This window comes from Cygnus atratus, chromosome 13, assembly GCF_013377495.2.
Source record: "Cygnus atratus isolate AKBS03 ecotype Queensland, Australia chromosome 13, CAtr_DNAZoo_HiC_assembly, whole genome shotgun sequence".
Classification (NCBI taxonomy): Eukaryota; Metazoa; Chordata; class Aves; order Anseriformes; family Anatidae; genus Cygnus; species Cygnus atratus.
In genome coordinates this window covers 19503155-19573765 of record NC_066374.1, presented here as the reverse complement: position 1 = coordinate 19573765, position 70611 = coordinate 19503155, and the positions used below count along the sequence as shown (strand labels likewise).

The window sequence follows — 70611 nt, the reverse complement described above, 5'->3', positions numbered from 1 at the left end:
AGCTTTTGTGAGCATTAAAAGCATGGTATATCTGAAAAGGTGGGAGATCTGCACAGCCAGCAGCCGTCTCCTTACCTCTGATCCAAAGTCATGATGCTCAGCAAGAAGGGGGATGCGATCCTTGGGGGACACTGGCTGCTGTCTGCGGGCAGGCACTCCTCTGCACACATCGCAGGACTGGTGAGGCAGGGTCAGGTAGGAGGATCATCACAACACTTTTCTGCCCACCGTCTGGAGGTGGAATCCTGAAACGGAATGTGTTCGTTAGCCACTTGCATCTGGACACTTGTCACTTTGCAGGCATAGAGATGTCAGCTGCTCTCAGGCATGTCCTGCTTACAGTCTTATGCCACCTTTGAAGGTAAAATCAGCCCTGGTGCTGGCTTTGCAGCCATCTTCCTGCCCTTGGAAATCCTCCTGGATATTGCCTGGCAACTCGTGCTCCCCAAATGCATCTCCTCAAGCTACCTCTTAGCCCCCTAACCTTGCTGTTACCTAATTAAATGCATTACCCTGCATTAAGGAATCAGAACTGAGGCTTGGATCAACTGTCTGCTGTAACAAAAAGTTATCTGTTTTAGGGGCTTTAATGCAAGTCTAGCCCCTAGAATCATACCCTCAAACTGGGGTAGTAGCAAAAGATAAGCAACGTGAAACAAAAGGCACAGTAACTCCAGGCTGAAGCCCGTAAGCCACGCAGCTCGCCAGCAGCAGCAGGACCAGCCCCGTTAGGAGCCTCAGCACCACCGGGCGGCAGTCGCGGGACACAGAACACAACCAAGGAGCTCACAGGGGCCGCTAAAACGCAGCTGGGCCACAGCTTCCTTCCCTAAAGGATAGGAAATTGAAGGTATCCTTGGAGGAAAAATATTGTTAGCACCCACATGACCCTGTAAGTAAAGCAAAGGTAAGGAAAAAAAATCCTAATGGTCCTTCGAAAAGCTCAGCTCATCTGAAATCTTCTCCAGGACAGGCTGAGACACTTCAAATCCTTAAGACATTCACAGCAAGAATTTATTTCCCTACAGCTGTTTGTGAAGGTCCTCATTCCCCGAGCCACTGTCTTTGTCCCACCATTGGCAGATTCCTTGGATGAAACATTTGCTACTCCGAAGTGAAAAATTGCTTTTCCCACTGCAGCACCCTGAGCTCCAGGTCGAACTATTGGAACCCCAGACCTGCATTATCTCCACAATGGAAGCCTCACCTCGCACAAAAGGCACTGACTCTGAGCAGTAGGACACAGCATCAGAATAGAATTCAGCAGTATTAGGCATAAATGCAGAACTAAACCAAAAGGGAGGAATCAGGAACGGACTGCATTTTTATAAAGGGAAGGAAGATGAGACTTTAGGCATGGGCATATAAATACTTTAATTTCTTACAAGCCATTGTAGAAAAGGATTAGAAGCTTGCTCTCAGTTATTTTTAAACTAAAATATTTTAACTGCTGCTTAAGGCATATACTGCCATCGTGTGCTCAGAAGGGAAACCAAGAGAAAGCAGTGACCTAAGAAGCTCCATAGGTGAGAAACCACTGCTTTGCTAGGTTTTCAAGCCATCATGTATCATCTACTCCTATATATTAGTGCTTGGTTCTCATTTACCCCTCCAAGCAGTTCAAGCTCATTTTCTCAACTAAGCTGTAAGCTACCTCTGTAAAAATAACACCAACAACACTGTATACACTTCCTCAGCATACTTGCTGGCATGCAATAGAACATTCTGCTCAAATAGAGATTGAGATAATCAACCAAAACGAAAGTAAAAATAACAGCAAAAGAGAGCTAATTTAAATCAAACCATTCAAGCAGCTCCTCACACAGGCTTGCCCTCTCCTGGCTTCCCCATCCTGGTTCAGCCCTCAGAACAAGGCTCAGGTGTGAAAAACTCCAGCTGTGCCCACTTTTTCTTTTAATCATGGATTATCAAATTGAAATTGCAGTTCAGAGTCATCATTTGACAATACTCATTATGATGGCAGAGACAATTCTGTAGGCAGTGACCTCTAAAAGTGCTGGGAATTAGTAGTATGAGGCTCTTTAAATAGAGGTACTGAATATACTTTCAGGTGGCTCTCCTTATTAATCCCCTGATCCAGAGGGTCATTGCCATGAAAGGGAATTTGGTCATTACAGGAGATTTTTCAAACAATTATAAAAGGCTTATTGCAACAAGATGGACAACAGTGATGATGACCCAGAAGGCTAAACCACTTATCTTCATTTTGAAGAAAGATGATCAGGAATATTAATGGGAGAGGCAATCTGAAAGACCCCTAGATTTACAAAAAAAAAAAGCTGATGTGAAACTGAGCTTCCAAACAGACACAGAAGTGGTTAAAACTGAGAGAAGAACCATCTGTTAAAATGTAAACCTAAACCAAATTATTTTGGTTCTTATAAACCTTTGAGGTTTATAAGAACAAAGCTCTTTTTGTCCCCCACTTTCACACCTCTTAGAAAGTTATGTTACTCCAAATTGAAAGCACTGGTGGTTCATGTGGACCCCCATGTCACTGTCAGATGGTAGGCTTTTTCCTTTTCTAATGAAGCACAGGCACAGCCCTGAGCCCCTACAAGCAGTGACCCAGCTTGCCTCCATCCTGTTGTACTCATACACATGCTGAAATGCTTTTGTGGTTTACTGGAAACTTCAGGGACAAGATTAGCTTGCATGGTTCTTTCCAGGGAAGCAGGAGCTACACATTAGCAGCCAGAAGTCTTTCGTGGTAACAAAGCTGGGTGTTCTAGATAAGACCATCTTGAGGTGAGGAAGGTGAAAAACTGGGAAGTTACCTGTCTACATTTGGAGGTCAGTTAGTCATTAACATCAGCTAATTACTAATGAGTCTCCATTCCTTCAACAACCCAATAGAAAAAGACCCTGCTTTTACTCAAGCATGTAAAAACCCTAATGAAGAGACAGCCAGCTCACTGCTTTCCATAGACAGTAGGAGTAATCATGAACTTCCAACAAGCTTGCTAAGTGATGTGACAGCTATAGCCATATCAAATGATAAAAACTTCTGTGCTACCTCCTGTGCCAAAAAAAGGATACAGTGATGAGTTCGAAAAGGCAGTGCAAGGACAACACTGAGCTGAGTGGGCACCTGAGGTGCTAATTCAGATGAGTGGAGTCAGGCCAAAAGCACCTGAGGGGTTTGCTCTGTACATTGCTCAGCATAGAGAAAGATTTTATATTTCTAAGCGAGATTATCTGGAAGAGACTGAAGAAGAGACAGATGCATTCAGAAAGACTGGAGACATAGGAGAAACCCACGTTAACTACGCAGTTCTGGCTAAGGGAAGACAAAATTCAGGCAGAGCACAGTTGGAAGTACTGGCTGACAGGGCAAACCAAGACTGAAGACAGGATGGTAGTTAAAGATATATGGCACTTGGAATTGAATATTATCAAGAGCAAAGTAAGGGTTAGAGTAAGTAATAAGGAAGAACTGAACAGGCAAGGTAGTCTCAGCTGGTAGTCACATTTTGTCATTTTTATATGAGAAAAATAGAAATGTTGTTTGAAGGCAGGAAGAGACTAGAGTTTGCAGGATAAATCAATGTGGCAAGCAGCAGTCAGAACTGTGGATTTGGGATTTGATTAACCCAGAGAAGAATTGCTAAGTACACCAAAATTTCTGAGAAAGAAACCACAAAACGCAGTAGAGAAAGGCAATGATATTCTTCTCAGGTATTTTCAGGTATACATGAAAGCAGAAGGGGATGGGATGAAGGGCAGAGCCTGCAGCTGTCAAGCTGGACTATGCAGTGTGGAAGGAGCCAAAGTGCAAGACAAATCTTTGAGATCACAGAGCACAGGAGAAGGAGATTGCAGAGAAGACAAAAATATGAACCGACATCAGAGAACACAGCTGGTGAGGAAAAGCTAAGTGAAGATCCCTGTCAACAACCAGTGGGTGGAGGAGGAGAAAGGGTGTGTGTGGGCTGAGCAGAGGTGTGTGAAGGTAGCATGGAAAGTAGCAGTGAGGAGGTGAAAATGAACATTATCTAGGGCAGAAACAGCTTGGAGGACTGAAATTTGAAGTGCCTGTGAGGGAGGATGACTTTATCTAGAGACAGATTAAAGATTTCAGAGACAAAAGGAAAAGGTAGGGGAGAGGTAAAGGAAACAAAGCAGGAAATGAACAAAACAAGAGCCAAGTTTGCAAAAATAGTAGTGGAAACAAGTGTGGGAGATGACCTGCCTACATAAGAAAAAGGTCTTCAGAACCAAGGAGAACAGGCAGACAAAACTACTGGCTAGAAAGAAAAAATTAGAACAGATAAGGGGTCTTTTATGAGGATTGGAGATTGAGGTGGGGGACAGTAGAGAATGAAAAGAGGGAGGCAGAAAAAAACATCTTTATTCTCAGGAAGTGTGTACAGAAGGCAAAAGCAACACACAGGGCTGTTACACTAGCGGAGACAGAAATGAGAAGTGTTTCTGGGTTCAGTTAACAGAAACAGACACCTTCCCTCAGCAACCGTTGCTGAAGCACAGGGGCTGCTGGCAAGGATGAGCCCACCAGCAGCCCACACCACAGACACCCAGCTGCTTCCCCTCTGCCACCACAGTGCTGCCAAGACCTTTCTGCCCCAAAAGAGCCCCCCCCAGGGGAGCAGCAGGGCTTATGGTAGCATGAAGTCGATGTTCTGTGCACCAGTAGTCACAGCACCTGCGGGGAAGCAAGGAGGGATGGAGGGCACACCACCCACCCACACTCCCTGTGCCTCGGGGATGGCAAGCAGCACAGCTCAGCCCACCACTTTTTTTGGTCAATTCTACAAAGGAAAAAAAAAAAGCACACCAAAAAAGTAGTAACAGTAGGAAAAAAACAAGGAAGATAACTGAAGAACAAGTCCTTGCCACAGCACTCACCATGGAGGCACCACACTGTGTCAGCAGCAAGAAGAGCATCTTCTCAGTGCCCACCTGGTTATACTTTTAATTAAAATAACAGCAGCTGCACAGAACAAGAAATAAGGGGAAATGAAGCAACAGGGAGATGCAGCACTTGCTGAAGTTAATTTTGTTTAAAACTTTCAGGTACATATTTACTGCTAAAAGAAAGTTCAGGTTGATGGAAATGACTCTAATATCTGTAAGAGAAAATGGTTGAAGTACTTTGTACCAAAAATTCACAAGGTTCTTTGTTTCAAAGTGACATCTTTTCCTCATTTCACATTTTCTGAACAGTGGAATAATTCTCTGCTTTCCCTACACCTACACATCTACAGAAGTTTTTTTCCACTCATCTTCATTTCAGTGAGAAAACATTTAAAGTTAATTTTTACTTACCATAAATGATTTTTAGAAATGAACTTTTTTGTATAATTCCACATGCATTTTATTTCCAGCTCCTTAGACTTCTCAAAAAATTCATGACAGGGCCCAGTCTTTAATAACACATCTTCAACGTTATATGTCTAAATTTCTTCATTTCACTGCATTTCAATAGTAGATACCTTATAGCCTGAGGCAAATTACTGCCTACAGAAGAAATTTTAGTATCTGGAGTGGAACTGAAGCTTATTGTTACAAATAGTCACATAATTAGGTTAAAAAGGAAATAAATCTTTACAAAGTCAAGCTCCTTCCTGTTCTGAATGCACATTTTCAGTAAAGGAAAGTCTATTTAGCCAGGGTTTGAAGCTGCTGAAAAATAATCTTAAAATAGCAAGTAAGCCCAAGAAGCTAATAAGTCATTTATAAAATAATTTACCCTGCAAATATAATTGTATGAAATTGAAATGAACTCCACAGCCATGGCTGCCACAGAGCAAGAAATGGGTCAGACATTGGCAGGGAAGGCGCCTACACAGCCCCATTAACAGTGGTTTCATAGATGAAAGGAAGAAAAAGCAGTTCAGCAGCTGGAAAGGCACTAGGTAAAAGGAAAATGAGGCTCAGGTCTTGCTCTGACCTTTAAGCCAGGTATGCCAGGGTAGATCCAAACAGGATTTTGGCAGCTCACACAGGTAGAGCCTCTAATCCCAAACTGAGATCCTGCAGTTTCTTGTACTTCTACTGCCTGAACTCTATAGACATTTCTCATCTTAACATTTTAGTAGTTCCAGACAGGGCATGGGGCACAACTTGCTTAATCTTAGATACTAATTAGTCATGTAGACTTCCCTTTAGTCACTGGAGAAAAACAAGCACTTACAATAGCAAAGTTTATCTTCTAGAACAGGCATCTAAATCTATCACACCCTGACCATACTCATTTCTTCTTGGTAGCCAAACAAGGATCCCAGAGCTCTGCTGCATGCCTCAAGTCACAGGAGATGACCGCCTCAGCATTGCCTAAAGCATAGTGGTTCTGGCCAAGTGCAGAATGTTCCTTTGGGCTCCAGCAAAATCCCTAAAGACCCTCTGGAGATGCTGAGCCCAACAGACATGCTTTGTTTATACCCTCCTGATGGCAAGAGCCATCAGACCTTCAACACAGCAGCACAGGCAGTGTTTTCTTTAGAAGTAAAACTTGAAAACGGCCTCTAGCCTAAGCTCTTTATGACCTCATCTCAGTCTCTTATCTGCACAGGATGCTGGCTGCTCCAGATGCTATTATACAATGCTTTGCTTTTGCCAGGGACCATTTAGGAAGAACCAACACCTTATTCAATTCTGCATCCACTCCAAAAACAAACAGCACAAAAAAACCAAACAAACAAAAAAAAACAAGCTAGTTACTCTAACACTGAGATTTAAAGCCTGTAAGTCCTTTGTTTGCTCTAACTCCGTTATTTGAGGAGCAGGAGATGTTCAGGCATTCTCAGGGAGTTGTACAACCTCAGGCTACAGAGGACACAAGGGTGGCTATTGACTTGAGGTCAGCTGAGCCAGGCTAACCCCAGCAGAAGGGGTGCCCTCACCCACAGGGTGCAACCCCCCAGGGCAGGCACAGAGGGCCGCTGGTAATGCGGCTTATCCCATCCACAGTCCCAGACAAGGCAAGCATCAAGCCAGGTCCAGAGTCCATTCAGCAAGCCCAGGCAGGAGCAAAGGGAAACAGGGCCAGGGGCAGGGCTGGAGACCAGGCTACAGCCTGGATACAAAACCGTCCCTCAGGAGCCCCAGCTAAAGACAGGGCTCAAGACAAGCCACAACATGCATCCAAGGGCCCTCCTCAGAGAGGAATTACCTGCACAGCATGGCTGGTGTCCATCCTAGAGGCACGGCCAGAGGGGGGCTGGAGACAGGCATGCCTGCACCAAGCACAGAAAAGAGCAGAGGCCCCTGACCTGAGCTTAAATGGAGCCGTGGGCAGGTGTGGGGAGCACAGGTGAAACTGTTCCAGGGCTGTTAAGGAGTATTGACTTCGTGTAATGATTTAGTAACTGCATGTAGCTGCTGCCAAATCATGCTGCTCTGAGGTTGTTGCTTGTAGATCCCTGCAGCCTTCCAGACTTGTATAGTAAGACACTGAGTCACTCTTGCACCAAACTTCCTTTCAGCAGGCCCCTGAAAACCCTTCTTCCTTTACCAGTAAACCAATGCTCTGTCTGCACAGCAGAGGCCTCTTCCCTCTCGTCACCACCACCGTAACTGCTGACCGCAGTGTGGGAATGTGGTCTTGCAAATCCCAGTCTGATCCTCTCCCCTCAGCAGGTCTCTGCTGGCCTTCTGCAAGCACAGGGACAGGACATAGAAGCTGATGGTCTTCACCTCCTGTCCCTGTGTCTCTGCAGCCCATCTGCATGCTGTTGTGCACCCTGTGTGCCCTGTGGCCCCATGGTGGTGAGGAGGGCCTACAAAAGCAGAGTGGATTTCCACTGCAGGAGCCATCAACCACAGCTTTGGCAAAGGCAAGAGCCAAGGCCCAAGCAGCGCCTGAAAGAGCGGTGAGGTTGGTGTGAGGAGTAGGTCCATGCGAAGTGACTGGCTGTGGTTCACTTGGCCACCCCGCTTCTTCCTGGCCAACGCATCTGTGCCAGGGCTGGCCTCTGAGCAACTCCCAAAATTCAGTGGTTCTTGGCACATGTCTTTCCTCCACCTCATCTGCAGTCCTTTCTCACATGGACTGCTTGAAAAGTCATGTCCTAGGTGATGGGAGCAGCCTCGTCTGACGTGACAGAAGTTCACCCTGCTGAACTCAAGGCTCTCGATGTGAGCAGCGCAATGCACTGAGTGCTCATTGCAGCTCTCCATCCAGCTGCCTTTGCTGGCCTTACCCCCTCTCACACTCTTTTCCAGGACTGCTTAGAACAAAAAAAAAAAAAAAAAAAAAAATGCTCTAGCCAGAGTGCTGTATCAGTAAGTGAATAGGAAAAAGACGGCACAGACTAGGAGCCAGCCCTAGTGATTTTGAGCTTTGGGGCAGCAAGCACAGAGATGTCACGCCAGCTGTCTCTCTCTGGGTGGAACAGTGAATGGATTGAGAACAAGCTGCTGTTTCGGAAGTGTTTGATTTGAGACTGCCATGGTGTGCAGGACACATTCTAGTCTTTATGAAGAGTAAAAGGCCATAAAATCTGTGAGGATCTTTTTGGAGGACAGTTGGCCAATGTGCCCATCAGCAGAGCTGCAGAGCAAATGGATTTCTCTGGCTAGGGCAGGCAGCTACAGAGGCAGAGCTGAATAAACACTGACATGAAGGGCTGTGTAGGTAAAGGGACCAAGACCAACATGAGAAATCAGAAGCCTTTTTTTCTTATTCCTTCCTGTTTCTTGGTCCCCTTTCTATAAAACAGAGCTAATAACACTGACCTGCCTAATGCTGAACATGTTAAAGGCCACAGCGTGCTCAAATAAGTCATCACTGAAGTTACATAAATATACAAACGTGTCTGTGCTTCATCTCATACCTCAGGAGCCTTTAGACCTGCTGTCTGGGGAACTAATAACGGTCTAGTCGCAGCTGCACGAAACAGTGTGGGCTATAAAACCTGCCCACAAAGCTGTGTAAATATTAAGACAGCTCATGCAAGGAACTACGCTGTTACAACCACACTGCTCTCCATGCTGGAGCTAAGAGGTCTGAAGGTAATGCATGCTGCAGTGACTGCGTGAAGGGGACTTGTACACCATGGGATTTTCCAGCGGGCCAGGATTGGTTTGGATTCTGGCTGGGGTAGTCACACTTCAGTCAAATAAATCAGGACGTGCAGTGGGGAGTAGAGGACAAGTTTATACAAGAGGACAGACAGTTCCCAACCATGTTGCTCCAAAGTGAAAATTTCAAGAATGTGAAACCTCAGTGAATTTGTACTGGGTAATGCTGCATGTCATACAGCTGCCTGGTTGGTGTTCTAGTATTAGCAGCCTTTTGTGCAAATTTACTCTCTTGATCAGAAATAGATTGAGATCTTGATGAGAAATAGATTGAGAGAAGAGTGTTTTGTTCCCCTCAAAGTTTTCTTTGGTGACCCACAAGGAGAAATCTCTTGTCTTCACTAGTGATCAGCTTTCCATCAGCAACCACTCCCAAACACTCAAAGATGAGCTTGAACAAAGTATTTGGGCTTCTTTAGAGTGGGTTTGGTAGTACAAAGGTACCAAAACTGCAGTCTCATGCCGGCACCACTTCCCTGGGTCAGACCAAGTGCTGCAGCCACTTTGCAATCCACTTGTGCTACCAAATGGCCATGGAACTGTGTCACAAGCCTGGAGCTGCCCCTGTCCAGCTCAACTCCTGCCTCAGTGCAGCTGGAATCCAGAAAAGAGCTGCTCCTTCAAGCCTCACGGAGAGCTTAGTTGGCCCAGTCTCTGTGCTCACAGTGCACTGACGGGAGCAGGCTATTCTCAAACAGCAGCTGCAGAGGTGCTTAAAATAAACAAACAGAAACCAAATGCATGCATGATTGCGGTGGTGCTACTGCTGCCCCTTGTCTGTAATGTCCACGTGGCTGGAGGACCTGCTCAGGCTCTGAGCAGGCATTTAATGTGGGTTCCCACCCATGTCTCATACCTCAGGGGAAACTGCCCTAACTACTGTGCTTGTCAGTTATTCCTTGTAAAAATGAAGGGTGCCTTCTCCACCCTTCCTTCCTCAGCTCTTCCACTTGTGCAGCCAAGAATACAAGATACACTGAGCTGAAGGAAGGAGGGAAAGATCACATCATGGACTCAGCTTTTCCTCTGAGCTCCGCCCTGCTTGCAGCGCCTGCTCTTCTGTGGAGCCTGCTGCCCTGGGGCAGGAGGAGAACCCATGAGCCGCAACAGAGCTTCTGCATTTGCTTCAGTGTTCTAACATCAGGCAAGGCAATGCCTATTGCCCAAGGATATGTAGATGCATTGGCTTTAGCCCCAGCATACATAAGCAGGAAGCAGTCGCATATGCTCTAGGCTGGTTTCAGAAGAAAGTTATATATAGCCATGTCTGAAGAAATAGCTATGAGATGAAGGATAGCTGAATTTTGGCATTAGACATGTAATTTTCAACATACAGATGTAACAGAAGAGGCTGTTGGATATGTGAGGAGATGAGTTCAGACCTCGATGTGAAAAGGCTCACATTTTAGCAGCACAGCAGTGGAATTTAAATGCCCTCCCTCCATCTTTTGGTAATCTTTTCTCAACAGAGAGGATTAAATTAGGAAAGAAAAACAATGAGTTTCCACAGCTGCAGAGCTCCTCTGGTTTCTGCAGTAGCTTTAATCTATGTTTCAGGAAGCAAAAATATATTTTTGCCATTGCCCATTCACCACCCAGGAGAGTAGGTTTAATTACTTTTGCCAGTTTTAACAAGAAAACATATTGTCAGCAAATAGCGAGCATTTCCTGCTTGCAGATTTGGCCGGACAGCACATGAAGTCAGTCCTGTTGCTCTCTCCCTGCTCTGCATGCCTGTTCTGTGGTTTGCCTGTCTCAGCACCAGGCTCTATGTGGTCACCGTCCCTCCCTCCTCCTGCAAGCTGGTCCATGAACTGCTCAGCATGTGCTTATCCCTTTCTGTTTCCTACACCTCTCCCGCAGCACCACCTTTCAGGGCACAGCACTTCTCACCTGAGTTGTCTAAACATGCACTGGCCACCACATGGCTGCAGCAGGAGCTGTGAAACCCTCCCCAGCCCTCGCAACATCCCTCTCATGCCCTCATTGGAATTTTCCTCCCGCTTTAATACATGCTGTCTTGCAGCGCACACACTGAAGAAGGTGTTTCTTTCCTTCCTCTGAAGCATCTGTTGAGACTGCTGACAAAAGGCAGGATATTGCTCTGATGAAGGCTGATGTCTTCTGCTCCATGTCAATCTAATAAATACACATTAATGGAGCTAACTTGAAATTCCTGATACAGTGACTGTTCAGTGCTTCTTCCAGTTATTACTCTCCTTCCAGTTAGAAAGAAAGGAAGAAAAAAGAGTCACCAGGGCAGATCTTTGCACCCTGACACCTTTGTTCTATTGAGAAAAGTTCTCATATCACTCTCATATCACTCTGCATGCCTTGACCACAAACCAGTGTTGTTTTTTTAACTGTCTAATAGTTCTCAGAACAAAAAATGGCTGCACCATGAGTTTAGGAGATGCAGCTGTAAAAGACAATACATTTTAACATCTACTGTGGCTAAAAAAAAAATAAAAAAATTATCTAGATGCAAAGATGCTAAGAAGCCCTGGGAGAAATAGAGATGGGGGTGATGTCGATCTGGAGGAGGAACCTGAGAATTGCTAACAGATCTGTGAAATGTCCATGTTCTGCTTACAGAGAGTAAACAGAAAAAACAACACGGCACCAAGTGTTTTGAGAAAGCTCAGTAAGCCAAACAAACAAACAAACAAACAAAACCCCACAACCAAACACACCAACTGCACTTTCCCAGCCTGAAATGAGAAAGTGTAAATGGTCTTGTTCAAAGCCAATTATTGTTCTCTGTCAGAGCCCAAAGCAATCTGTTGTTCCCTCTGGCTTGCTTTATGGGGCATCATAGGACTGATGTGCTTCTTGGAAATGTGGAGCTAAGGCAGTGTCCCCATGACCACAAGGCATTCTTCCACTGATTTCAGGGAGGAGGGGAAATAAGAATGTTTGCTTTCAGTCTGGAATTATATTTAAGAAGCCAGTTCTGAATTTTTTCTCTCTTTGCCTATTTTTTGGGATGTTCTACATGTGGAGCCTCCCTGACTGTATTCTTCGGTTTCTCGACAGGTTTTAAATGAAGAGGGACTATTCCAGTCTCAAAGGCTTTCTTTCAAATCTCCCAAACATTCTCAAAAGTTTCAATTTTAAAGCAGCATAAACTGAATGTTATAATTAAGTTAGAAATTTGTAGGACAATTGGTTCCTCAAGGTGACGTAGAACTGTTGTGACCTGGCTCCCTAATCTTAGCTAAATGTGTGCAGTGTGTGTGGGAAGTTGTTTGCAAGACATGTTTGTGGTAAGTGCTCTTAATATTTGCGCACACAGCTCAGACACGCTTCAAGCAGACCTGATTTCTGTGCAAAAATGTAAACACTGTACCAGCCCTGGAACCTGTGTGGAGTGTTTGCATGGTATTTTGGCAGTTAAAGCTTGTATTTAAACCCTAGGATAAGGGGTTTGAGATAGTGGTTCAGGTATAGTGCAACTGGTATTTGCACTTTCCCTCTCCAGACACAACTGTAATGCAGAGGGAAAAATAAACTTAGACTGACTTAGAGGCAACAAATATCCAATCTTCAGCAATACTACTTAAGGAATTAGTAGCTTAATAAAAGGTGAGAAACTAAAAAAGTGAGAAAATGGAGATGAAATTTTAGAAAAGCATGATGTATCTGTGTTATTGTATCATCCCAGCATCTGAAGGATGCTCTCTGCTAGCTCAAGACATGGAAAAACTGCGGAATACTGCTGATGTAATTAAGATATTATTGTGCTGCATTTCCTCCCCAAGTGTCGCAGAAAAGCAGTGCCTGGTGAGTGAAAGACAAATTAAAACAAGAAAACAAGAAAAAAAAAAAGAAGAGAGACAACTTAAATATAGAGATACTGGAGAAATCATCAAAAGTAGAAGTAGTGACTGAAAAAAATCAACAGGGCCAATGAATTGTCATTGCCAAGGAAATCTTGACTCCTCTGTCCATATGAAACTGCTTGTAATAGCACTGGCTTATTCATTCCTTCCAAAACACAGCTGGAGTTATTAACAGCCCTCCTGAGATGGAGGCGAAGGACAGCGTTCGCCAGAACGGGAAGCAGGCCCCAGGTCCGACACGCATTCATTCCCCTTGGCTCCTGCTCTGCTCCCTCCCACCATTTTCAGAAGATCAAATTCACCTTCTTGTGGGATGCCACAGCCCCTTTCCAAGCCTCTTCCCAGCTCTCCTCTGCCTAGCTGCCTACAACTTGCTGTACTGTAGCTCTTCAACTAAAGCTCCACAGGGAGGAGCAACCTTGGCATTCCTAGTGGCAGTGCTCAGCATCAGCGGAGTGCAAGCACAGCGAGGCAGCCTGGTAGTCTGTTACACATAGTGCAAGAGTGATAGCTTATATAAGTTCTTTATAAGCAAAAACACCATCAGAGTATGCTTAGATAATATAATGCTTCTCAGGAAGCGCTGAGATAAAGCCACTCTATCTTTGTGTACACACATCCCTGCACCTCTACCTTTGGAAATTAAGCTCCCAAGACTTTATCCTGCTGTGTTGGAATCATTGAAAATAGTGATAGGAACAAAACCTTCTCAAACCTTGCCTTCTCATTCTTCCCACCTGCCAGTGAAATCCTTCTGGTAGATGCTTTGTTTTGTAGGTGTTGTCAGTGCTGTTTCTGATCTTAATGAAATGACAAATTAGTTGTTTCATGAACCTGTTTTCTCTCGTGAATTACTCCCCTTAGAGCCCTTTACCAGACAGCAGCTGCTCAAAGCAGAGCTGAAGTATGACTTCTGCTGCTGATGTCTTTGTGGTAGCTGCTGATGTCACTGAACTTTTTTAACTTTTTTTTTTTTTTCTTTTTTCTCTGAAGAGGTTTACATCTTGATAGCTAGGCACATGCCTAGACGTGTGTTCATGTTCTCAATACACCTCTTTTGTCTTACACCTCACCTGACAGCCCTTTCACTGCACAAATCCAGCATGATGCTGCCAGCTCTGCACAGTGCCTGGGGATGCAGGGATCTGCTAGCCTCCCTTGGGAAATAACTCATTTGTAGCTCAGCCTTGTCCCACAAAGCATGAAGGCAAGGTGATTCCATTGCAGTCCTACCCTTCTCCATCCATGTATCTGCTCGCCCTTCTGCACCCCATAAACCCCTTTTCTGCTGGACCCTGGGGAGAGCTTTCCATCTTGGGCTCCTGCAGGTCCTATGGATTGCCAGCAGCACGTATGGCTGCTGGGTCTTAGCCCATGCACCACTGGCTGCACACACTTGAATATTACTTTGAAGAACAGTCAGTGGAGTTAGGAAGGATTTCATCCTTCCTTCAGCTGCAGCTGGCTTTGGTTTAGGGCAGAAGATATGAACGGTTCTTAGAGGGGATTAGCTTTAGTGTCATGCCCCTACCATCAATATATTCCATTTAGTTGACTTGCTTTGACTTTTGCTCTTGTATGGTTTGATTTGCGTACTGACCTCATTTGTGTATGTTACCAGTTTGACCTCATTCTCATCAAGTTATTCCTGTTTTTTAAAATGTATTCGAGTTCTCTGCTGAAACCCTTGCTGCTGTCTACCCAGCTGAAGTGAAAGGGGAAGCACAGCCTTACGTGATGAAGTACATGAGTGGATGTGGCTCATATTTGTTAGGAGGGTGTTTTCCAGCCTCAGGAATCCCCCATGGAGTGCATTGTTTTTGTGTTCCAGTTCACATGAAAATGCTTGCCCTTCACCGTGCAGCTGTCCTGTGCGGGGTGCAGCAGCCTGCAGCATCACAGATGGTATATGGGACAACGGCTTTTGAAGCTGCACCATTTTCCTTCCAACCTGCTTGGTGCTCACTTCTTTGCCTTTCCATGCATACCAAAACCATCATGTGTGCTCTTGTAGGCAGTGTTACATAAAGGATGGGAACTTCTTTGGCCTGTTTTGCTGAGAGGAAGTAATGCAAGCATGCAAATACCTGAACTCAGAGCCGTGGATCTTCCCACACTGGTTTCGTGAGCTTTCCACAAGAGACCCAGGCACTATCTCTCTTTACAGTTATCACAGCTGCTGGCTTGGGCAGAGTATGAGCTGTAGGCACGGGAATGCCCCAAAGGTTCCAACACAGGTTGAAAGCCTCATTTTCTGAAAGCCAGCTACTATATTTATATAAGTTCCCAATGGCAACAACCTGGGGGCATACAACTGCACACCAGCATTGCATATGTTCATTACCACTCTTCTTACAATTAGCTTGCCAATACAAAAGTGGCTAGGCACTGGCATGTAAGAGTTGACACAACTCTAGCAGATGATTGCTCTAAAGTTGATTTGGCTCCCTTGGTATGATGACTTGGTACTAGAAGGTAGGAAAAATCTCCTTGCAGAAGTCTATGAGAATTGAATCCTCATGCAGAGAGCTCTAAAGCCTGTTAGTTGTGTAACATTTACAGTTAGTTGGATCTCACCAGACTATGCCAGTCTTTCTCCTCGCTGGTGAGTGATGGCAGTTAGCACAGTGCTCCAAAAGACAAGTTCAGGATGTGTTCAGTACATTGGGTGGATAAGGAAAAGGGGTCACACATGCAGGCTTGCTGGAGCTGCTCCAGAGCATGGGCTACTTGCTGCTATGTAGGCACCTTTGGAAAGAGAACTTCTGCAATCCTCCTGGACAAACTGGGCAAAGCAATTAAAATCACCATGTTGTGAAAAATAAGCAAGCATTCCTCCCCCGGTCCCTCCAACATACAAATTTTCTTTCATGCATTCCAAAAAGCCAGAGGTTACTGGATTCTACGCATTAAGGGATTCTGAATTGTTTAGGACGGCAAAGAAGTTTTAGCAAAGACAACGGATGAACTTATTTTTAGTATCAGCTGCATGGAAAATACTTATCAGAGGCTGTGGTGTGTTAGATTGTAAGACATGTTTCCTCCTTTTTAGTTTCTGCTGAAAAAAACACAGAACTTTAGAAGCAAATGACAATAATAAAAAAAACAACTGTTCTGATAGGTAACTATTTGTGGCTGGTATTGGCAAACCCCAAATCTGTCATGAGAAAATCTTCCCAGTTTCGTTCAGCTCCAGAGATTCAAGGTACTCAGCTGCTCTGAATAAAACCTGGGGTGAGCTTCCAAGGTTGTGCGTCTCCAAGATGTTACAAGATGTTCTTTCTGCTATTGGAGAAGATCTTTTTTTGTTACTGTAGAAACTCTTGAAATATGAACCTTTTCAGTTCATCATCTATTTCCAATTTCAATATTCTACCAAAGGGAATGAGTGCTGTGGGATGTTGTAAGTGATGAACTAAGAGCTAGCAGGCTTCTCTATTAACAAATGCTCCTTTTTTGAATTAAAAACCTATTTACAACAGAATCTGCTTTCCTTTGGGACTGAAGTAGCATGTGTGCTGGTACTAGGACCAGGGGAAATTATTAACTACATCGTGTAATTGTGCTCTGTAATTTAGCTCTGTAACAGCAAAAGAGTCAATAATGAGCAATCGTGTTTGAGCTGCCGTAAAAATACAGTCAGGTAATTAGAAATTATTTCTCACAGTACACCCAGTTTTTACCTTCTTTTAAACTGTTTTTTTTCTTCTTCTTCAAAGGGAAAATTATCATCATTGGGAGGGGGAGGAAGGGAGGAGGGGGAGTAGAAAATTTTGAAATGTTTGTCGTTCCGTGTTCCTCTTTTTGTTATCTGATTCAGAGCATGCGAGAGGGTTTTAGAATAGTCAACACGTTTATGTACTTCAGTGTCCACATATGCTTTTCACTTCCTAAGTGATTACTTTCTTTAAATAAAGCTTTATAATATATAAGGATTATATGTAGATAAAAATATAAGTTATATAATGTTATGTACAATATATACAAATATTATATACTATGTATTATATAGTATATGTGGCATATTGCATGTTAAGTATCACATACATCATATATATTCTGTATACTATATATAAATACATACACAAGGATATTATAACCTTTATAATTAATATATATAAAATATTAATTATGTAAAATTATTATAATAGTAATAATCATTTAGACATGTTTTTGCTTTTTGTCTTGGCTCCCACTAAAGGGCTGTAATCTGTTTTATCAGAGACTGATTTTTTTTCCTTGTGTGCAGAAAGCATCCTTATCTAAAAAAACTGCTTCGGATGTTCTGTGAAGTAAAACGCCTGAATGCTGTTCCTGCCCAGTAAGACACACAGTAGCAACTTGATTTTGGATTTTGGAAAGGAGCTCAGAAAGGAAGGAGAAGCATGGAGAAGGTGCGGTAGCATGCTTCTACATGCGGTCATTCTTGCACGTTGAAACAAGCTTCCCAGTAGCCAAACAGGCAAATTTGAAAGTAGTTTTTGCATTAAGCAGTAAGAGCAGGTATTGCTCAACTCTTCCTGAAGCACCGTGTGGCGGTGGCGGCGCAGGCACGTACTGCTGCAGCCTCTAACGTCCAGGCTGGTTCTGCGGTTCAACCCCAGCAGTCAGGTAGCTCCGGGGCTGCAGCACCTTAGGGGATCCTCTCGCCAGGGACCTTGCTCCACGCACAGGTTTCTCATCTCTAAGGTGGAGGACACAGAAGTCAGCCGTGCTGCAGAGCACCCTGCACCACCAGTAACCAGCCCCAGGAGGCACAGATATGGCTGAGGCTGACCCGCTGGTCAGAATTCCTGCAGCTATTGCTCGTGCCATTTTGCAGGAACTGAGCTCTCTTCTCATGCAGGTACTTCTGAGAGCGAATGTTTCCGGTAAACACATCATTCTGGTAAGCAAAAGCCAAGAGCAGGAACAATTTTAGGCATGGTATGCAAATTGAAATTTTAACAATATAATTAGGACAAATAGATCTATGGGGAAAGTACATCTGTAACCAGTGTAACTGTCTGCAAAATCCCTAGTGTGAGTTTGGTTTTATCAGCAAAAACCCCACTTCCTCACTCCTTGCCTGCAGGATAACATGCTTAGGAAATGCATATGCAATACAGGCAAGCAATACTTGAATCCTCCAGGCTGCTTATGCCACAGTCCTCTTCTAGTGCCAAACATACCTTAGGGGTGGTAGCTTGGTACTGGACAGGTGACAGGAGGTTTTTGGCTGTACATATTATTTTAGCCAACTCTTCCAAAAGCCCAGACAACAAACAGCCTTGTGGTTCAGCCAGGAAAATGTTATCCCCGTTTACAGGTTGGTAAACTCAAGCATGAAGAAATTCGGCAGAACTATTCTGCAGGTGCTGTGATTTGCGCCTTTAAATCTGTCTTGTTACCAGGCTTTTTGTATAACCGTCCGCACTAAACTTAGAACAATCTGTGTGCGTAGGCACAGGGCAACAACAATGGCTGCAACTATTTTGTAAGCAGAGCTGTTCACAAATATGCAGTGCATTGTGACCAGGTTTTGTATCATTAGGGCTTACTTTCGCAACTCGTCAATGTGTACCAACATGTACAAGTGCACCTCTGGTTAACTTCATCTCCCTTTGTCCAAAGAATATGGCTTTTGCTCAAATTGATCAAGCCCATTAGTGGCATGAGGGGTGAAAGAGTTATATGCAGAAGCTCATGCAGACCAGAGAACATCTGCAGAAGAGATAATACTTGTTTTCATAAATGTTACTCGGGTCAATCACTGACCTGTTTCTGAATTGCTGTTCCAAGTCACGCTCCGCTTAGCTTCCTGGGCTACTGTGAGGTGACTGAATGTAAAAGACAGCTCTGTGGCTGGATAAATTCCAGTAAATACGTTCCCACTGCTGACGACCAACTTAAAAATCAGCTAAACAGGATGTAATGATAAACACTGCAATATTGGCCAAAAGCTCACTATTGCTTTTCATGAAGCCCATTTAAATAGTTTTAAAATAAACACCTGACAATCTCCCAACTTCTAGCAAGTTCCTTTGACAATTCATGGAAGCAGGGCCGCCTATAAAGCACAGCAGTGCATTTTAAGGGATGTTCATTGTGGGTCATTCTTGTTTGAATTAGAGCCATTAGGTTTTGATCCATTGATGGCCAGAGGGCCACAGTAGTGGTAACGAAATTGAAAAGTCCTGTTAGAGAATTTATTGCCCACGCTGGACTCCAAGGCATGGCCAGCAAACCAAAGAGCTTGCTGTGGGCTGGCCCCATTTTCCCCTGCTCCTGGGATGTGGAGAGGACCAAGCAGGGGGCCGGTGGATTTTTGAAAATCTGGACCCCCTCTAAGGGGTGAGGTCTGAGCCTCACTAAAGTGTTTAACCCCTGGAATAAAGGTGAGGCCAGACTTAACCCCGTTGCTTGAAACATTTTAAGAAGTGCCACCATTTGACATTGCTGGCAGCAGCCCCAGCATCTGTAATCTGAGCAGCCTGCGTATTAAGTGCAGGAGAAATGTCAAGCGAGGCTCAAAAGAGCGCTATAAAAAGCCATTGGGAAGTTGGACTCCATTGGCAACAGGAGTTAGCAGGTGGTGCGAGAGAGCAACCACCAGCCGAGGCTCACACCCAGCGATGCGTGTGCGCAGCCCCTCGGTCGGGAGGCGAGGGCAAAGCTGAGAGCAGAAACCTTTGAGGGTTTCCGTGGTTAGCCTGGAGTCGTGCTTGGAGGGAGGAAGGGTGCAGAGCAGGGTGGCTGGCAGAAGAGGAAGGGAGCCCTGCACGGCTCCCCTCAGGACCCTTTCCTGCAGAATCTCGAGGGTGCCGAGCCATCCTGGTGGAGCAGCAGCAGACAAAACCCCAGGGACGAAGGCACACGGAGCTGGTTTGGGGACGACGTTGCGTGCGCCTGCCCGGGGCTCGGCTCAGCGGGGCTGGGAGTTTGAGCAAGCAAATCCCACCCAAGCAGAGACGCGCGCCAGCGGGCGCAATCACAGCGGCACCCTGCAGCACCCAGCGATGTCATGCAGGCTTCCACGCTGGTGTAAACAAGGCTGGTGCGGAGCTGTCAAGCCAGCACACTTCCTCCTGGCTGCAGGGCTGCACTCTGCTGGGGTTCTGCCCGACAAGGTAAGGCTGATTTTAAGCTCTCTTTTTCTGATCTAGAACAAGCGTTAATGAGCCTTTACGGTCTCCTGTGAATGCGTTGCCCTTCTTGGGCTTTTCCTTAGGGCTTAGGAGCCAGGAGGAGATCTGTGGAGCTTTGTATCTCGAAACAGCAGATCTCCTTGCACGCCAATCCTCTGTGTGAACACATGGAGGAGTGAAAACAGTGGCTGCATGAAGTTGCTGTCACTAGATGAAGCAAAACTTTATAGCGTGGGCAATTACCGGTTCTCTGACTGTTCTCCAGTGTCACTGTAGGCACAGATTCCTTCTTTTTCATGATTTCTCAGAGGATATCTTTTACTACAAAATCATACTTGACAGTAAGACTTAATTGTTACCTGAAAGTAAGATTTACTTTAAGGAAATCATACTTAACAGACAAGTAAACAACTTCACTGTTGCAAATCTGTTGTGTTTTTTTTTTCTTTTTTTTTTTTTTTCTAACAGCAATTTATATTGCCACCAAAAATAAATAAATAAATAATTTACATGCTGTCTTGTGCCATCCGCTCTGCTCTTTGACAGAATTGCAATAGCGGGACATTACTGTTAGAGTCAGTATGACAATGTAAGAAGGTGGCTTGGATGTGGTTTTGTTCTCAAGAGTCCTGAGGCAGATTCGAATCGTAGTTCAGGCTGCAGTCACTGGAGCTTACTTCATTGACTGACGCTTTTAAACCGTATTTTGTAAAAGGTGGTTTACCGGTGGGATAGCATGCACCCGCACTTGCAGCTCAGCTCTGAAGGGAGCACAGCAAAACAGCTCAGAGGCAGTTCGGCGGTTATAGACACGATCCATCTTGGGTCTAAAAAAAATCTGAGATTTCTTAAAGCAAATCAGAAGGGAATAGCACTGAAGGTGAGTCAGTGCCAAAACCAGCCTGCCACAGGGCTGTGCAGGAGAGGAGTTCAGCTGGAGCAGTGGGCTGTGTGAAATAAGAAGAACGTTGCTCAAGGACAGGTTTTCTGCTGTCAGGTTATGTGTCAATGGGAGCGCTGGGACTGGTGCAAGCATCAGCAGCCCAGGGAACAGCATCCGTGCTGCTGGTCCATGTGTGGGACAGCCCTTGTCCCCGTCCCTGACCCAGCTGCCAGTCTCCTGCCGCCGGGACATGCCCGGCTTCTTCAGCTGCCAGGGCTGGAGAAGTGAGAATTGAAACGAAATGAAACATCGAAACGAAAACATCACAGCAGATCACACAACCCAGATCTGCTCTTTTTTTTTTTTTTTTTTTTTTCTGTGGAAGGAGAAAAACAGAAAAAGTACCCATAACTGTAGAACTTTCCACTTCTGACTTCAGAAGTTTCAGATTGAAGCATGAGTGCAAAAGCCTTAGATATTCAAAGCCATACAATGAGGGCAGAGTTCAGAGGCGTTTATGTCTTAAACAAATCAACCTGCCTGCTGATGGAGGCACCAGAAAGACACAGGACTCTGCAATGACATTCCTGTGCTTCTCAGTTCTATCAAGATGAACATTTTTTTTTTTTCCTGGAAATGCCTCGTTTGGTTTCCAAACATCCAGCTACAAGTAATTATGTGCGTGCTTAATTCTTTCCTTATTGCAACAGCCTCAGAAGTACAGACTCTGATTTAAGTGTACAAAACTGTAGTAAGGCAATACTGCATTTATTTACTACCTTTTTTTTTGAAATTGCATATTCTGAATACAATATGACATTAGGAGCTGTCTCCCTGCAGCATGTAAACAAGAATGATAATGATAAAGAATTTAATGATAAAATGTGATTGAGGATTTCAGCCTTATACCTGTGCTGTACATACAACATGCAGCAAATACCTTTGCCTTCTTAACAGCTTTGCAGGTAGAAAGTCTAGTTTCAGACATTCAGTGGCATCTCTGTGTGCCTGCTTTTGTGCTCAGGCGGGAAGGGGGACAGGGCAGGACTTATCTCCCATCTGAACAAGTGGGAGGAAGTGCAGCCATACAGCCATTTCGTGGTCCCCTGTGCATGTGCCTGGATGCAATTTAGTTAAAGGGAAGGATTAATATCATTATATTTTTATGACTTTGTAATGAAGTCACCATTCTCAGAAAGCACCATGTGCTGATGAGCAGCAGACATCACCCATGTGTATATTAATTGCATTAATGCTTTTGCACTCAGCCAGGTCATCCTGTTCAGACCTCTTCATAAATGGCCTGACCCAGAGGTCGCTGAAGGTGGAAGAGAGGCTTTTACTGGCCCCACGGGCCTTGCTTCTGGCCCATCCATCCCCTGCCCACCAGCCACTGTGTTATATTTGCTCGGGGTGGTGGGGCTGGGACATCTCCCGCCTTTCCACGGGGTGGCTTCTGTAACCTTTTGGCTCCGGGGGTTCAAAGCAGCCTGCCGGTCTCCAGCTTCTCAGAACCCTCCTCCATGTAAACACCAGGAATATGAGGCCTATTCCTGGGAGTGTTTTTTCACTAATATCAGCAACACACGAGTTTTTCAGTTTGACATCACCCCAGAAGATAGCAGCACAAAGTCATGAGAACGTGGCCACACCACCAGCTCTGCCTCCAGCCCCAGCCCCTTCTCTCCCTGTAGGGGTTAGAAAGCTGCCTTAAAGAGGAGGACACGGGAGTAAACTCTTGATTAACTCTGACACCTTGTGGACAATTAGCAGATGAAGATGAAGCCTGAGGGGGAATGTCTCCATGCCATGGACTCCCCCGTGGGCTCAGGCACGCTCTAGTCTTTGTTGCTCAGGCTTGTGCCCATCTGCAGGCCTGGGTGCAGTTATCTGCCATCAGAACGAAGGCTGAGTGATGAGGTCAAATGTGTGCACACAGCATCAGCCTCATGTTACAGCAGGTACTTCCTGGACGTACGTTTACCCTAAAGATCTCCATTCAGAGCCCAGTTTGAGTCAGCAGCCTGAGCCTGATTATTCTGAGAGCTGATGTTGCAGTCTTGTCCTGACTTGTCACATGAAACATAAAAAAAGGCTGAATGTATTTGGGAACCTCTATAGGCAAACTGTTATGACTCATTTGAACTCAGGCTCACTGAAGAACACGTGTCTGCTGGCCAGCATTTGAATATGTGCATGTCCTTAAAATGGAAACTTTTGCAAATGCACCTAGCCCTCTGTGGTCTCAATGGTCAACTGGTGCTTGTGCTTTGGAGGAGCACAGGCCAGTCAGCCTAACCTTGTCTTCCAGAGGAATCCAGGCAGCTACGAACTTTGAAAGTGACTGCTTAATTCCCTTTTGGCAGGTGGGAGATCACCTGAAGGGAGAGAAGTTGGGTGTAGCGAGCAGTGCTCCCACCAGAGACAGGGGCAGCAGGCAGCGTGTCCAGCTAGAGCTGCAGGTGGACCAGAAGAAAGAGATCACGAACCTTCAGAGCTCTAGAAATTCACAGCACTCTCAAGAAATGGGATGTAACCCAAATTTACTGCTCTGAGAAGCAATGCTCTGAGAGAACACCACAGTGCTCATCTCCATGCCCCATCCACTCCCTGCCTCAGTCCTCTGAGAAGCACCAGAAAGGAGAGTGGGAGGCCCCCAGCTTTGCTTCTCAGACCGGTGGAGATGAAGCGACAGGCCTGATGCATCCTTCCCCCTCCTTTTCAGAGTCCTTTGAGCCCTCTTCCCTCCTCATGAACACGTCCTGGCCTTGTGATAGGGGCGAGGCTGTGGTGTCTTGGGCTGGGAGCAGCTGGGGACATCCCACTGCAGAGCAGGGCATCTCGTCCCAGAGCCACCTTGGGATGAGGGTTACTGGGAGTGAATTACAGACTGGAGAGATTGCCTGAGAGGGACAAACCAACCTGGGAGGTGTGCCTGGGACGCCTTGGTGCACTCGTGCTGTCTTGGTGAAGGAGGCAAAAAGAAAAGCAAGAAAGTTGTCAGCAGTGCCTGTTTGGAAAGCCGGCAGATGCCAACATTAAGTGGTGGCCCTGCTCACCATCAGTGTGTGAGCCAGAGCCACCTGCAGCGAGGGTGGCCTTTGTCCCCTGCTGGGACCTTGCCACGTCTGGGAGTTTTGGGGGTCTGAACTAAAACACTTCCACAGCAGCCTCGAACAGTGTCTGTATAAGCAGCCAAGTTCAGGTACTGCTATGGTTAACAAGCTGAGAACAAAAAGCTTTTTGTGTTCTTTGTCATTTGAGGGCTCTAACTTCTTCTCTCTCTCTCTCTCTCTCTCTCTCTTCATAACATGAAGAAAAGAGCCATTAGTAACAGGGGTGAGTTACTAATATCTACCTACAGAGACACTTTTTCTGGCAAATGCCCCTTGCAAGTGGTGCTGTGAGGAAATGAGTCAGAAGCAGTGAATCAGTGTCTGCAGTACCACATGAAATAGGAAGCTGATATTCAATTTTAACCATCATATTAGACATAGAAGGAAATCACTATACTAAAAACTGTAACCCTATAGGGAAATACCCTATAAAACCAAACTCCGGCCTGTGTTGCCCTCCTGAAGAGAAGTCCCAGTTAAAAAAGCTGGCAAAAGAAAGATGGCCTAGATTGTGGCACATCTCTGCTCATCTGAACTAAAGAAGAGACAGAAATTAGAAGTAGCTAAGAAAAAAATTATTTGATAAGAAAAAGTGTTGGTCTGAGGCTGGTGAGAAATGGAAGCTGGTGATCAGATTAGGTCTCTGCCTGCGGCAGCACACTTCAGGAGCAGCAGTTGTATTCATACCTGTCAAACTTTTCAAGCCTGCTATCCTTTTCCCCATGGAATTTAGAGAGCACGGCAAGGGGACTGACACCATGGGGACAGCCCCACCTCCTCTGCATGAATAAGAGGAGACCTTTGAGGGGGTGGCTTTGAAGAAAATAGCGGGATGTTCACAGAGGACATTTCTGAGCCTCTGCTTCATACTGAATAGTCAAATAAGAAATGGAAACGTGAATAGTGACAACTTTTGCAGTGCCTTTGCTGTTACAGTTCTCATTTTTGTTCTCTACAGGAATGACCTACACTCCATTTCCTGTGCCAAATGTTTCCAGCAGCCCCAACATGACGCAGAGCAACTGGACCTGCTCTGATTCCAATGTAACGTACAAATCCACCCTGTACGCAGCCACGTACACCATGATCTTCATCCCCGGCCTCCTGGCCAACAGCGCTGCCCTGTGGGTCCTGTGCCGCTTCATCAGCAAGAAGAGCAAAGCCGTCATCTTCATGATCAACCTGGCCGTGGCCGACTTGGCCCATGTCCTCTCACTGCCGCTGCGAATATACTATTATATCAACCGCATGTGGCCTTTTGGGAAATTCCTTTGCTTACTGTGCTTCTACCTGAAGTACCTCAACATGTACGCCAGCATTTGTTTCCTCACCTGCATCAGCATCCAGCGGTACTTTTTCCTGTACCAGCCGTTCAGAGCCAAGGACTGGAAGAGGCGGTATGATGTAGCCATCAGCGCAGCCGTCTGGCTCTTCGTCGGGGCGGCGTGCTCCCCGTTCCCCATCATGCGGAGCTATGTAAACAACTCCGAAACCTGCTTTGCGGACCTTGAAGTTCGACAGATTCAAAGCAATGTGGCCACTGTGGCGATGACAGTCACAGCGGAGCTCTTTGGGTTCATTGGCCCCCTCATCATTATTTTGTTCTGTACTTGGAAAACAAAGGACTCTCTTCGGGACTTCCAGATACCACTGCAAAACAACACCGAGAGGCGGAAAGCTTTAAGGATGGTTTCCATGTGTGCCATTGTGTTCTTTGTGTGTTTTGCACCGTATCACATCAACTTCTTTTTCTACATGATGGTGAAAGAAAATGTTATTACAGATTGCCTCCTGCGTAGCATCACACTCCACACCCAACCCTTTTGCTTAGCTCTTGCAAGTCTGGACTGCTGTTTGGATCCAATCCTGTATTTTTTTATGACTTCAGAGTTTCAGGACCAGATATCAAGACATAGCAGCATGGTCATCAGGAGTCGGCTCATGAGCAAAGAGAGTGCCTCATCAATTAAGGAATGAAAGGAAAGACAGCTTAAAGCAATTAAGATATTTCATCTGAAATCCAGGACTGTTCTGTGATACTCGATTACCAACTCCATTGCCAAAATCCTGCATGTGTATTTAGGGGAGTTTTGTGGCAGTGGAAGTCTTTTGATACATACAAGATAAAACTTTAAGACCAATGTGTTGGAAGGCGATGAGTGACCCAATGGGTGTGACTACACCTATCACTGTGATGCCCATGCCTGACCTAGCAGGACCAGAAAGCCTACAGAAGGGAGTGACAAAGATTTTGCTGGGAAATGGTGGAAAAATACAAGGAACTTTTTTTCTTTTTTTTTTCCCATTTCTCCAACTCCACTGACTCTAAGGTCAAACCAAAGACAATCATTCATCCATACACCGACATCTGTTGAAATATCTTCTCTGCTAAAAATACACAGTCTATGCAAGAATGTGAAGGTGACCGGTAGAAAAAAATGGCAGTTTTGGTCTCCCCACTCAGGGACGCAGACAAATGAAGGGTGGCTGTTTGCTTCGGCCCGGCAGCCCCAGATTGCTGCTGCCTGCTCCTGGCTTTTAGTGAATTCCACTGGTCACCATACTTACCTCTGCTTTGCTCTTTCCCACTCTTGTCCATCAATTCTCCTCCTCACCCAGCTCTAAGTTTGCTCCTTAATTATGGGCACATCCTGTACCTTACACCTACAGCTGGTACTGCGGTGGGGGGCCACCCTCTACAAGTTCTCCTGATGGCTCCTCAAACACTCTGTAGAGTGGGACTTTTCCTTGCTCCAAGTGACTGTCTTCCCCTCCGAGCTGTCCCCATCAGCACGGGGGGCTTCATCACCCAGCCTTCACCTTCAGACCCCAAGGGGCAGCACTGCCACGACCATGGGTTGTGTGCAGCCAGACTCAGCATCGGTTCCTGTTAGATTTGTTGCCCCCAGTGGTACCATCTAGGTCCTCACCCTCTTTGGGGTGTGGCTTCTTCAGCCCAGAGGTGCCTGTGATGGAACCACGCTGTGAAATCTCTTCTCGATGGGTTCCGCTGACGCATCTTTTAAAAGAGAAAGGTGCCCTTGCCGAAGTGGTTTCAGTAAGAGAGCAAAGGCTAATTTCTTCAGCAAATTGTTCGCTGTGATTTTTACCATCAGCTCCTCTGCTGATCTTAATGTTTACATTTTTATAATTTCATCAGCTATAAAGATGTTAAAAGCAATGACAAGAAACAATGTAATTTACCCCTTATTTTAATAAGTGGTAGCTCTTAGGTCAAATTCACCCACTTTGTGTAACTTCAAGGGTTTCCTCATGATATCTAGGGATACACAGGCAACTGATTTATTTCCTTTGAAACTGGTGACTGTCCAAAGCAAGTATGTAAAATTCTCGGTAAGCACCAGTGGCAGCATCTTAGATGTCAGTACAAAATAGAAAAAATACCAGAAACACTTGCTGGGTATATTTGAAATCTAACTACTCAATTTCACCTAATTACATTTTGACTTAATCAAAAATTTTGGAATATTACTGGTTTTTAATCGTCTGTTTCACAGTGAAGTGGAAAAAAACAAACAGACTGGTTTAGATAACCATAATGCTGGACTTCCTTGAAAAGGCAGTGAAAACTTATTAATTAAATACAATAAGCTATCACAGTTCTCTTCCCATTTGTGAAAAGATAATTATGGTCTACAGTATGATGAACTTAATCTTGCATACAGATAAGTGAGAATACCAAAACATGCCAATCTGAATAAAGTACCTTTCATGAAGAGAGTATTACTGCAGGCTTCTCTAGTTTTCTAGTGAGAAAGCCGCAGAGTAGGCAAACAGTCCATCTGCTGTTGATGTCAATGGAAATGTTTTCACCGATTTAACTGGCAGTGATTATGGCAATGATATACATACACATTTACATGCTGCAAGTGGTCCGTTGAAAAATGTGAGCAGAGGTTGCCTCAGGTACACAGTCAAGCATGCATAATGAAGTTTTTGTCAAGGTAACAACTGTCTCATAAGCTAGGCATTGTACGATGTCATCAATGAAGGAGATTTTCCTTGCAACTGTTTTTTTGAAGATGCTTGTAGGCTTTGATCAGCTAGCATGTGACTGGAAGCTGTTTACTGTGATTTCACTCTCATGCTATTCATCTCCATTTATCAGGTGAAAAAAGTTGAAGTCACTGTTATGGCAACTGTGTAGCTTGTCCTACGTTGTTCTTTCCCAAAACTGATGCTTAAAAAATAAACATGTTTTTGCAAGTGTAAGCTGAGTTTCGTAGTTGTCACACCTACAGAACAGAATGGGATCGCTTCCTCCTTCCCATCGATCAGAGTTCACGTGGTGAAGTGCATTGATTACTAGCAACGTTTGTTATTCTTAAGTACAAAACAGAAAGGCGTTCCCCCCCTTGACTGTGGTTAATTATTATTATTATCTTTAATTATACTTACACTGGATCTAAGTGTGTTTTGAAGACAGGAGGGTGCAATGCAGAGGACAGCCCATCCTTGGTGGGAGTAGCTTTGTTGCCTGATGTACCCGGGTAAGGAGGAGCGGCTGCTCTCGCCTTTATGTGCAGGCAGGACCACGGAAACCAGCTCTCTGTATCTCATCCAGCAATCACTTTGCAGATCCAGATCTGTGCGGCTTGAAGAAGCACTCACATCATTTAAGATGGGATTGGTACTGAAGTAAAGTAAAAAATTGGTTACCAAAAAATTGGTAACTATAGTCCTCTACGTACTCCAAGTTGTAGGGTGGAGCTGGCAGGGGAATTCTTGCTCCAGCCTCTGCGTTTCTGAAGCATGAGGGTGGCTCTCCCATCATTAACCCTGCATCTCAGGAGGAAAGGCTTGTTTGGGGAATGCCATGGGAAATACAAGACCTGAGGTTCCCAACACGAGGACAGCCCTGCGGGGAGCAGCACTCGCTCCTTTCTTGCTTGCTCTGAGGCCACTTTGCATTTATCTCCCCTGACTTCTGGGACGAGCAAGTCAGTGCTGACACCAGCGACAAGTTTGGTAGGTCTGTAAAAGATAACGTTCCCTGTCACCACAGCAACATCCCTGAGCACCTCAGCCTCGACTGCTCATGCTGTCACTCCATCCCCCTGCCTTGCTCTCTCTGAGCCCCCTCAGACTCCCACAAAGCCGGTCCCTGTGACATACTGCAGCCCCAGCCTGTACAGAAATGTCACACGCTTAACATTTGCAACCATTCAAGTCCAGGCCTCTTGGGTTTCCTACCTGCTTTCAGAAAATTACAAGTTCTCCTTAATCTCTTTTCACTTTGAACTGTTGCTCTCTAGGCTGCCATGACCTTCTTGACTAACTTTCCTACACACCAACACCAGAAGAGACCATTTAACCGCATTGTCTAATCTGCACACCAAAGACCATCAGTGTGTCCTCCGCATACTCATATGGGAAATTCAAAGCTTTTAGTTCAAGTCCTCTGAACTCTCAGTAGTGTCTTTCAAGAGAAGAGCACGCAGAGGTCGAGGAGGACAGCATTTCAGCTGCCCTCAGGCTAGGAGGTGCTGCAGGTGCTGGCTTTGCCTGCCAGCACTCTCACACAACCCAAGGCACAATGTGCCCAGCTCCAGTTCCTGTAATTCACCCCGTTTCCTGTGACCATACAATGTGCTTATTATTTTGGCAGGAAGAAATATCATTTTGTGATGTTGCTCCTGGATTATCTCCTGCGCTGGTCCCGCTGCCCTGACTTGCCAGCAAGTGAGAAAGAAGATGTCTTCATGCTTCTCGGGCAAACACAAGAAAATTCTTTTAACAGAGATGCCACAAAGGCAGGAGTTAACCAGATGAAGAGGCTGGAAGCACCTATGCAAGCTTTTGAAGGCTGGATCTGAAGGGCTCCACTGGGGCCTACTGCTGGAGCCACCTTAACGCGAGGCCTCATCCTGAAGGGGAGCTGCCCAGGGTGGAAATGCGGTGAGGTCTCCAAGCCACCCGCACCAAGATCTGAGCCCAAGACTCACACCATGCCTTGTGCCCTCCCTTCCCTGCTGGATTTCCCCTGGATGAGAGCAGACCCAGCCAGCAGCAGCGTGGCTTGAGACGGGTCTTGGGTGAGCGGTGATGGGGAAAGGCACCTTCACCCCTCCTTGGTGGTTTGCATCCCAGCTTAAAGGGCAGAGCAGAAGGGCTCCTTCGCTCCAGCCTCTCTGTGGGCACAGAAAACCGGGCAGCACCAGAGCATGGCATGCTCCTCCCCTAGTGCATGAGCAATTCACCCGTGAGCAAAAGAAAATGTGTTTCTCTGTAGGACAAGCACATGGACTCGCCCAGCCCCAGGGACCCTGAGCTGATGGCGCCGGGCACGCTGCAGCACAGGGCGAGGTGCCCTTTGTGTGAGTAAAGCCCCTTCCTCCTCCTCCTCCTCCTCCCGAATGGCCCACACTTGTTTTTCATACATCCTTCAGGTGCATCCTGTCAGATATTTCTAAACACCAAGCGCTCAAAAAGATGCTGATTATCTGCGCTTGGCCTTCTGCCCACAGGATACCAGTCTAAAGGTGAAGACAGCCTTTATCTGGAGGCCTTAGATAAAGTCTCGCAGTTATTTAAAAGTTCCTTTGTGCCTGCTGCCTTTAAAAACATAAATGTGCGCAGTGTAAAAGGCATGCTTGGTATTGTTAATGAGACAGAAAGGCAGAAACGCTAGACAAAAATATATGTGCAGCTGAAAGAAGAGCGGAGAGGTGCAGTAGATGCTTGAGGCAGAGGCTTGAGGCTTGCTGACCCTCCAGCGCTGGTGAGCAGGGAGGAAGGCTGCTGTCTCCTGCAGGAGCACCGAACGATGAGCAGGGGAAGGCCACGACGTGCCTGGCCCTTGCTCTGGTCGGGAACCAGTTACCCCCTGCAGGCACCATCCTAAAAATAGGGCCGCAGAGGCTGGGTGCAGGGCTGGCTGTGCGCCTCGGTCTCAGAAGGAGGATGTCCTAGGCAGGATATCCTGGTAAAGCAGCCGCTTCACTTCGGGACAAACCTTTCACCTCCGGAGAGAGATGCGCTGGCGGAAGGCCAGCTTCCCTTTTACAAATCTGTCAGTGTTTTGCAGACACTCGTGCATCAGTATTTCTTCCTAGGATCAGCATCAGCTGCTGAAAAAAGATGCATGGGAATTGAAAACAAATGATAGGCAGCTCTTGCATTTTCCAAATCACTTTGCTCTCACCTGAGACAACGAACATGGGGCTTCTCAGGTGCTTATTTGTTGGTAGGGTTTCTTCAAAGGAAAGCAAGCAGTCATGAATAAGCCCATAGACATGTCCACAAAGGCTGGTGTAGAAAGTGGCCTTGCCTTTTGCCTTCCTGAGGACATTGGCTAATGGATTTAAGTGCACGTCCACCAGATGAAGGCAGCTCCAGGTGAAGGATCCTCTTCTCCCTTTGCTACATTGCTGTGGCAAAGCGAAGCTTTGTGGCAGGGCTCAGACACCATGGGGAAAGGTCACCACGCCTGGGCTGGGGCTTACACTGCAGTTATGTGTTAGGATAGCTCCTTTTTTTCACTTCTCTTCCACAGTTATGTTCCTGTTAATTTTGCAGGGTCATAGGACTAATTAAAGAAAAAAAAATATAGATAGGATAGGATAGGATATTTGAAAGGGACCGATGAAGATTATCTAAGAACACTTATATTCTACTGTACATTATGTACAACAAGAAAGGGAAACATGCCAGCAGCTGTATCATCTTCCCAAGCCCTGGGCCATAAGCTGCGGCACTGTATATCAAGTAAAATCGGTCAGCTGGAAATGAGGCAACTCATAAGAAGTCTCACTGTGCTGTAGGCGAGCCAGTTTTCAGCAATCCAAAAGAGGAAGGTCATTCTCAGCAGGCAGTACAAGAATTAATATATATATATATATGTATGTGTTTGTGTGTATATATATATATACTTACACATATGGGAAAGGAATTAAAGGAGGCAAAAAGAAAAAAGAAATTGGGAATGATGGACATTATGTTTTTATAAAAATACAGTTAGGGGCAAATTTCAACCTGAAACCATTATATTATTTCAGAAACAAAGTCCAAACCCTTAGAACATTTAGCCTGTAGGCTAAATAGTCTGAGGTTAACAAAACTTCCAAGAAAATGCAAGAAAATTACTACCTTCTAGTAAGTTTCTACTGATACAGCTTTTGGTTTTCCTTTAGTGAGTACTTACTGGAAAAATAAATTGTTTCTGTATTTTATAGTTTTTTTGCAAGAGAGTGACAGCAGGGAAAAGGAGAAGCAGCTTGACTGAAGGGCACGTTCGTGCAACACAACTTCTGAGCTGACAGAAAGAAATCCCTGTCCGCGGGCTCGGTCCCGCGGCACTGGATGCACTGATGTCATCGTCCTTCCAGCTGTTTTAACGTCACAGGCTGTACACATTTTGTGTGGCGAAGAGAAACAAACTACAGGATTTCCTGTTCTGCAGCCACTGTGCTGGGCTGCAGATGCCGGCAGGATTCCAGCGCTCCGAAAACATGTGGAAGTTCAGAGGGGAGCCTCTGGGGCTGGGACTGCTGCGAAAGCCGGTAGGGAATAGCAGCAGAAGGCTCGCTCCTCCTGCTCTCTAGCATGGATGTCTTCCTCCTGAAGGATGGGAGCTACAGGGAGGTAAGCTTGGTTTCTGCTACGTGCTTTCTTCAGCAGATAGAAGCTATTGCAGTTTCGAGCAACGTTGTCACGGTGGGCTTTTTTTCTTTTCACAAGATCTTATCAGACAGGCTAGTGCAACATCCTCAGCAGCGTCGGTGTGTCTGTGTCCTTGCCTTGCAGGGGGTGTGCATGTGGGCAGGAGGCTGCTGCATGTGGCAGTGCATGGAGCAAAGCCTCTTTTACAGAAAATACCAAAACTTTGTCGTTGCGGACAGAAGCTGCTGTAACCCATCAGCTCTGTTTATGCGTTTCCTATCAGTGCCTGGATTAAACAAACAAAACTACTGCTTAAAGCACAAGTTCCAAAAAGCCTCCACTACTTGAAATCCGAAACTTATTTCAAGCCAAAATTGTGGAGGTTTTTGTTGTTGTTTTATATTTTATTTTATTTTATTTTTGGACTTGGTTGTATTTCTCTCCAGCATCCCAGCACTGAACAGACCAGAGCGAGGCTCCGCTGTCCCATCCTGTCCTGTGCCGTCCCGTCCTGCTGCGGCCAGAGCCCCGTCCAGCACTGTCTGTCCAAAAAACCTGTGGAAAAGATGAGGGTGCCTTTGCCAGTGGCTCTGGGAGCAGTAAATGCAATACCGCAGAAATGTAGAGCTGGGTGGGGCATGCAGTGATTCAGAGTAGCCAGGCAATTTCCAATAATGACAGCCATGTACGCGTCCAGAAAAATATACTGCTAACACACTCGGAAACGGCAACGTGGGTGTTGTAATAGCTGCCTTAGCGTCCTAAAGAACTGCAAAGTTAACTGATGCTTAGTGACCGCAGTGCTGCATCCACGAGTAATGGCCTTGCCCCTCTCTCTCTGTGTTTCCAGCCTGTAAACCCGCCAGGACAGGAATTAATTTCAGCACGCAGCTGGATAAAACTCAGCTTTGCCGCTTAAAAAAAGCCCCCCAGCTCCTGGCTGTGTGTAAATTGGGGCTGAGAGAGGGCTTTACCCGTCACACCAATAGCAACAAATAAGTAAATAAGGAATAGCAAAACAATGAAGGAATTGCAGGGAATATTTTGTGAAAGCTTGGTGCCATCGCTGAGGCACAGCCCGGCCAAAACATGGGAGCATTTCTGCCCCAAAACTGGCATCACCGATGGCAAAAGACAGGGAGGGCCGGAGGGGCCTGGGGCAAGGCGCAGTGAACGCTCCTCACACAGTGAAAAGAGAAAACCAGCACCAATAAATTAAAATCCCCGCTCTGCCAGGAAGTATTGCACTGGAGGAGCTCTGGCTGGGTCCTGAGCTGGCGGTGGCTTGCAGAAAGTTCCCCGCTGCTTCTTGCCTGGTGCTGACAGACATCAACCAAACACTGAAATAGCAATGTCCTGCCCCCCCGCTGAGAAACACGCACTGCTGGGCTTCCAGGGAAAGCCAAAAAATGGAGAAAATGGGTGAGATGGCTCCCCACATCTCTTAGGATTTGGGCTGGACGCTTGTGGCAGGAGAGGGGAACCCTTTGGACGAGCCCAGGAGCGAGGCTGGCATCAAGCACGAGCCTCCCATGGGTTTCCAGGCAGGCGAGGATGCTGCAGGGACCGCAGGGAAGGGGCTTTGCTGCCCACTGTCCCCTCGTGCCCGACGCCCCCGGTCCCTGCCACAGCTCGGCAGAGAAAGCAGAAACATCCTGACCCGGGGCTGCCGGGTCAAGTGCGGTCAGCAGCCAAAAAGTGCACGAGCGTGGCAGCTGCAACACCACCAGGCTTTCACTTCAGCCTCGTGTTCTTGCAGCTGAACCCTGGAGAAAGCAAACGGCAGCCAGCACCACGGCCAGGTTCGGCTCAGATGAGGGTGACCCTCCTGGCAGAGGTGCAGGCAGTGGGCAGCTCAGCCGAGAGGCTGCTGCCTGCATAATCTGTAAGATTTAGAGCCTTTTAGATACAAACATATAGATATGGGATATATATATATATAGCATCCTACATATCTTTATAGAGCATCCTATGTATATATATCATCCTATATATCTAGAGAGAGAGCATCCTTTATGTATATATATCATCCTATAAATCTAGAAAGAGAGAACATCCTATATACATGTATATCATCTGACATATCTAGAGAGGGAGCATCCTCTCTCTCTCTCTCTCTGTCTCTCCCCCTATATATCTATAGAGAGGGAGCATCCTGTACACAGCTAGAGCACCCCCTCTCTGCAGCACCCTCCTCCTGCACACGAGGCACGCCAGCCCCATGCAGAGCTGCCTCCAGAGGAGGAGCAGGGTCAGAGCCTTCACCCTGACACCTCGTGTGCCGGAGCTGCTCCCCGCTGCGGGCGCTTTAGCTTTGGGAAACCCATCCTTGTGTCAAGCACCAGGCGTGGGGCTGTGGGAAGCTGCTTCCGAATTAAATACCGCTGCTGAGGGGCTTGGTGGCAATGGCAGAGCTGCTGGGGCTGTCCCAGAGCAGGCTCTGGGCTGCTGGAAAGAAACCACAGGCGTCCTGACACCCTGCAGGCTGCCCGAGGCTCCGTTTCCAGCACCACATCTCCTGGAGGCAAATTGCACGGCATGGGGCTTTGCTCCCAGATGGCCAAATCCATCACCCTCCGGAGACCCACACGTACCCGTGAGCCCCGCACGACCCGCCAATGCCCCCGCGCTGGTGGTGAGAGGTGAATCAGGCAAATGGGGAAAAGAAAACCTGCTGCAGCTCTGAGACAAGCGTATTTGTCTTCCTGCAGGGCCTGGGCTGCTGCTGGCAGATCCTTTCTGTTGCTACAACACGATGCCTGCACAGTGTGCCGTGAGCGCCCAAATCGAGTTAGCAGGACCGACAGAGGGACTGGCGTGCGTTCGGCTGGCTATTAGCTTAGGAAAGCAGCCTTGGATCTGGAGCCAGAGCTGTGATAGATCTGTCTGCACCTCCCTGGCTGGCCTCTGCTCCGCTCTGCTGCCAGCACCATCGTTTGCTGAGGCTAATTACTCTGAACCTCTGCGTGGATCCAAAAGGACAATTTTATCAGCCCGCTCAAAGCCACTATTTATTTGCAGCCCCACTGAAATCCCTTGTATATATGCAGCTTGTTCTTCCACCCTGAAGTGCATTCACTCAATGTGGGGCAATACTGGGAGGTTTGGGGCATCACAGCACTTGTTTTTGCTCCCCACAGAAAGCCTCCACCCGCCTGAATCCACCGCGCAGCGAGGAGACTCAGCCGAGATGGAGAGCAACGCGTCCTCTGGGAACTGCACCCACCCGCAGATGGCCTTCCAGTCCACCCTGTACGCAGCCACGTACACCATGATCTTCATCCCCGGCCTCCTGGCCAACAGCGCTGCCCTGTGGGTCCTGTGCCGCTTCATCAGCAAGAAGAGCAAAGCCGTCATCTTCATGATCAACCTGGCCGTGGCCGACCTGGCCCACGTCCTCTCGCTGCCGCTGCGGATGTATTACTACATCAACCACACGTGGCCCTTCGGGAGCTTCCTCTGCCAGGTGTGCTTCTACCTGAAGTACCTCAACATGTACGCCAGCATTTGCTTCCTCACCTGCATCAGCATCCAGCGGTACCTCTTCCTCCTCCACCCCTTCAGAGCCAAGGACTGGAAGCGCCGCTACGACGTGGCCATCAGCGCGGCCGTCTGGCTCTTCGTGGGGGCCGCCTGCCTGCCCCTGCCCATCGTCAGGAGCCCGGCCCTGTCCAACAGCACCAACACCTGCTTTTCGGACCTGGCCGTGAAGCAGCTGGCGCCGGGAGCCTCCATCGCGCTGGTGACGGTGGCGGAGCTCTTTGGCTTCATCATCCCCTTCGGCATCATCGCCTGCTGCACGTGGAAGATGAGGCAGTCGCTGCGGGAGTGCCAAACGCAGCTGCAAAACGCCAGCGAGAAGCAGAGAGCGCTGCGGATGGTCCTGATGTGCGCGGCCGTCTTCTTCATCTGCTTCACCCCCTACCACATCAACTTCCCCCTCTTCATGATGGTGATAGAGAACATCATCACGGACTGCGCCGTGCACAGGAGCACGCTCCGCTTCCACCCCATCTCCCTCTGCCTCGCCAGCCTCAACTGCTGCCTGGATCCCGTCCTCTACTACTTCATGACCTCCGAGTTCCAGGACCAGCTGCTGCGGCACGGCTGTGCCGCCCTGCGGGCTCGCCTCGCACGCAGCCGCAGCAGCTTATCCGTGGTGGACGCCGGCCACGACATCCGCACCAAGCCGAGAAACCTGCCGCGCTTCGGGCTTTGGTCCCTCCCCAAGCTCTTTGGCCGGATAAACAGCATGGAAATTCCCCCGGTGCCGCCCGACGAGCTCCTCCTGGAGTCCATCTCTTGAAAAGAAGACGTTCCCCTCCGCGTAGGTGCTTCCCGTAGCTTGAGTGAAGATCGTGTTGGGTCTCCACATACGTGCTGAATTACCCCTGTGTGCAGCAGGTGCTGGGATCGGGCCCAGGAGGACGTTTTGATGAAGGAGGTTTGGGTGCTGTGTTGTAGGTGTCAGGGACCGTTCGCCTTACAGTGTTTGCCGCCGTGTTGTCGCTGAAATATCACAAACAGCCGCCACAACCATCAGTGTTTCTCCCCTGCTGGACTGCAGCTAGGTGTGGTGCCCTGCCTTTGCTGTCATTTCAGTGTTTGTGCCCATTTATTGTGTTTGGCAGCCCTTCTGCATCCTGCCGGGGGTGGCGCGGAGCGGGCCTGTGCCCTCCGCACCGCAGGCTCCGGATCAGGACGGGTAATGGTGTGCATGCAGAGAAAACCTCTCTCCTCCGAGAAAATCAACACTAAATCTGGACCTTGGGACTGCAGCAGAGAGGATGAGAAGTTGGCGTTGCCATCTAGGAGCCTGTGTTATTTGGGGTGTTGCTAAAGCCTCTGCTCATCGATACAGATGTCACACAAGCCCCTCGGGTCTGCTTCATAAACCAGAAGTGGGTCCAGCCCTCGCTGGGACCGAGAAACGTTTACAAACCTGACCCGAGCGCATCCTTCGGGCTTCAAACTCGGGAGGAAATAAAATGTTCTCAACACGTCTTTGGGCACTGTGGGTGTTATTTTCAGCGCTGCCCCTCGCAAACCCTCCCGTGGTTGTAGGGACCGACTCGAGCCGCTCCCAAAGAACCCCAATGAGCCCTGACGGCCACCCCTGGGCAGCGTTTCCATAGCACCTTTTTCTTGGGCAGCTGCATTTTTTCTATTTATCAGCTGATTCTGTACTGCCACCTCTCTCAAAGCAATGGCACAAGGTGCAGGGGGTGCCTGTCCTGCTCCTGGCCCCCCTTGGGCTGCCAGCAGCTCTGAAAAGCCCCCCCCCACCACGGCCCCGTGGGCTGCGGGGTTTGCTCTCGTGCACTAAGGCGTTGGTGACTGCAGTGCCAAAAACCCTCAGAGGATTACATAAGTAAACGTAGGCAGAGGATTTTTTTAATAGAGAACAGATTTATTGATAATTGGGTGCACATGTCCAGCCCATGTGGCGTTCCTGGCGAGGTGCACGCAGGCGGTGCAGTTCGCTGCTCGCCGGTCGAAGGCAGACGAGGGGAGACCCACACAACCTGAGGAAATGCTTTTTGGGGCTTACCGTGCTCCAGCTCACACCGTCCCCTGCTGGCCTGAGTCTCCTCCTCTCACAAAAGAAGAGAATAATTAAGCGATGTGGTTTCCTTCCTTGATTGAGGGTTGGGAAAAAAGGCTTTTTAGGGCTGCAAAGAGCTGCTTCAGAGGGGCACGTTGGAGTGCCAGGGGTGGACGTCCAGGTCGACCTCGGTGACCACTGAGGGCATTTACAACATCCTGCTGAGCGAAGGCAAAGACCCTACGGCAGCTCTGACCTTCCTGGCAGTGCCATGGAGCTTCCCCAGCAGCTCCAGTTACCGCCGGGGCTTCACCAGTCTGTTTGCAGATTGCGCAGCTTCACAGCAGCTTCTGCAACACAGCCCTTCCTCCGAGAGGAAAACAGGAAAAAGAAAGCAAAATAAAAACTCACAGCAAGCTGTCACGTGCAGATAACAGCAACCATTCCTGCGAGCAGCCCTGCCTGCACCGCAGCTTGCCATGGAAATAGAGCAGAACCCCCCTTTTGGGGGTTATCCCCACAGGATAGCAATGATTTTGCTGTTGAATAACAGCTTTAATAACGCCCTGACCAGAGCTATGCCAGAAGAGGACTTGGTTCTCATCCCTAACTTGAACTAAGTGAAAGTTTTCTTGTTGCTGGTTCTGCTTTGGCAGATAAGGCTGTGCTGGGTTTTACCCAAACCCGGCCCAAACCCAAGGAAATTCCCTTCTTGTGCAGGCTGCTGCCGCCTGCCTGCCGGAGCCCGGGTGGCTGCCAGCCCGCCCTGTCCCACGGCCGGCAGCTCTGCGGCATCCCCAGCAAGATTTAGGACCAGAACGAGCTAACTGCTGAAATGGGGAGGCGCAGTGCTGGAGAGAAAGGGAGGCAAGGGCCGAGAGCTCAGGCTGATAGCAGCAGGCTCACCTCTGCAGGTGAAATCCGCCTGCCCTAGCCTGCAAGCTGTCTGGGACAATTTTGGCTTCGGTGATTCCCGGCCAGCAAGGCGCATGGGCAGGCATGAGAAGGATGCAGCAAACCCGGCTGCTCAGCCAGGGACCCCCGGCTCTGCCTGCAGCTGCGGCAGCGCAGTGTCCTGAAATCTCACATGCAATTAGTCCTTCCATTCACATGCAATTAATTAAACACACAAAATTCCCCAGTACCTAAATAAAGGCTCTCCGAGGTGACACCCCTCGCGCACAGTGCTTTCTAGGGCACCGCAGGAAGGGAAGGAAGGCTGCTCTGCTCTGCTAAAAATACCTTGTCCTGCCTCTGGGACCGCGTGCCTCCCAGCTTCACCTCTGCAAAACCACCCCGCTGGTGGCAGAGCCTGCGCTGCACACCCGGGAAGGATTGATCCCCAGGCTCGGTGAGTGCTGGCACGGTGAGTGCTGGCACTCTGCTCCCTGCCGCCGCTCCCGGCCACTTGGTGATCCTCCCGTCCTCGCCCTGCAGCGAGGGGAAAGTGCCGCGGCTGGCACAGGAACAGACACAGCCAGGCTTGAACGCCGAGGGTAACCTAGATGCACAGAAAGCAAGCGTTGTTGCCAGGGAGTGGCTTCCCAGACAGCGGTGATTTCATCCCACCCAAGGCCAATTTTTTTGATTCACGGCTCAGCCATTAGCTGAAGATCGGGTCACTGATGGTTATCGGGGTGGCACCGTTTTAGAAATATGGGGCTGTTTGTCAGCTCCGGGGCCGAAGCGATGCGGTGCAAACCACAAATGCCTGCTCGCGGCAGAAGGGAAGGGCCTGGAAAATGCCTTGGTGCCCACCCAGCCTGGGCTGTGCCAGCGCTGGCAAGCCCGGGGCTGCCGTGGGTCAGCTCTGCTGCGGCGCGGTCACAGCCCCGTCCTGCCAGCAAGGTGTTTCCAGCACGAGCTGCCACACTGATCGCCTGGTCCCGCTCCTCCCAACAGGGGATTTTTATTTCTTATTTTTTCAAAAGAGAGAATTTCCCTGATGTGGGCAGACAGGGAGGCTGGGGAGGAAAGTCACTCGCAGACAGAACTTTTGAGGCACTGGATGGTAAAAGCAGCACCGCCGGCTCCACGGGGGTGCCCTTCCCTGGGCTCCTCCTTGGGTGTTCCGGGCCAGCACTGAGGCAAACAGGCAGGCAGCCACCCTAATTTCCAGCCTTGCATTCGGCTGCCGGTAAAGGTGAGGCTGCGCCGGCTGCAGCGTGACATGAAATGGGAAGGACGACCGCAGCGCGGCGCAGTGCGAGCGCCAGCTGTGCGCAGAGCTGGGCGCTGGCAAAACAGGATATGGTTACACTCCGAAAGGTGTTTTTGAAGCAAGCAACCTATCTGTACAGTAAGCACTCTTGTCACCCCAAAGGCAGGCCATGCTTTCTTATAAACGGGCCGGCTTCCGCAGAAATGAGAGTGCAAACTTGAGCACCCGCTGCACATCTGAGCAGGAAAAGGAAAGGTAACATTTTCGGAACCCGGCCACTGTTCAGGAATCAAGAGGTTTTTGGTGCTGCCTTTGTTCCTGGCGCTTTGTTGTCTGTTGCAGCAGCAGCAAACCCCACAGCACGAGGCGGCAGAGGCGTGATGTGACCACGGGCAGGCTCTGCAGGGGGTGCAGCTCAGCTGAGACGCAGCACACGGCTGCAGGCGGGCTCCCGCTTTGCCCAGCTAGCCCCATTTTCAGGCAGTTATTTGGCAAGCTCTATGATTCAGAAGCCTGGGGATTGCCTGGTTTTACATCACATGATTTTGGGGAGGGAAAAAGGGTTCTCTTGCAACTGCTAAGGTGAAAGCCCTTTGCAAAGAGCACCGTGCGCAGGCAGCTGCCAGGAGGCGCAGCGCGCTCGGGGAGGCTTCCCAGCGCTCGATGCAATTACAGAAACCCTGCGGGAGCAGCGCAAATGAGCCGGCATCTCAGCAGGGTCTCGGGGCAATGCCACAAGGCCACCAGCCCTGCTGAAGCACCAACCCCCCGGGTGCTTTTATTCTAAAAGAAGCAGCAGATTGATCCACCCCAGAGCCCCAGAGAATAACTCTGTGGTGAAGCTAGCACGGTGCTGAAAGCAGCGGCTCCCACACAAGATTAATTATCCCACATTAAGCAATCACCAGGCTTCCGAAACAATGGCTGTAAGCTTTATATAGTAGGAGCGTGAGCTGCTCAAACAGGCAAGTGCCTCTGTGCTTTGGGTGATGCTCCCCAGCAAGGAGCTGTGCCACTGCAGGGACCGGAGCATTGTCCCTGTGACCTTGCGTCCCCGTGACCTTGTGTCCCTGCACCTCTGTGTCCCTGAGGCTGCTCTCAGCGCAGCATTTGCAGAGCAGAGCAATGACCCTGGAGAACCTCCTTCTTTTGGGGAAGCCCAAATGGGGCTGTGATAAGCTTCAGAAGGAGTTTTTGAAGCATCCCCCGATGCAGGGGGTGCAGGGTCTCCTGCCCCAGCAGTCCCTCTCCTTCCCCCTCCATGGGCAGCACTGTCCTCTCTGGCGATACCATGGGTGACAGGGGCTCAGACCTGGGCTCTGCCACCTTTCTGCTTCGGGAGACGGACATGGAAGAGCTGACGGCCACCCCAATGTTGGCAGATCCCTGCAAAGCAGCAGTTATCTGGACTCGCGGCCTCCCAGAATGACGTCCCGTGCAGCTAACATGGGAAGGGCTCCTGAGTGTCCTGCACCAGAAGCAGAGGCAGAACAGGAGGGCACAGGGGTGACACAGACTTTACCCCCTTGTGCACCAGGCTGTGGTTTCCCAACAGGATCTGGCCCTGGCACTGCTTGCCCCAGGGCAGGAACCCCTTTGCCAACGCTGAGTTTCCATAAGGAGATCTTATTCCCATCGCACCCTCAGTCACTGGCCCTCTGCCCACTGACCCCAACGTGCGCCCACCCAGGGCCAAGAAAACGTCAATTAGCACACATGCTCGTTTTTCTCATGGCTTTTCAGATCTTCCATTTCTGTATTTGTCATCAGCAGGGGGGAAGAAGAACTAAATACAGAGATGAGCAAGTGTTTCTGCATTAGAAATGTGTGAATCCACAAGTCTTGTCCCCGGCCAGGCGGGTTTGTGCTGGGCACCAGTGAGCGGAGTGGTGCTGGGAGCCCACGGGGAAAGCAGCCCTGGCCCGTGCCCATGGCCCCTGTGGTGGGGAATGAAAAAAGAGTGAAATAATTTCCTTTGGCAGAGGAGAGAATGGGGAAAGAGAAAAGAAACTGAGTGATGAAACATCTAGTACAGCTTTCGGTCTCATCAGCTCCGTGCCCTCGCAGAAGGGGTGTTCTGCAAGGAGGTGCTGGCCCAGAGCCCCTGCTGGTGCCCAGAGCCCCTGCTGGTGCCCACGGGTGCGTGCACAATGCCACTGGGGCGCTGCTGGGGCCATCAAGCCCTTGGGGTCCCACAAGCCCTGCTGGGGCCACAGCCCCGCTGCGCTGAGCAGGAACCACCGCGCCGCTGCGGCAGTTTCCAAAACACACCAAACCCAGCGGCGCCCCGATATCTCCCTCCACCACAAAAAAAAAAAAAAAAAAAGGCAGGTCCAGCTCTGACCTTCTGGCACAACGAGCAGAAATAAACCAGGGCTGGCGGGGAGGGCCCCGCGCCGGCGCAGGCTGCACGCTCGCAGCAGTTGCACTTTTGCTTTGTGTGCCGGGAGGGGTGGAAGCGCGCACCCGCAGCGGGGCTCCAGGGGCGCAGCCAGCCGAGCCTGCCAAGGTAGGAGCACGCTTCTCATCCCCCGTTGTCTTCGATTCAAGGTTTAGATTGTGCTTTCTTTAGTTATTATCGCCATGTGGGTTTTGTGCCTCCTGCATTAAGAGAGGGCTGGGGGTGCCCAGCGGAGAGGCGGGCGGGGCGCCAAGTTAACCACCACGGGTCCTCAGAATTAAGTGATGAAAAGCAAGGAGACTGGGCTGGGCAGGTGAGCTGGTGCTCAGGAAGTGACCCTGGGCAGGGCAAGGAGCCGCTCGCTGTCTCCATGTTTCAGAAGTTCCTGGAAGTGCTGGCCAGAGGCCCCGGGCATGGCAGAGAGAGGGGCATGGCTCCAGCCGAGGTGCCAGGTCCCCAGCCCCATTCCCCAGCACTGCCCCAGGAGCACCCTGAGGTCCTGTGCCCGGTTTGGGCGATTCCCAGCCCGGGCAGAGCTGGTGGCTGCCAGGAGGGGACAGGGCGCTGGGGCAGGGACACAGCTCGCGGGGGGCTTTTGGGGACTGTATAGCGCAGGCTCCACCAGCACGTGCATACAACCGGTGTATTTACTCCTTGCTTCAGGTCCCACTTCAGCATGTCTGAGTGTTACTAAATGGGCTGCTCTTTGCTGAAGGCAGCATGCTGACTTTCCACCAGCAATTTTTGCCACTCAATGGCAAAAACTCGTGGAAAAGGAAAAAGGGTTTCTGTCCGTGCTGGTGCCCAGCGAACCTGGTGCATGGGCTGGGATAGAGCCGGCACCGCGGGAGGGCTGGCTCCGCTTGCTCCAGCTCCATGCCACGGGCATGTGGCTGTGCCCTGAGGGTGTGCACCAACAGTTTGGGTGGAAAACTTGTGGCTTTGGTGTTCGATGCCGCTCCTTCCTACCAGGGCCATCGGCGGGTGCCAGGGAAGGGGCACAAGGGTGTGGGTACCAGGCTGACAGCCTGTTCTGCTGCTTGGGGTACATTTTCCATTTTTAGCTGGGATAAATACCAACAAGAGAGGAGAAGAGCTTGGGCAGATGGTTAAAAGACAAAAGTGGTATATGTCACCAGGAATTAAACCAGAGTGTTTACGTTTTCTTGCACATTTGTGGGATTTACCCAACTGAAATCCCCCTGCCGGCCGGGCTGACTGTCCCACGGCAGACCCATGGCTCCAGCCAGCTCTCTGGGGCAGATGAAATGCCCAATCCCTTCCAAAAGGAGTCCCAGGAGTGCATGGTGGGGATTTATGGTACTCAGGGGTGTTTCGGCACCTTGCTGGCTTACCTGACAGCCAAAACCTCTCCAACCCCCCAAACCCAGCCAGCATGGACACAGGCTGGGAACGCGGGGAGCGCAGGCAAGGCTGGACGCACCGATACCCTGAGCAGGAGCAAACAAGAGGTGAAGGATGAACAACAGAAAGAAACCTCTTCATCCTCCTGTGCCAATGCCCCACAGCCCCAGCCTGTAACATCTTGGCTGCTTCCCTGCTTTTTCCCCATAATGAGCATTCGGCACTTTAGTGACTCATGTTTGGAGTAACCACAGATGATGATGAACGGGCACCTGCTCGGGTTCTCTGCAGCTGAATCAAAACAAGCTGGCTGTGTTGGTATTGCCTCGCAAACACGGCGTTGGCAAATTTATTCTGGCAACCCAACGTGCGGCTGGTGCTCAATGCAGAACGGGTGCTGCACGAGCAGATGGATGCTCGGGAGGCCACCGGTACCCAGGGCTGGGACGCAGCACACAGCTCCTGATGTAACCCTGATGTAAGGTGTCTGCTCTGTGCCAGGGCAACCAGGAATGCAGAAAGGCAGGGTCTGTGCTGCTTCAGGCCAAGCACGGTGAAGTTTCAGAAGAGGCAAAGTAAACAAGACCATGAGGATGGCCAACAAAAACGCACTGTGGCTTCCGCGGGCAGATGCTACCAAAGTAAAGAGAGAAATTTCCACAGTTAACACAACAAGAGGTAAAACTGCCCCTGGGGAAGGAGGTAGAAACCCAAATGTCTACCAGAAAACTGCTTCAGGAGAGAGAAGACTTTTTTTTTTTTTTAAACCCAGAAGTGGGTTTATATTTGCATACCTTATATTTTTATTTATTACTTATGATGATGATTATTATTACTATTATTACTGTTATTACTGGTAGTTACCGCTGCCACAACAGGACAGCAACAATTCCAGGGCCGTACAAAGCCCGGGCACCGGCCAGTGATGCTGTGCCCCCTCGCTGGTACCCATGGGAGGGATGCACACACCCCAACACCACCACCCACATGGCTTCCTCAGGACCCTGCGCTGCCAGCTGAAATCCCCGCTGTGCTGGGCTTTAGGGGCTGTGCTGGGCTTTAGCAGCTGCGCTGCCTTTGCTTGTTGGGGTGAAGGCTGCAGGGCTTGCTGGTGGAGCTTGCAGACTCGTGTGCCCGGCTCTATCATGTCCTGGCCCTTAAACGGCTGGCTGCAAACCTCACCTGGTGTTCGTGGCTCATTAAGTACAAACGAACCGTCTTCATCAAGCACCTTAAAGTGACTGGCTATGGGGTCTCCTTGGCAAAATGAAGAGGGGAAAAAAGGTCAGGAGGAAGAAGGAAGTCGTGCCTGGGGAGAGCCTCACCCCCCCAACACGCGCCCTGAGCCGACGAGAGACGAGTGCAGATGACGTGAAACAAAATTTCCTCTTTCTGAAGCTTTTTTTAGCCTCCTGCTGGTTTTTACGCAGCGCTTTTGGCTGAACCACTGCGCTGTGCAATGTGACTGCCCGGGATTTCCAAAGTGCACTTTCTCACCACCACGGGGCGGGTGATGCTGCCCCCCTGCACTGGGGCTCTCGGGGCCCCCGGGGCCGCAGCAGCATCTCTGCCCAGGCGGGGGTAGCAGGAAAGTCCCTGGGCAGTGGGGAGGGCAAAACACGGGCAGCTACAGAGGCAGCTTGTGTACCCAGCGATGGTTTGTCCTGGAGGGGTCTTTACCCACGCTGCACGATGCTGAACCTCCCCTGGGAAGCTCACGGGAGTGCACCAAGCGCTGCCAAAACCCTGTCCTATCCTCACGCCCCTCGGTTACTGGTGCCAGTAAAGCAAATGGAAACTGAAGCCCTCAGCCCCAGTTCCCCACCCATGACTGATAAACCAACGAGTAGGTAAGCACCGGTTAGTTCTCCTACATGACTGAGAGATTACTCACATTTCTAGAATTAATCGTGCAGGTTTTTGCCCTGGAGGTCAGCCTCAGAATTAATAGCAGGACTGGAAAGTCTTCGCAGAGGAGGTTAGCTGACCCCACGGCTCGTTAATGGGCACCTCTGGAGTTGAGTGAGATTATTTCTTGAGCCCTTTTGCTCTACTGGCTGAGTTGGACGTGGGCTCCCTGGAAAAAGGAAAACATCTCAGTGTCTTTGGACTCATCACTCAATGGTATGGCAAGAGAAATAAAATAAATGGGCACATAAAAGCTGCCCTGAGAACAGTTTCCTTTGGCAGATTTTGTAGTTTCACAGAAAGCTACTCCAAAGTTGCAGTGCAATCACACTGACAAGTGCTGAACATCAGCCTCACTAAAAAAGTTCATATTTTAGCACCTGTGCCTCAAAGCACAGGAACAAGCATCACGGATTGCAGCAGGATGAAATTTTTAATCTATAAATGTGCCTTGTGCACATCACGTGGTAGCACACCTTCCTCACTTGGACCTGTAGGTTTGGTTCTTCATGCTGAAGCAAAAGGTGACCTGGAGAAAGGCCGATCAAAGGTCTGAATTCCCTCTATATTTATTAGATCTGGTTTTTGGTTGGTTGGTTGGTTGTTTTTTTTTTTTTTTTTGTCTGACATATTCAGATATTATCAGCTGCCCACTATGCAATTTTTAAACAAAGTCATCCTACAGTCAGCTTAGTTTACGGGGAAATGACACCTGGTATTTCCGATGGCTGCAGCAGGCCTGCTCACAAGGTGGCTAGTGGAAAGGCTCAGAAAACGCTGCTGGGAGAAAGTGTGTGTTGTTCTGTGGCAAAAAGCATTTAATAAACAGGCCACTTGTCCCTGCTTGCAGTACAAATGTCTTATTTTCAAAAGAAAAATGAAAAAGTTGCCCCCCCCCCAAAAAAAAAAAAAAAGCGTGTTGCTTTGCGGCAGCACCTGTGCTGATGCACCTTACGGGTGGTGGAGGCTGAGCCTTTTCTCTGCCTTTCCAAGAGAAAGCCCTGGCAGGGAGCTGACAGCCGCGGTCCACGCCGCCCACGCAGCCCTTTTGCCTGCAAATGCTGACGGTTTGGTGAAAGCCGCCGTCCTGGGGCTCCCACGCCGCTGAGGTGCAGCACCGGCTTCTGTACTGATGGAAGATTTACATGAAAATGCACAGGGCCATTTACATGAGCAGCACATTTCTTTCCGTCATCTTCTCAGTTCTTTGTAGCCGTGGTGAGTGTGGGAAGTTTCTGAAGGACTTTCCCGGAGTCCACGGGAGTGTCGAACCCACGGGGAGGATGGTCCTGGGGCTGTGGGCTGCAGAGAGCAGGCACGAGCTGAATCTGCCCCATGATGGAGCTGCTGCAGGGTGGGCTGTGTGCAGCAGCAATTAAACCCATTTTCTATCTGTTCCTCAGTGGTTTGGCACCAGCTTCCCTTGGGTGAGAGTTGGAGCGGGGTAGAGGGGTGAAGAGCTGACCACCGCAGTGCTGCTAGCGAGGGGTTGCTGTGAAAGAGAGATGTTCCTCCCTCTCCTGCAGTCCTCCCGCAGGCTTTGCTGCGTGCGACCCGTGGCTCCGTGCAGCGCTGTAACTGCACCTCTCTGTCTTTCAGCTGCGGGGCCGCGCCTGCCGTCAGACTCCTGCGCTGAGGGAAGGGGCTGAAATGCCACCCAAAAGGTGACCGACGGTGCAGACCTGGCGCTGGACTGTCGACTGCTTCAACACGTAAAGATGGATTTCTCCATGGGGATCTCAGCTCTGCCAGCACCACAAGCAGCTGCATTAAGGTCGGGTAACTTCTGAAAAAGCAGGAAGGGCACGTACAATACAAGCAGGACTTGAATGAATCCAGAGCAGAGCTCTTCACCAGATGGGACAGGATCGCCTAGCTGAAGCCTCATGCACAAACACCAGGGCTGAAGGAGGTTTACACCTGTTTATTTAAGCACCAACAACCTCAGGACAACCTGGCTGCAGAGTGCTTGTGAGGACCATGTTATTGTGCTGGAGTGCTGACTGCACATGCCTACGTTGGCACAGCAGAAGACTTCATGAAGAGCAAAGGTGACCAGTGCCCGAAAGGCAGGAAGGCAACGGCTTGGGACAGAGGTGCTTCTGAGCTCGCAGCTCTTCTGCTTGCCATCTACGCGCAGCCCCTGGGGGCTCTGGGGGAAGGAACCAGAGCTGAGCACGAATCTAGAGCCCAGCCATGGAGAACAGCTCAACCTGCTCCAACAGCACCAACCTCAAGCCCTACTATGCAGCTACGTACACTTTCATCCTCGTCCCTGGACTAATAGGAAACGTATTGGCTTTGTGGGTCTTTTACGGGTACATGAAAGAGACTAAACGGGCCGTAATATTTATGATCAATTTAGCCATCGCTGACTTATCGCAGGTTTTATCCTTGCCTCTGAGGATTTTCTACTACTTGACTGGGACATGGGAGTTTGGATCAGGCCTCTGCATGCTTTGTTTCTACCTGAAGTATGTCAATATGTACGCCAGCATCTACTTCTTGGTTTGCATCAGCGTGAGGCGGCTTTTGTTTCTTATGTACCCATTCAGATTCAGCGACTGCAAACGCATTTGTGATGTGTACATCAGCATTGCTGGATGGATCGTGGTCTGCATTGGCTGTTTGCCTTTCCCTCTGCTGAGAAGTGAAGAAGCGAATGTTGCAAACAAGTGCTTTGTGGACCTCCCCGTACGGGAAGTTGACCTTCCCACCGCCATTGCAATGATGACGCTAGGTGAATTGGTGGGATTCATAACACCCCTTTTTATCATCGTATATTGCTCGTGGAAGACTATCTTATCATTAAAAGAAAAAAATGTCGCTTCGCCTGATCTTGGAGAGAAAAAAAAGGCTTTGAAGATGATTCTCACCTGCGCTCTGGTATTTCTGATTTGCTTTGCGCCTTATCATATCAGCTTTCCACTGGATTTCTTTGTCAAAACCAAAAAGATTAAAAACTGTCGCGTCCAGGAGGTGATCTCCCTGTTTCACGCCGTAGCCTTGTGCCTTGCCAGCCTCAACTCCTGCGTGGACCCCATCCTCTACTACTTCACTACGGACGAGTTCCGGAGGCGGCTGTCCCGGCAGGAGCTGCAGGAGAGCGTGCAGCTGCACAGCCACAGCTGCGGCAAGAAGCACTCCCAGGCCACGCTGCAGGAGGAGGCCACGGACTGCTAGCGCTGGCTGCCCCGGGCACGGCTCCGGACCGCAGGTGCTCATGCAGGTCTGGCCTCTGGCCGATCTGCTTCCCCAGGACACGTGCTCTAGGTGACCCTGCTCGAGCAGAACTTGATGATCTCTGGAGGTCCCTTCCAACCTCCACCATTCTGTGATTCTGTGATACCAAGAGCGGCTCCTCAGGCATGCTTCTGCTGGCCCCAGGGAGGATTTGAGCTAAAAATACAACAAAAAAAGCCTGACCAACCCCCTGATGATTTAATACTTTGGCTGCAAATGTTCCCTGTGCAAGCACCACCATGTAATTCCCACAGGCCCCGCTCCCGAGCTGGGCCTTGGCAGGATCAGGCCGTGTAGCCCTGCCCCGCTGCCACCCGCACACATCCCGGTCACGCACCCTGGCACCAGCCAAGAGGCTGCCAAGACTTCGGAGTTTCCCTATCCAGCAAGAATTCAGTCCTAAAGTTAGCACGTGGCCCAGTGTTATATTTTTCTGAAGCAACATTTTGGCACAACAGCTTTAATGTCTACATGTGCCTGAGGCCTCAGGTCGCCCCAAAGGCCTGGCTGCGTCAGTAAACACCCAGGACTCGATTCTGGGGGTGCATCAGTTGACAGCTCCCCAAATCACAATGCCAATCAAGTGCCCAGACACTATTTTTTTTCCTACCATCAGCCATTTTTTAACCACCAGGTCATTTCTGGATCAGGGTAAGAAGTAGCAAAATGCCACCAGTGGCCCCTTTTGCTGCCTGTGACAAGCTTTAAACACAGGGCTCTGCTTTGAGGGTATTTAGTCAGGGTAAAGGTCCAGTGAGCCTCTCAGGTCCTTTTTTTTTCTTCTCCAAAAATGGGGTAAAATGGTTCCCCTTTCGCTGACGAGAGACTGCACCATAACACCTGCTGTGGTGTTATCATCAGTATTACGGTGAACTGCCCCTGAGTCCAGGAGTCGATGATTTTGGGGTTGGGATAACTTCCTGTAGTTGTAAAAAAGCCACCTTAGTGAAGTTCAAGTCATTAGCACCAGCTTCGTTAAGACGGGGCACAGGAAGCTGAGCTTTCTGAAGTTTACTGTGATGGGAACTCACTGTATGCCGAGTCCAAGGAGCTACCTCACAGGTGGCTTTAAAAATCTGAGAGAAATATTCAAATGTGGATGTATTTTTAATAGTAAGTTCTTTAAAATCAAACAACAGAAGCTTCGTGCTCCACTGATACTTTATTTGCACCTTCTTGTATAATCTGTTGTTATGTGAACGTTTGAAATGTTACATTTTGAAATGTAAAAATACTGTGATATTAGATTTTATTTAATGCAAATACTGTTTTATAGATTTTATTTATGAAAACATTTTGTAGAAAAATGATGTGAATTCCAGAGACTGTTGGAACACGGAAAGACTTTTTTTAAAAACTTTTAAAATCCCTCTATATAATAAACCACCCCACCCACACTGCCAGCCTGTGTCTGTACATGCGTTCAGCTGAGTATGCACCACTAATTTGCAGAAACCGAGCAGCACACTGTAATTTGTTCACAACAATAAAAAAAAAAACTATTTATTTTCCAGTATCTGCTTGCATTTCCTGTTGCATATAATAAAAAAATCTTTTCTTTAATTTTTTTTTATTTTTTCTTTCCAATTTTAAATGCAGTTCTTGGCTTGCTCTCAAACCTTCAACTGCCTGCATCACCAGTAAGTTCCTGCTTACAGAGCACGCAGGGCAGCTCCTGGAGCACCGCTGCCTCCCAAGCACCCGGAGAAAACACAACCGAGCACACACAACAGCTCCCAGCTGACCGAGGCACGTCAGGCACGCATCAGTTCAGTGCTCGTATTTTAAGATAATGCACAATTTTAAGCTTTTGTGCCATTTTATGAACACCTACATGTTTCAGACCCACCCCAAATGGAGTGTTTTCCCTTAGGTCCATCAGGCTGTGAGTTGAGTGGTGTTTTCTCTGGGATGGGAATGAAGCCCCCAGCACCAGAGGGCGAATCCCCGACCTCTGCTGTGCCAGCCGCATGCGCACTCACCACTGACCTCCTTCCCCCGGCCGCGTGGGAGGCAGCAGGATGGCCCAGCACGACCCCACGGAGCCACTTTTAGCTTCGGAGCGGGGAGAGAAATCACATGAAAGAGTGTCAGAAGTTCAGAAATAATCAGTCGAGAAAAACTCAATGTGTTTCAATTTTCCCACTTAGAAAATACCGTAGGTGCAAGAGCAGCCATTTCCTCCACAGTGTGGTTTATTCATATTACTATTAACGGTCTCTTTTTACAGGAAGTCTGCTGCAATGGTCGCGGTAGCTCGCGTGAGCCGGGTTCAGGTGCTCTGCCTGCCTTGCCCTGCCATCCGTGGCAGCTCTGCTCCAGGCAGGGTTTGCTTCAGCTGCCCTCTCCATCAGCTCGTAGCACTTGGCCAACGGTGTTGCAGACACCTGGGGAACAAAGATGATGCCTCACTTAGGTGAGCAGAAGGTAAATGTCATGCCCAGGGGTGGCTCAGGACTGGCTCGGAGCAGAGGGATGCTCCAGTGTCCTCCCAACACCCTGCTTAGGTGCAGCTCGTGCTAGGCCCAAAGGAAAGGTGCATCCTCTTCTTATTTCTAGCAGTTACATCTCAGGGGAGTTTTTCTTCATCTGGCAATGGAAGAAGAGTCCTCCAAGGACTCACCCCGAGGCTGGAAGGCATGCCTACTGCCCCCCACTTTATCTTTTTCTTCAGATTGTTGAATTAAGTTTATTCTCAACTTTGAAGCTTTGGAGCCTTTACCATCACCCTGAAAAAAATCAAACTCTCCACAAGTGAAGGCAAAGCATTTTTCCCGGAAAAATAGGGTATGCTTGGGGACCTTTGAGTGTTGGGAGCAGCACCAAGGCAGGGTTTTTTGGGGAAGCCCAGCATGAGAAGAGCATGGCTGGGTCATGGGTTGGAGCGGAGCTCTCGGCTCTGGCCGTGCTGGTTTGTGAACGTCTCGCCACCCCGTTTCCATCAGCTCCCCCGCCGCCGCGCACCTCCGAGCCCACGCACCGCCTGCCCCAGCCGTGGCCCGTTTCATCACAGCTCGGTGCCGCCTCGCACAGCTTCCCCTGCTAACAATGACACAAAGGAAGAGATGTGACAGGGCTTCTGCACGTTGAGACTTAAAGCTGCACTTGCGAGCCAGGGCTGCTGCAGAAGCGGGGGAGTGTGCGCCCTCCCCTCTTCCTGTCCTCCTTTTCAGACCTCCACGAGACGGCTGAGACGGGTCGGAGGCCACTGGAGCCAGGAGCCCGTTGCTGATTGTGGGCTTGAAGAAAGCGCTGTGAGCGCTCCATGTAACTCAAAGATCCCCTTCCGTACAGTTCTTTACCTAAGCACGGTTTTTGTTCCCCAATGTGCTTCTCTCCATTCATCAGCACTGCATTTATTTGTTATTTTGTCATCTTGTTGTCAGTGCCCAGCGAACGCTCCCCATTTCTCTGTACTCAGCATTAGGTTTTTCTGATGCAATCAAGCAAGCACCAGCAGCAAGTTCTGACACCTCGCTGTTCACTTCCTTTTTAACTTTGCTGTTAGAGGCTAAAGATCAGCATTGCCCCCAGTGTCCCCAGAAGAGCTCGGCACCCGCACAAAAAGCCCGCACCGCTGGCCGGGCAGCCTGGAACACAGCTCGTGGACATACCCTAAATGAGCCAGATACAAATCAACCCCATCCAACACAAAAACAAGAAAGAAGATAAAATATCATCAGAGATGGTTTGATGAATACCCTGACAAAGAACAGAGAAGTTGGAGCGGTCACAGCAGTGCCTGGGTTCATGCTGCTAGCTAACACCCAGGGCGGCGGGGCTCTAGATTTTGGGCTGATAAACCAAGCTCTATACAAATACAAGCCAAATGCTATACACCAGGGGCCAAGAGATAGAGTTTCCAGATCCAGCTTTGAAAAAGGTTCTTTTACTTAAAGCCATCCAGAATAAAATAGCCCCCAAAACCACATCCTCGCCAGCAGTTTTGGTAGCACCACTTGCTGCTGTGATGATTTTGTTGGGACCAACAGCTACCACCAAAGAAAAGTGCTTTACTCACCCTTCTCCATAGTGATTTGCTCTAATGAATTAAGTTGCAGGGGTAACACTGCTGATATAAAGCAGAAGGCCCCAAGGATTCTCAAAATTTTAAAAAAACATGCCACAAAGGAGATCGTTTGGGAAGCTAGACGGCCCTAGGAGGAACTTGGGGTGAAAACATGACATTCCAGTTGAAATAAGCAGTCAGAGATGGGGATCATTGTTTTTCTTACCACATCTTTCCTCCAGTGTTCATTGTTTTCTGCTCTATTAAAGCCTTGCACTGCATTTAATAATCTCCAGCTGTAACAGACTACTTTTGGGCATTGGTACACCCTCCTTTGTGGTTGTCATCCTCCTTCTGCTCAGAGAGCAATCTTCAGGCAACAGAAGGGGGTGCCTAGCCCAGGGCCAGGCATATCCGTCTGATATACTCAGGCCTAGATTTAAGCGTAAAGGGGTTTTAGCATCACCTGAATCTCACTGAAAGGAGCAGATCCTGGTTCCAAGACACAGAGAAGGGATAAAGCTGTCACTGCCCCTCCTTGTAGGTACAGGAAGAGGAATGGTCAAAATTCCTCCTCAATCCAAGAGGGGATTTTAATTCCTTTTCCCCTTGCTATGAAAATGCCCTTGGCCATTCTGTATGAGGACGCATTGCTCCTCACATCAAAGCAGTGGAAAAAAGAAAAGGTGACAGACCAGTAGCTGGTGCTGGGTACAGGGAACAGACCCAAACATGACTTTCAGTGGTTAGTGCTGTCTCCTCAAAGGGGAAGGTGCTTGTTCCTGCTGCACGCTCTATTTTTGTACCTTGCGTCAAACCAACACTGGATACAATCCGTAAACACCACCAGCTGCTGGGAGGGCTGATGTGGGGTTTTTTTGGTGGCAGTTGGCACTCCCCGATAAGGGAACTCCACCCTGCCCCTGGGGGCGTGATGGCTGAGCGGTGGCTACCCAAGGAAGCCAGTCTGGCAACACGCACGGATGTCCCCAGAGCCCGTTCAGGCTGCGGCACCAGGAGACGTCAAGGAGTTCTCAACCTGGTCACAACTCGTGCTCAGTTCTGGGCAGACGCAGAGGTGGCAGCACAAAGTTAAAGTGAGGGGGAGAATGAAGGCTCTTGGAGGTTGGCTACCTCCATGGAAAGCAGGTGGTTGAGCTACAGTTGTCAGGATTACAATTTTTAATGCAGGTCTGATGAATTTTTCTCCCCCTGCCTTTTTTTCCCCCCCCCTAAACCTAGAATTCAGGGAGGGGAAAACATACAAACAAATAAAAAAAACAAACGACCAGCAAAGGTAGGATGAACATAACATAATGGGTTCCCATATTGTACTATGAGAATTAACAAATCTCTTAGCTCTTCTGCCTACCCATTTTCCCAGTGAGCTCAACTGTGATGCAAGAAGGAGATATATCACTGGGGCTCCAGGTAAGGAAAGGTCATGGCTTTTACCAGCTACGACGTGCAGTCATCAGTGGTCTGCTGCAAGCACCGAACGCCCAGCTTCATCTCCCTGCTTCCCTGCCAGACGTCCTAAAGGAAGAAATCTATCTCAAACTCTCAAGTCCCCTAAGATCTGTTTTGCTGACTAGGTTCTCTAATCTGCTGGAAGTCTGCATAATGGCACTGAATCACAGGGCTGATACGTTGCCCAAACCCCACTATTACATGACATAGCTGATATTTAAAGAAATGGTAACTCCTTGTGGTCAGACAGAGGGCTGTGCAGCTAGAAAGAAAGTTCCCAGTAGACCTATGTAAAACAGAAGCTAAAAATCACATGGCTTTGAGTTTCTAGTTTAATGAGAGGTTTCTTATTTGAGTTAACACCAACCATCAAAGCCTCCGTCCCAGCCTGGTCCCGCTGGCGAGCAGTCCAGAGCAGCACCATCACAAGCCCAAAGGCACCAGCAGCACCATGCCGTTCTGCCAGTCACTTCACCCAGAATATCTCTCTCGGTTCGTCTGCCCAGCTGACCTTGCCCAGAGCTCTCCCGTAGGACATTAAACCCTTGGTGGCACCTAGCTCAAAAGCTCTTCAGCTGCTTCCTGGCTCAGGGGGATCTTCTACAGCAGTCGCTGGCTTGGGACAGGGCCAAGTTCTCTCTATAGGGCGGTAAAGGAGGCATTTACCCTCCACCCTGCCATTACGTTGCTATCTTTAAAGCAAGCCACAGGCTACAAAAGGTTCCAGGGGACACACCGGCCATAGAACAGGGATATCCTTAGAAATAACGCTACAAATTCCAGGAAATCTTTTACAAGCAAGGGTCAAACAGTTCCCTTTTATCAGTAAAAGGGATGTGGGGCAGCTGGTGCGGTCTCCCCGGGGAGCAGAGGACCCCTCTGTGCCTCGGTCCCAGGGCCAGAGGCACCATCTTGAACTTCTGCCTGTCACAGAGGCAGCAGACAACCGCCAGAGCTGCCCCGGATGGGCAAGCAGGATGGTTTGGTGTGGGGCAAATAGTCCTGCTACTCACCGGGCTAAGGGACAGACCAGTGAGTAGCAGGGAAATAAATGAGCTGAATTTGGCATGTGAGCACTGAACTAAACACACAAGAAATCCTGTTTGCAAGCCCTGCCGATGACTTCATTGCTGATGGGGTTTGCCCTCAGATTCCCGTTGAACATTCACACACCTCTGAAGCTTACTCTGGATCGTATTTTGCAATGGGAACATGCTCTTGTGCTGGCTCAAGGCCACGTCTGAGCCCAGCGCAGGGCCCTGATGTGCACAGTGCCAACCCCCCTGGGTGAGCTCGGCAGGGATTTGTTAGCATTTGCAAGGGCCACGTGAGGGCAAGTTTGCCTGCATTTGCATTCATTCAGCAGAATGAGTTCACTTTGGGGACTCAAGTGTTTGTTCTCAGAGATGTGCTTGTAATATGAAAGCCGCGTCAGGTTACTCACTGCCTGATCAGATGTGGCCATTGCCAGGCTGGGTTTTCCATGGCGACCCTTCCAGAGATATCCTGTGCCGCCCTCCAAGCAAAGCTCCAGATTAACGCTATGTAAATCCCAGGGCTTCACATCACAATAGGTGTGCAGTTTAACTCCTCAGGCTCCTGGTGATAAAGATGTCAAGCATCTGCAGACAAAACTCAGCCCTGAACCCCCATGGTGGGGCAGCACCCACTGCCCTGGAACCAAAGACTCACCTCCAAGGGCACCCTGCCTGCCGGTGTGGGCATCTGGGAGCTGGGCAGCCTGGCACCAGCTCTGCCTTCAGCCTCTGGTTTAAGCGACTGCTTCCAAAGCTGGCCTGTGACGGAGCTGGTCGTTGGATCTCTGGTCCCTGAGCTCTCCCAGCAGGATGCTCTGCACTCAGTTCCTTCGCTCTTTCCTTTGGGGCACAACAACCGTCTCCCTCCAGCCAAAGCCAGGCGCTCGGTTTCCTATTCCAAGGTCATTTGCTCCTTGAGACCCCACATTGCATACCTGGAAGAGTTTAAGATCTTTGGCAACAGACCTTTTAATACTGACTGAAAACAGCCCTGACCCTTCTCTTAACTTTCTTCTTCCTCTGATCAGCCCCAAACATGTTGGTTGGAAGGAGCGCACCCAGCGCTCAGCCCACCGCTCCAGAGCAGCACAGCCCAAAGCAAGAACAAAAATCTGATCTCTGCACGACAAGCCCTTGGTAGGATTAGCAAACGGGGACTACAACACCATCCATCCAAAGGCAAAAGGATGAACACAGAAGCAACACTGCAAGGCTGAGATAGTAGGGCTTTGAAGCACACATCCATGCTCCTCAGTGCAATGGCAGAGCCAACGCAGCCTCTTCCATGGGTGAAAACACAGAAGAGGAAGAAAATCAAGCAAAAAAAAAAAAAAAAGTTTTGCACAGGGAAACCATTAGCTCCACTAAGGAACAATGAATTTTGTGAGTCTAGGATATGAAAATATCCAGTGTATCTGCAAATAGGGTGTTTATAAATAAGATACAGAAGCTGTTGAGATATGGAGCTCCTTCTCTCACACTCGAGGCGCTCAGCCAGACACTTTGTTTTCCCTCCTGTTAGCATGAGTCACTTCCCTTCCAAAAATCTAGGGTTGTAATCTACCACGAAAACAGGGCCCCAGAAATACAGTGGCAGTCAGCATCTCCAGATGCAAGCTCCTCTCAGCCCATAGACAGTTCCACCTCCGAGTCACCTCCAGCCAAGCAAGCCCGTACCACAGATCGCGCCTTCAGACTGTCAGCAGTGGAAGGAGGTGGCATCTTTGGAGGGCCATTTCTGCTTCGCAGCTATCCACCTGCTTCAGCCATGGCTTATAAACTGTCCAAAGTGATAATACCAGAGTTTTGACAAGAGCAGAACAACTCAGGACATCAAGGAAAGCAGCTTATACTGCAGCGCAGATGTACAAGATAAGGATGAATGCTTTCATTTCTTTTCGGAGTGCAAACTTATGTGAAAAACAGCAGTTACAGCTCAGATCATAAACTCAGATCGCAGCCACGGAAGTGCTGTCATTTACTTCGTGTGAAAAAGTCTGACTTCCTCTTTTACTGTTAGGTGAGGAGGCAAAGCCCTAAGTGCTGCCAGCTTCACACTGCGCCGGTGATAAGGTACGCCGGTACGGACAGGGCAGCCTGAATGGTAGCTCCTACATCTCTCTTATTTGTCTAAGCATTAAGGATTAAGTAGTGAGAGGGGCTCCTGAGGATCTGAGGTGACAAAGCAGCTGTCACTGTCAAGCCCAGGGAAGCCAAAGTACTGAATTACTGATCTTCAAATGAGAACGTAGTTACAACTGATATCATCTCACAAAAAAAATATGTATAAATAAATAAAATAAAGGCCCTACCTCCCCAAAGAAAGCAAGCACACACATTCCGCCGACCCAAAACGAGGGATTGTTGACCATCTAACAAACTGCGGGTTTATCTATCGGTGGAGCTGTTCCTGATGAATCCCACAGGCAGGCACTCTAACGCCAGCAGAAGAGCACCTGGCTCCACTCCAGCAAGGGATTAGGCTCACAGGAAGGAAGCTCTTGTTCCAGAATAAGGTGTCCACATACGGGCTTAACCTGGAACAACTTCAAATGTCAACATGCCCTAAAATGGAACAGCTCAAGAGAAGCTGAACACGTCTGTAACACACACAGATCACCTACATCCACAGTCAGAATGGTTCTTAAGACAGTAAATTCACATTTGTCAGTGTGAAACCTGGGAGAGGTGCCACCATACAAAATGACAGAAAACAAGCTTAAGTAAACAAAACAGTTGGAGCTATAAGAAATAATTTCCTTTGGAGGTGGAGTGCTAGGTGGCAAGGCTTTAATTATTCTCAAGACAGGAAATACACCCATTTCTATTGCCTAGGCAATATAACGAAGATAAACACATAATAAAGAAATCATTTTAATGAAATAGTGTGACTATAATTATATATACATATAATTATTTTGCTTAGAGTCTCAAAGCTTCAATCAGTGCTAGCATCTGGGCACCGTGCCATAGCTGGCAGCCAAGCCATCCCCCATCCAGCTTAAAACGAGGACAGTCAGAGCAGCTTTAATTCCTCCAAGCCTTACCTCGAGCGCAGTCTTCCCAGAAGTGGTAATTCAGCCACACGGCTAGCATGTACCCCTGCAGGGACCTCACGAACTAACCACACTGTATGTATCTGGCCCTATATGTGTTCTTTTTTACTCGAGGATTTTTAGTCCGGGGCACGTTAGAAGAATGTGAAATTAAACAACAGATTGGGCATGTTTTTACCTAAAAACCATAATGTTTTCTTTCTTTCTAGCCTTCCTGAGCACTTTGGAAAGGGCCAAGAAACAAAATTGTCCACCTTCAAAAACTAAAGCTGGCACCTGCTCTGCCATTACGAAGAGGAGTGTCCAGTTTAGCCCACCCTGCTGCAAGCAGAGCCAAAACAATTGGGGAAGACAATTGGGGAAGACAATGAGTCCCAAGCACAGGAGGAGGATTAAAAATATAGTAAAACTTCCTCAGGGAAATTCAGTGCTGATTTCAGAGCTGGGATATTTCTGCCATCACACACCATAAACTCTTCTGAGCACGCCTGTGTTTTTGGTAGCTTTTCGTGTGATGCAAAGAACTAATAAAGTCCGCAGAAGTCAGTCCAGTCTTGCTGAAGTCCTAGCAGATTCCTTTTCTCTGGGCGCCTACATGCACACCGTGACTTTCGATATAGCTGTGAGGTGAGTCTTTCACACCCCTGCTAGCAAGGCTGTGCTGCAACAGCCCATGGTATAGAGTTGAGCTTATGGTGAAATATGTCCCACTTCTAGCCAAACAGCTTAACGAGTCTGAGGTGCTAAAGCTCTAATTAATTTCATATCATGCTGAGGCCTCTGTATGTCTTTTGAATGTTTCATCACTGTCCCCATTTTTCCTTACCTGGATCTTCATCTCAAGGTATTTATACAAGCAAACAACAACTTAATTCCTATGGTTTTTGGTTTGCTTGTTTGTTTTGTTTTGTTTTGAACCACAAAATCAGGATGAAGAAGAACCTGAAGTTCTAGTGTAGGGTAGCATCTCCTCGAATGGCAATGTCTGCCTGCCACTCACACCACCACCAGCTGCCTGCATCTTACGGGTCACATTCAAACAGAAAGCCTTCAGGCTTCTGCAATGGTCAACAGCATCTGCTCCGACTAACAAACTCGTTTGCTCTTACTTGCCATTTTCTCACGTGTCTTCCTGATCAGAGAACAAATAAACTTGAAAAAACTCAAAGGTAGTGCTGGAAGATGAATCATCCAAAGCACTGGAATCCATTTTAACATTTGTAAAGGTATTTAAAGCTTTAGTTTAAAAACAATATCATAAAAGATAACCTGCAAGCTAGCATAAAGACAAATGTCTGTACGCAAGTGCACAGAGGCTGCTGATAGTCCTGGGCACACTGATTACTTTTTTAGCCAGCACACTTCTAAAAACAAGCCACTACTGTAAATGAGCTTGCATTTGCATCTTGGCAATATTATCCCTCCAGTTACGATACTCATGTTTGAAGCACAGTCTCACTCAGACATTAAGTAGTATTTCACACGTTTACACATTACTGTTATAAAGTAGTTCTTCAGTAAAGATGAGCTATGCCTAAAAAGACTCAACACCAGCTGAAGGAAGCCTGCACCAAACCACGTTTATGTTTAGTTACAGTAGTTACTTGGAAACCCCTGTTTCAGCCTAAATAGGTACAGTGCCAGTTTGAGTCACCTACCAGTGCCCAGCCCGTGCTGAGGCACCGAGTTTTTGCCCGTTATGTGTACCTTACCGCCCAGCCCCAGGCAGCTCAGAAGCACAAGGGCTTGCTGACTGTGCCACCTACCGGTGCAAGGCAGCCTTCTGACTCCTGCAGACCAGAGAGCTGAATGCAGGAGCTCCTCAAAGATACAGGATCTGGAAATAAGCAGCATTCCCAGGATCTTCTTAGAAGCCACCTTGCAGCGGCAGCCCTTTGATCGGAATGCCTGTCCGCAGCACAAGGCGATTAGGGCCGGACCACGAGCCCAGCACACCACCCGCACGGCTGAAACTGCAGCTCTACTTTCTCAAAGACAGAGCACTAGGGAGGTAAGGAGAACAATATGTGCCTTTCAATACGCTGGCTCATTGCCTAGAACATCTAATGGGTTTTTAAGGAACTGACTTCATTCTTCCAAAGTCTTTACCAGGCAAAGGTAAGAGAAACCGCTGCAGCCTATCCAGAAGCATTTCTTGCATTCCTGCTACGTGTCTGAAGATAGGCAGCAGGTTAAAGGCTCGTACACTGAGAGCTCTCCCCAAACAGCTTCTCAGAGCTGGAAGGAAGAATTACCGTCTCTGTTTTCAATAAAGCCAAAGCTTAATGCTGCAGTCAGATGCTCTTGCTCTCTGCAACTAACTCATTATAAATCTTCCCACTACCAAACCAAACCAGACAACCACCCCACCCTCGATATCCTCTCAGACGATCCGGAAATCTTCCCCACAGTAACTTGTCCAAGCACACAGCAAGTCTGCAGCCGCGCTGACAAGTTCCTACTGCTTCCCCTGGTAAAACACACCTAGCACTCTAACAAATTAAGAGATTTCTACAGCACTGTAGTTCAGTAACAAAGTTAAGGACACGAACGCACCATACTTACTATTTTACAGACAAATGCTCTGATTACAAAGAGAGCAAAGCTCTGGTTTTGGGACACGTGCTCTGCATTGCCCTATACCTAGGGAGAAGAGCTGTGTTAATTTCCAAGACAAAACAACAAAATTCCCTACTGCCCCAGAGCTGGTCTACTCCTTTCCCCCGCACACTTTCACAATGACAGAGGAGCTTCTCCTATAGTGGCATTTTACTCGCTAGTTCTCAGCGCAGAAAGCCTGCTTATTGTTTTACTTCCAGCTGTAGAAGTCACATATTTTCCAGGAAAGCCAGAAGGGTTCGATACATACTTCAGCTCTTTGAGCAATCAGACTAACAGAAATCTTACCGTCTCCTACCTCTGTGCTTAAAGCTGGTAAAAGCTGAAAGGTGCTTCAGTAAGATGTTGATCAATCCTCTGCTGTCTTGGAGTTATGATATACTGAAAAGACTCATCTCATGAGCACGGCCATAAATACAGTAACACAAGCATACTGTTGGCCACCAGCCTCCTCAACAACGTTGAAAGATGTGTGCTATAATTCACCCAGTTTTCTTCACTGTACCACAACTGAGAGGTGCTGCCCTCGTGCTAGGAAGCCTGCACAATGAATTCAAGTTCTAGTAGCACTAAGCTTCACTAACTACACCACGGGGGATCAAGTTTGTAGTGATGCATCTTTTCCTCCCTCTGTTCCTCAAGTTTGTTTTGCACCACAAAGCATTTCCACAGTTAACAGGAAGAGGAAATCAGGCTTCACGGACTGAAGGAGGTAGGGGGAAGAAGGGAGAAAACCGAATGCTACCCCAGACCCACAACCCTCACTTCCCCCTCACGGCCCATATACCTGCGTAGTGGCCTCTGCTTCTGAGCACCAGGAAGTCACACACACGCCGAATTTTTAGAGAAACATTTATTACAGGGTTGCAGAATTTATGCCAATATAAAGTCCCTTAATAAAACTCTCATCAACTGTAGGATGCTATGTCTTCGCTGCCTTTATACTACAGCTTTCAAAAAAAGGAACAATGCTCTGACTGCAGTAGTAATGCTACTTGCTCATAAAAAGTTGATCTAAAAAGCTTGTATAAGCCAGTAGTTTAAGTTTACAACTACAGTCACATTCACAAGTGAGCTATTACCAGAACAGATTCTTGAAATAGAAAGTTACAGGATAAACCAACTCATAACCAAAATACTGACAAGCTTTAAGAGCAACTCGATCTGAATCTAAGAACCAAATACCACAAAACCAAACAAAGGTAGAAGAATTAAGTGTAAGCTCAGGGAAGGTTCCAAATATACATACGAATTCAATACAGTAATTGCACAAAAAGAAAGGGTAGTGTTAGAGGTTTATGATCACTGAGGTTGGATTTTACATGCTTCACACATGGATGTTAAAACAAACCTTTAATGATATGCATCAGGAGGTTTTTAGCCAGGAGACTGAGTGCAGAGCTACTCTACAGAACTACACAAGATGTGCAAACCACAGATTATTAATACATTAATCATCCTGTGAAAGTTAAGGTGAACAGAACTGGTTCCAGCCAAGGAGTCGGTTAACATTTCTGTATATATGTTTTTCTGCCATTCCCAGATTACTGTAGATCACACACATTCAATGGATAAACTGATGTTACCCTTCTGGAAAAAAAAAACAAAAACAAAACCAACAAACAAAACCAAAACACCTTACTCAAATTTAAATTCTACAGAAAACTAAGAATAGGTATACCAAGGATCAAAGAAAGCTGAAATGGTGACTGTCTTCTGAAATACAAGCAATACACAGAAAATGCATAAGGCTTTTGATTATCACTGCACATTTTAATTTAAGAAGTCGACATCTAATGGTGAGACTCCTCAATGAAGGTGTGAACTAGTCACCTCCCATCCAACGCCTTTCACTGTTGACAGATCTTTGTTTCAACAACGAAAGAGTTTTCAAAGTGTCTGATTGAGTGACAGTTCTCCGCTGAACGTTTCTGCAGACCTGGGGACGAGACACGATGAGAGCCTAAGTAAAGCAAGAGACCTGTAACTTTGCAGCAAGTATTTACAGGTTTTGTTCAAGTCATTACAAACAACAATGAAATACAACCATTCTGTGCATAGTGTTTTTACACCCACGAATTACCATTTGAGCTGGATACGGGCTGGTTTTCCATCAGAAAACCTCCCCCATTCTCAGAACAGTGACAACTTAAGAGGAGGCTAGATACAGACAGATGATAAAGCAAGATACTGTCATTTTACCTAGCATCCTGTAATTACTTTAGTGACAGAACACTGAACAGATTGTTTCTCATAGCCCTTCCTAACCACAAAGGAAAGTAAGGCAAAGACAACTGAAATTACAGGGAAAGAGCTGAAAAAAACTCTAAAAAGGTGAGGGGTAAAAAAAAAAAAAAGCGTAAAAAAATAGTTCTTTATCAGCACTTCTCTCCACCCCAGTATGCATTAACGAAGAGTGATTCTATAGCACAGTCTTCACACGGGAAGAGAGATGAGGATTTACCACTCAGCTGATGGTCTTACTGAAGTTTTTTCCTAACACTACTAAGGTGATTTTCTCTATTCTGGGACATGCCAGCACTGGATCTGATACAGGCAGTTTACCTCTATCAGCTGTGAAGCTTTAATAGGGGACAAGAGAATATGGTAGTCCTGCAATCAAAGACAAGCTGATTGAAGCACATGCGTATACAAGAATTAGAGAAGAAAGCTTTAAGCTTGTTTAATAAGCACAGAATTGTTCAGAGCATGCAAGCAAAGCCATCCATAGAAGCCCACAAGCATTCTCCTAAATCAAACTCAGCGGGGTACTGTTTTGCTTTGTAAACACTTAACAGCGGGACTATTAGCTCCTCAATTCACCTCTATCTTAGCTAAGAAGTTTCCAATGGCTATCCAACTGGATACACACATTGAACAGTCAGGAAGACCTGTCCAGTCTCTCACGCCTTCACTTAGGCCTCCAGGGAACTGCCTCAGAACTGTCTGATCTAACAAACCACTCCACAAACTCCACAAACTCTGAGTGCAAATGCAGCATCAGCTAAGTGAACAGTCTTCTCCACACGGTTTACAGGAGTTTATCCACTGCAGTCTAATTATTCAAGTTGGCCTGGTTTTGCGCATACTTGAAGAAAGGTGTGCTAGCAATCTAATCTGGAAAGCAAGAACAGTTTTCTCCTCAGCAGCGTTCCTCCATTCTACTAGAAGTTTCTCCCCCTACCAAGGGCAAAACAAGGTCAGTTACAGGAAAGAAACTGTACTAAGGGGCATTGTTCGCTTGTTAGAATCCTTTTGTGGAAGTATTCTGTGGAAGTCATTTACCGTGCAGCAGAGCTGTCAGCAACATGAATTGAAACATGCTATAGCAAGATGATCTTAAGGAAACACTGCAAAACACTCTCTGCAGTACTGTCAGTAGGCTACAGTCTTTCAGACACAAGAGCAGTCAGTTCAGACTTGTTCACAACAGCTCTGACACATGCCTCTCCCTCCCATAAAAGGAACATTTACTGTTTCTTCATCTGCTTTTGCTATTTAGGACCACTGTTTTATGTTGCCACATACAGAGCCTTCCGTCTTGTAGTAACAGGACGTAGTCTCTAGCAAACAGCAGATGTGGCTCCTGACGCTGCAAGCTGTAACTGGGGAGAGGAAAATCTTGCCCAAGAGTTTGGCAGGAAAACTAGAGCATGGAGTTCTGACAAACCCATCATTTGCATTCTGAAAGGCAGTAACTGACAAAGGATTAGTTTGCTCTGCATTTGATGAGAGCAGCAGACTAAATGGTTTGAGAACTACAATGAACTAAAATCCATAGCACCACATTTCTGTACTTCAGGCCTCCTTCCAATATGTCAAACCACTGACACAAATTCATTCCTTTTTCACAGAATGGCTAGGGGTGGCACAAGGAGACATGCGAAGCAGAAATGGAGCTCAGAAGTTCCCATGATGTGCTCTTCCTCTTTCAGAGGAGAAGTCTGGGATGTCCAGATCTAGATGTTCAGTATTTTTCAGAGCAAATGAACAAGAAGATGATGATGTTATTTGATGCTCCTGCAACCCAGTTTCAGAAAGGACAGTGAAAGAGTAATCAACACCTACAGAGACCCACATAATCTGATTGACTGCATGAGTTTTTAGGCCAAACTAATCTATGGCTTCAACCAGAAAAATGGAACAGATTTGCTTATGTTCAAACCTGTTTTGGGCACTTAACTTCTAACTCTGTAACCAAAAGCTTCTCTCACCATGCTCGACTGAAACTTAGACTTGTATTTGAAAATAGGGAAAAAATATCCATCAGTTCTAACAGTAGCCTCAGCTCAGAAGTTACGCTGAACACGCAGATTTCCAGCTCTAAAAACCCTGACGGTGTATTTACCCTTTCCCTACTCCAATAGGAGGTTTTTTTTGTTTGTTTGTTTGTTGTTGTTTTTTAAACAGAAGGAAACTTACCTGTTATCTGGTCTCTGCGCTGAAGTCTGAAAGTCTCTTTTCCAACACAGAGTTGGTAAATGAAGATACCCAGATCAGATACATTATCTATCTCCTCCGTAACCACCATTTCTTCACGGACTAGGTAAGTCTGAGGCAGGTAAGAACCAGTCTAAAAAGAGAAAATACCCTGAGATATACTATAACAGTAACAACTGACACTATTTTTTTTTTTAATTTTCTTTGGAAGGACTTGAAGCCTAGATTTCAGCTTTCCATCTGTTTAATATTAAAGCTATGCTAGTCTTGAAGAGTTGCACACCAGAGAAGTTAAAAACTGACAAAGGCCATGTCAAACAGTTGCAATCACATTCAAGTAGAGTGCAGTTAATCTTAACTCTGCTTTCAAGTGCTTTGCAAACTGCTTGCTTCATACGAAGTAAACATTAAGAGAACCTGTTTAAGTTTATTTATGTATGCAACAAAGTTTGCAGTTAAAACAGGGAAACTTTCATAATACTTAACTTTTGTAGGTCATGTTGGTTTTTTTCTTTGTATTAGGTATAATTGCCTCAAACATGAAAAATGAAGTCTTCACCAAAATGTTATAGCGCTATTGAAATAACTTGCCACCCCTCACGATCAACTCCTAAAAGCAGGGGCAAGGGGACACACAAAGCTGATCTTCATTAAGCTAAAAAAAAATAAATGAGCTAAGCTACATCAGGTGGCACCTAGCATTAGATGTTGGGGGGTCGATGACTTTTTTAAAAAGTACACTCGACACACGATAGTTCAGTATCGCATTTAATTTGGAAGTAGCAGCAAGCTCTATCAGCTTGACCCATAAGACAAGCCTTCTTGGAAGAATACCACTTTTAGTCACTGGACAGTCAAAATGCTTGCGGTGAGCTCCTAACTACAGTGCCAGTAAAACAGAACAATTGTTCTTTTCATTAAAACTCGCAGGGCAAGTGAGCTTTCCAGCGGCAACTTTGAGGTTTAGGCTTTCAATGACACTTGGAGCTTCATCAAATTGCTTTATAATAGCTAAATTTAACCTTATTTACTGGTTGCTTTCAGCTTTCATAAAGCTATGTATTAATAAGAGCATTACCCATGAACCGACTCAACATAATATACACTGACAGCTGGCCTTAACTTTAGTACAGTGACTGAGCCAGGGGGATTATGTACTTCGATGGCACGAGGACTGTCCTAGCAAAAGATTGTAGTTCAGGAGCAACATCCAGCATTCTTATCAGGAATTCTCTCGTCAGCATAACTAAACAACCAAGTCTCCACATACCGCCAGTTTTGCAAAGAGATCCATCAAATTCCTTGGTGGCATAACTATGGATGTGTTCAACGGAATCACATAGCAGTTACCCAGTTGCAAGTCAAGATATGCCGTCAAAAGCTGTTTTGGAGGGAAAAAGGGTTTTCAACTGATTAATCGTGGCTTTTTGATTATTAGCACACAGTTCTACAAAGTCTAAGAAGTAATTTCAAAAAGATGAAGCTCATGAACAGCTGGCTGAATGCACTGCTTTGATACAAGTCTCCAACGTAAGAACTTAGCTATTATCACTTTTCCAAAGTTGTTAGTTACACTTTACAACAGAACTGGGAGTTGACTATAAAAGCAGTTTGTCATAATTCTTAACAAGAGTAAAGTTTCTATCACTACAGAGAAAGTACTTGGCAGTGTGCTGTCATAACTGAAGGAGTCCAATTAAGAACAGTACAGACAAGAGGAATCCAACTGCTGGTAAGTGATCGTTGTCTACAAGTAATTGTTCAGACAATGCATTAAGGTCTTCCTAGTCACTTCATCCTTACCACTGGGTGCAAAAAATGCGGAGACTAGAATTACCAGCAGAATCTGCCCTCTCCCCCCCACACTTTTTTTTTTTTTTTAAATATAACTTTGCAGAGCACTCAGCCAAAATCACCTGCATATACAGGTCTCAGGAGTGAAAACCTTGGAGCTATCCTGACTAGCATTCACTCTAGTTTCCCAGTGAGCTGTGAACTGGTTATTTCTTACTGCTGCACACGTACGTACCCTATCAAAGTCATGGACAATCGCGGCTGGATCACTGTCTGAGAATTTCGGAACAGGCACATCGATGATGGCTATGTTATCATCTTCCCGAATGTCAGCTTCTTCGGCAATAGGGAGGAAATACGGTTCCACAGCACGATCCCGGTTTTCATTTTCAAAGTAACACATTTCGCCACGGTACACCTTATGCTGAAAGTAAGAGCAAGATTAGTTATATTTTTTTTACAGTGAATATTGCTTTAAAACCACACTTCCAACACCTGTTACAAAGCAGTGCAAGTCTGAGACCTGAAGCTTTTATAAAGGGTACAGAAGCCTTGAGGTCCCAGTTACCAAAAGATTTCTATTACAGAGGTAATCCATTTATTGTTGCACTTTTTGTTTAGCGATGCGTAAAAAGAACTTTCACACTACCTTAGGCATGAAGTACTTGTAGATGCAGGCTCCACCGACGACAACTCCTGCCAAGATGAACGCTAAGCCCAGCAGAGTCAACAGACATCTTCCAGAGGAATTTTCACCTCCGTGTGTGGCAACTTCCGGATCCTTTAAACAGAGAAGGATAAGAACTGAAAAAGTGTAGCCGCCCATAATTTAAAGTAGACACCTACCAAGTGCCTCACTTTGACCTACAACCCGACGATTCTATTTCCTCTAGGTGTGTGCTGAGAAGTCAAGCATCATAAAGTAAGAAAGCACTTCCATGAAATACTGCTGTATCATATCAAGATGTGTTTTCACACAGCACTGAATAGAGGATATTTCCTTCATTACAATAATCTTTCTAGACAAACCTCTGTCCAGAAACCGTAGCTATTTGAAAAAGAAACTATTTGAGCTGTAAGAAATTTAAATGACTGTAACAATAGATACAGTGCTGCAGCCACAATATTGTACAAGGAAAGCAACATTTGTAGAGCAAGGTCATTTTCAGGAACACAGTGTTCCCAAAGCCTACTTCCTATCCTCTTCTCCTCCATCAGATGGAAGAAAAATAGCATTACTGTTCTTAACAGAGCTGGACTAACACAGGAAGCTAAGACACAATTTTGTCTATTAGTTGGGAAAGAGACATCTGACATAAATCCCACATTTGGGTTTCAGAACTTGCTCAGAATATGCACGTTCACTGTGGAGCAGAACTACTCATCAGCTCAAGCACAGCTTCAAATTCTGTCAAATAAGAATAAACTCCTGTGGTACATCCTACCTTGCAGCTTCACAATCCGACTCCCTTGGTGGAAGGCTGAGTAACACCTTGTATACAGCAGCCTAAAAGCCTATAGTTCACTGACTTATTTTTTCCTGGTGCGCTTTCAGACAGAGGACTGCAGCCAAGGGAAACAACTCTCACCATTACATAACACGGGGATCACTTGTGTAATGCCGATCCAGAGTTAGTGGCGATATCTGAACGACACATTTTAAAGCCCTGTTCTTTAGGTGCCTTCCTAGGCTTTCAGTCAAAAAGCCCACACAAGCAAGCTTGAGAGAAGAACAAAAGCACTGTCAAATCCTAGGCAAACAGAATAGACATTCACCTGGACAAATAAACTCTTTAGGTCTACGAAGAAAGAAAAAAGCCACAAATACTTAGATAACCTACATGTTTGGCACATAGTCCATTTAATGATTCATGACTACAGCATTTAACAGTTGGCTTTCACAACCTGCTCTTTCAATTCAAAATGTAAAAAAAAAAAAAAATAAAATGATTTCACGTGGGGTGCAAAAAAAAAAAAAAAAAGAAAGTTTTTCCTCTGTGCTGTTCCTAGATTCAGCACAGCTGCCTCCATGGCCATTCCTAATTCCGGTCCCCTTATTTGCACTCCTGTACAACACAATACATCAAAGTGACCTGTGATCAGAACAAGTCACAGTATTTTTACAAAGGCTGCACATATTTCCATGCTCAGCAAGATACAGCAGTGTAAAAGTCAAACACATCAGCTATGCAACTAATGAAACAAAAAAACACTCTGTTTAGTGAAAGTCAACACTCCTACATTCCACTCTCTCATCCTCCAAACAGAAAAGCGTTGGTTCAGCAAGACATAAGCTGCTCCAATTGGCTGGTTAAGTGTTTGTCAAAACAAAAAACTAAACTAGTTTCATGTCAGAATTATGCCACATTTACATGTCGTTATGTGGAAGCCATCTTTCAGAGATGGCTTGGTTTTAAGATCAAGGCTGGTTCTGTTCTCATCGTGTTCTGCCATCTCCTCCACCTCGCCGTTCCTTACTCATCGTTAGTAAGGCCTATCATTAGCTGAACGCAGCAGCCTGCACCAGGTTCCAGCACTACAGACGTCCCAGCGCTCGGATGATGTCAAGGGCTAAGTAGCTACACTTGCGCCACACTTGTTTCAAACAAAGCCAAGCTATTTATCATATTAAAAAGCAATGTCAGAAGCCTGGATCTCAGACAACCGAGTTGACAGAGCTGATAAGAGAACACAATTCCAAGACTTTGCTCCAACAGGTTACACAGCCTCTGCTCAAAACCAATATGAGCAATAAAATACCTGCAAGGAAAATGCAGTTCTAAGCTGTGTAGTGACAAGCAAAGAAAACTAGGCATAACGGAGGAAAGAAATCACTCCTGTTAACATGGGCAGCTAGGTCAAGAGACGCTGTTGACACAGTCCACTCCAAAGTACCTGCAAGGAGAGTAC

The 70611-nt window shown here is 47.6% G+C and overlaps 4 protein-coding genes across 6 annotated transcripts in view; 3 read left to right on the top strand and 1 right to left on the bottom strand.

The window, feature by feature from the left end:
- Positions 1-24991: 24991 nt before the first annotated feature.
- Positions 24992-26008, top strand: P2RY10 (P2Y receptor family member 10). Its single transcript, XM_035541642.1, has one exon. It carries the CDS (start codon positions 24992-24994, stop codon positions 26006-26008), a length of 1017 nt encoding a protein of 338 aa, XP_035397535.1.
- Positions 26009-32423: 6415 nt separating this feature from the next.
- Positions 32424-37657, top strand: LOC118245451 (putative P2Y purinoceptor 10). The gene is made up of 2 exons (XM_035541643.2): positions 32424-32635; positions 35794-37657. The coding sequence occupies exon 2, from the start codon at positions 35844-35846 to the stop codon at positions 36957-36959; it is 1116 nt and encodes a 371-aa protein (XP_035397536.1). The 5' UTR covers positions 32424-32635; positions 35794-35843; the 3' UTR covers positions 36960-37657.
- A 10572-nt stretch (positions 37658-48229) lies between these two features.
- Positions 48230-49216, top strand: GPR174 (G protein-coupled receptor 174). The gene has a single exon (XM_035541605.1). The coding sequence runs from the start codon at positions 48230-48232 to the stop codon at positions 49214-49216; it is 987 nt and encodes a 328-aa protein (XP_035397498.1).
- Positions 49217-62305: 13089 nt separating this feature from the next.
- Positions 62306-70611, bottom strand: part of ITM2A (integral membrane protein 2A) — a 9669-nt gene continuing 1363 nt past the window's right edge. Inside the window, exons 2-7 of one of the 3 annotated variants that reach the window (XM_050713433.1) lie at positions 68351-68482; positions 67937-68125; positions 67178-67288; positions 65890-66040; positions 63301-63406; positions 62306-63183 (exon numbers count right to left, since the gene is read on the bottom strand). In XM_050713433.1, coding sequence (XP_050569390.1) covers positions 63318-63406; positions 65890-66040; positions 67178-67288; positions 67937-68125; positions 68351-68482 — 672 coding nt within the window. In that variant the 3' untranslated portion in view covers positions 62306-63183; positions 63301-63317. Of the gene's footprint in view, positions 63431-65889; positions 66041-67177; positions 67289-67936; positions 68126-68350; positions 68483-70611 lie in introns of all 3 variants that reach the window. The other 2 variants (XM_035541958.2, XM_035541957.2) reach the window with 2 other exon arrangements.

Bases quoted from the DNA above. Each gene is read 5' to 3' on its own strand.
- P2RY10 (XM_035541642.1), top strand. From the start codon at position 24,992: ATGACCTACACTCCATTTCCTGTGCCAAATGTTTCCAGCAGCCCCAAC.
- LOC118245451 (XM_035541643.2), top strand. From the start codon at position 35,844: ATGGAGAGCAACGCGTCCTCTGGGAACTGCACCCACCCGCAGATGGCC.
- GPR174 (XM_035541605.1), top strand. From the start codon at position 48,230: ATGGAGAACAGCTCAACCTGCTCCAACAGCACCAACCTCAAGCCCTAC.